This window comes from Ambystoma mexicanum, chromosome 5q (genome assembly GCF_040938575.1).
Source record: "Ambystoma mexicanum isolate Mex_15411 chromosome 5q, UKY_AmexF1_1, whole genome shotgun sequence".
NCBI classification, from domain to species: Eukaryota; Metazoa; Chordata; class Amphibia; order Caudata; family Ambystomatidae; genus Ambystoma; species Ambystoma mexicanum.
In genome coordinates, this window is record NC_090933.1 from 99035954 (window position 1) to 99108042 (window position 72089).

The following is a 72089-nucleotide window of genomic DNA, read 5'->3' on the forward strand; positions in this document are numbered from 1 at the left end:
CCCTTTTGTTTTCCTGTCTAGTAAGCCACGCTAATAGTCGACTGGGTTTATCCCCTTCTGCATGTAGACGTTGCAGATACCTCCCGTAATTCAGCCTTCCCAGTTTTTCCCAAAGTACCATACAGTCTGACCTCAATTCCACTAGCTCTCGGGGCTCGCTCCCTCCCGTTCCCGCTCGTCGCTCTTCCATTTCTATCACCTTCTCAAGTTCACTGAGCTCTTTCATAGCTGCCCCCGTTAATCCCCCTGTCCTGCCTATTGCCGCCCCCCTTATCACCACTTTGAACGCGTCCCATAGTGTAGAACTACTTTCCACGCTACCCTCGTTCTGCTCAAAGTAATCCTCTATGGACTCTTGGAGGTATTCCTCCAGCTCTCCCTCTCTTAGGGCCTCTGCCCGGAGCCGCCAGGTTGGTATCGGGGGTTTCCTGTGGGTGTGTGCCCATGTTGCTTATACTGGGGCATGATCAGAGAGTGTGCGTGCTTTGATAGTGATTTCTGTGAAATCATGTAATGATTCCCTGCCCGTAAATATGTAGTCTAACCGTGTAAATGTCCCATGCGGTGCACTGTAGTGTGTGTACCCCCTCCCCTCTCCATGTACCTGTCCCCAGATGTGGACCAGTTGTAATCCCTCTAAGGTCCTGTGCAGTTCCTTTGCCGGGGGCGCTGGCTTCCTGTGCCTGTCGTCCGACCTGTCCAGCAACGGGTTTAAGGTGCAGTTGAAGTCACCGGCCCAGATGAACGTCGCTTCCCTGTACTGGGCCAGCCTGGGCGCCAACTTTTTAAAGAAGTTTGCTGCGTCACAATTCGGGGCATAGGTGTTGATCAGGCACACTTCCTTATGTTCCAGCATTCCGTGTACCAGCACCAGCCTTCCCTCCGAGTCTGACTCCTGCCGGAGCATTTGAAACGGAACCCCCGGGGCAATCCATATCAGTACTCCCCGTGCATAGTTCGAATACGTGGCGCTGTATGTTTGTCCTCCCCATTTCTTGTTCACCTTGGCCTGCTTTTGTGAGGTTAGGTGTGTTTCCTGGAGCATCGCTATCTTGACCTTCATTCGATTTAGCCATGCATAGACCCTAAGTCTCTTGATATACGCATTAAGGCCTCTCACGTTCCAGGTGACTATTGACGTGCTATCTAGCCCATTGTTCTTTTTGCGGTCTGGCTTCCTCATCCCACAGCCGTGTCTCCGTGTCCTGCCCTCTACTCTCCCTGTGTGGGAGTCTCCTACGGTTTCTGTTGCGGGGCCCCCGTGTCTGGTGCGGCCATGTTTGTCATCTTTTGCCACTTGCTGTATATATTTCTGGTCACCTTCTACTCGTATCTCCCCTTCATCCTTTGCGGTCGTTTTCCTGCTGCCTGCGCCGTATGCTGTCCATTCACCACACTCAACGTCTTTAACCCAAACAAAAACTAATGAACAAACGCCCAGCCACCCTTCCCCTGCTCGGGCTCCACTGCTTCCCTCATCGTACTCCCTTGGAAGGGGCCGACTTGCAGCGGCGTGATGCCTTAAAACTGGCATCTAAACTTGGTGATCGCTCTCACTGTGCGGGGGCGTCGCCTTTCTCAGCCAACCTTGACTGAAGTGAGGTTGATTGCTCCTTCATACTTGTCTTCCGGCTTAGTTGCTTATCAATTGTTTGGTAACATTGCACGTGACTGCGTTTTCTCTCTCTCGTTTTGCTTTATCAGGGTCTGTTTGCATTAGAGTTGGCGTTTCTCTGCCTCAGCTGGGGGATGCCCCGCGCGTCCATCCACCTGTGGGCCTCCTCCGCCGAATCGAAGAAGCATGTTTTATCTTGGTGTATCACCTTAAGTTTGGCGGGGAACAACAGCATGTATCTCACCCCTGCACACCTAAGTCGTTCTTTCGTTGGGCCGAACTGTGCTCTCTGCTTTTGGACCAAGGCTGTATAGTCTGGGTACATTGTGATCTTAGAGGAGTGTCTGACGATCTCCCCCCCCTCTTGAGAACGCCAGTATTTTGTCTCTGTCTTTGAAGTTCATGATCCTGGCAATTATCGGTCTCGGAGGGGCACCCGGTTGGGGTCTTTTTGTCAGTGCTCTGTGTGCCCTCTCCACCACAAAGCCCTGAGACAACTCCCCGGCCCCTACCTCCTGGAGAAGCATGTTTTCTATGTACTCCGTAGGGTCGTTGCCTTCTTCGCCTTCCGGAAGTCCAATTACACGGATGTTGTTCCTCCTAGCTCTGCCCTCCGCATCCTCCGCTCTCCGTTCCAGGGCCTTGACTCTTTGCAATACTTCCGTTAATTGCGTCCGTGTTGTGGCGACCCCTGCCATGTTTTGCTGCACCTGTTGTTCCGTCGCCCCCACCCTCTCCGCCAGTTCCTCGTATCCTGACGAAGGAGGCCGACATCCACCATCACTGCATCCAGCATCACCGCATCCAGTTTGTTTTCTAGCGACACCTTCAGGGCCCCTATTGTTGCGTCCATTTTGTTTTCAAGAGATGCCTTCATGGCAGATATTGCTCCTATGATTGTGCCTTCGTTTGCGTCTTCTGTCGGTTGAGGTGCAGCCATTTCCATGTCTGTTGGCGTTGTCTGTTTTTGCCCTGGTGTCTTGGTGTAGGTGTCCATGGTACTCTGCTTGGCCTTCCCTTCGATTTTCTTGTTTGTCATTGTGCCCCTGTGTGTCTATCCACTTTCGATCCCGTGGACAGCTGGGCCAAAGGTGGGGGACGGCGTTTCCAAAGCGGGATGCTAGTACCTAGTCCTGATACTTGCCTCTAGATTTTCCCGACCCGGCTCCTCCTCTACCTTCTACGGGTCGTGCACTGTAGCTCTTCACCTTATTGCGTGTGCGCCATGTTGGTCTGCCGGGGGCCCGGACTTTGCCTTGTCTTGGGGGTGATGTAATGGCGGCGGTTAGTCAGTCCTGGTTGGTGCGTGTTGGGGTCCAGAGAAGCGGGCCGCCTTCCCCTCGCTCCGTGGCCTTTCGGCCGGCGCCGGGAGGCCTTTCCCTTATGCCTCTCAGTCAGCGACCTGGAGCCGGAGGTCCTGCCGCTTCGTTCGGCGTGCGCTGCCCGGTGTCTTCTCCATGGGCCCTGGCTCATTCACCGTCAGGAGTCCGCTGTGCGGCGACCTCTCTTTTGCTGTCCGTGCCCGTCGGCCTCTCCACGGGGTCTGTCTCCTCCGGGGCCGCTCCTTCCCCCACTGCGGTGCCCACGTCCTTTTCCTGCCAAGCCTGTTTTCCTGCGGTTGGCTTCTGTTTTTTGTTTTCCTCCCCACGAGGGGGGGTCGGTTGCCGCAGGATCGCTGGCTGGTCTGCTCCTTGGCCCAGCCGTATCACCGCAGGGATCTTCCCTCTACTTCGAGGTCGCAGCTCCGTCCGCCATATTGGATTTTCGCCGGGATTTCTTACAATCGGGCGTTTTACTATGTAAACGCTCCGTTTTTGCTCGGGATCTCGCCCAGCCGCTGCAGGATTACTTCTTCTCCCTTACCCTGCACTCAGGCCGCTGCAGCGTGCGCCAGGATGCCTCTAAGTCGGATATGTGCACGGATCGTAACGGGAGCTCTGTCTTAAGACAACCTCACTCCATGGGCTCAGGGCACGACCCCCGAATCTAAAGTACTTATGTCTGAGTCTTGCATGCTATCGTGGACATCATTGTCTTCATCAATATCTATTGCCATCAACTCTTTTACTGCTCTCATCTCATTTGGGTCTGGGCTAGTTCGATCATGAGGTTGTTTTTCCTTTGTTATCATATGCATGCATCCTTCCGTACATCCCTCAGTTACCTCAGCGCAAACTATGGGTAAACAATGTATACAACAACAGCACATTAGGAATATTCCGAACACCACTACTAATATTGAGATCAACTTCCATCCCCAAGATCGTAGTATTCCCCAAAACCAAGATCATATTCCCCAGCTCCCTTCTTCATTAGGGAGTTCAGAGCTTAGAACGTGCATTTTCTTTATTGCTTCAAAGATCGTGGGGGAATAGTCATCGACATAAACGCAACATGCTGATTCCACTATTTTGCAAATTCCCCCACGATCAACCAGGATTACATCGAGAGCCATTCTATTTTGCAGCGTCATTAACCTTATTCCTCTTTCTTCCAACGTCATGTTAAATAATATATCTGTTGTTGTGTTTATTGTATTCTTTAGGATTTTGGACAGTTGCCTTATATTATAGGAGTTCACTATCTGTCATAAGAATGACTGAATGATTTCGCTACATCAGTTGCTATTAAAACACCTTTGTCAGTCCTTTTGACACTAGTTTTGGATAATCTGGCCATGGCTGCTGTTTCTAAGAGGAATACTCCTGGGAACAGTAGCCCTAGGTAACATGTACCTCCTCAGTTTCTGGGCAACCAAGGGTATGCTTTCTCTCCACATATAAAATAAACTGGATCTCCTACGTATACTGGTTCTATTTCCCATCTTAGTACCACTGTATTCATACAACCAGTATATGTTCCAACTGTAAAAGAGCCTTTCTTTTTAAGACAAAAAGGGACAGTTCTTGGGCTATAATTCACTGTGTAAGATGGGGGAATTGCATCTTTGTCCCCTTCTGTTCTTACACGAAACGTCATTACAGATGTTTTTTCTGGCGGGGACAATCTATCTTGTCTATATTGTCGTGTTATCTTTCGTGCATTTTTCCTTGTAGGCTCTGGGGCTATTACTTGTGCTTTATGGAAAATGGAACAACCCACAGGCTTCATTATTATCTCCTAAAACTCATTCATGTTGGTTCTGTCTAATTGACCCATATTACTCTCATTCCATTTCCCATAGAACATTGCACCTAAAGATGCACTACATGCAGAACTTAATGGTAATGGCTGCACATAGCACCCTATTCCTTTTCTGGCATGCTGTTGTAAATGGGCACATACCCAGCAGTTTGTTTTCTTCAGGATTGCATGTGTCATGTTCATTATCAGCAGTAAGGTGTTATTTCCAAAACCTTCCCTGTGTTTTTCTTCCATTGGGGGTAGGGTATAAGTGATCACCTGAACCGGGCTTTCAGTAGTGGATATATTAATTATTGGTAAAAACATTTCTAATGGGTGTATTGTTTCTACCCACCATAATATTAGGGCTGGGCTGTCGATATTGGTGCTACCACGCTCATAAAGCACATTAGTATCGTTAGTACCAGCATACAATTTGTTTTACCATGCGTTTTTCTTAAACTTATAGTCTTTATAACTGACTCATTCTCAGCAGTGGTGGTGCAGGAGGAGGCTGGAACCAGTCCCGGCATGTTTCTCATCGTCCTTCTTCTTTTTTATCACAGTTCGTTGTGGATATCTTTCTTCGTCTCGCTTGCTCTGATGTTAATAAGTTCAACGGAATTGTCACAGTTCAGTTCTGCCTGCCCTTTTTAGACTGGATTTGATTATTCGTTTTTAGGCGAGATCACTTGTCCCCTCTTTCACTGCTCAGAGGACCTTTGATCAGTTATCGCCTCAGTATCATGTGCGCCCAGCTTGTCCGCTCTGGTTCCAGACACATGTACTGTTAATCAGTTATCTCACTTGCCATAGTACCATGTGCACCCAGCTTGTCCGCTCTGGTTCCAGACACATGTACTTCTTATGATCGCACCGAGGAGCCGCAAGTCTTGAATTGTCCGACTTGCACAATTCTCACGCTTCTCTCCTCTACACCTCTGGTTCCTTCTCCGTCCATGAGCTGAACCAGAGGTTGACATAAACACCAAAAAGACTGCGGATCACTTTGTCTTCCGAGGCCGAAGGTTGTATCGCCTTGCTCCTGGTATCGTATGATCCGTGAACAGTGCCGGTGCACTTTCAGATTCAGGCTTGAAGTCAGCCTGTGGCGCTACTGCAGGTGCTGGTGTGCGCCTCGCCAATGATGCAGATCCGTTTTTTGGCGTGCTGGCAAGTGCTGGTGGGCGCCAAAGGGGTACACGATTTGGTTTTGCTGGTATTTGCAAGGCAGATTTCGCATCAGTCAGCAGTGATGTCGATTCTGCTGGGCAACGTTGGGGCACTCTTTGCCCTTCCCCCTCTTTGGCAATCGTCTCAGGCTTTGTTTCGAGTTTCACTTCTCGTTTTGGCAGATTAGGTAGCTGCTTACTGGCAACAGTTTCTTTCGTTTCTTGGACCGCTGTCTCTTTCCGGTCATCAGTGTCAGGCAAGTCTTTCAGTGCAGTTGGAATCTTCTTGGCATGAGTGGCATGGATCCACGGCTTCCTTCCATCCACCCATATTGCCGTCTGCATCGCCAAAAGTACTTGATGGGGCCCGCACCACCTGGGTGCTAATGATGACTTTCTTTCAACGTTTTTTAGCAGCACCCAGTCTCCTGGCTCCAGCGCGTGCCCTGGACCGGTGTATCTCACTGGTAATGCCTCCTGCACCTGCTGATGAATCAAACGCAATTTCTGCATTAAAAGGCCACAATAAGTACTCAGCACAGAATGTTCTATCTCACTAAGTCGTTTTGGCTGAGGTGCGCACCAAACATTTGCCGGCCTCCCCATTACGATTTCGTTCGGGGAGAGCCCAGTTTTAGCCTGTACAGACGTACGAATGCATAATAGTGCTATTGGTAATGCATCCACCCAACTCAACTTGCTTCCTGCACAAATCTTACTAATCTTTGATTCAAGAATCCCGTTGTGCCTCTCCACAAGACCGGCAGAACTCAGATGCCTTGAACTATGGAATCTCTTATCAATCTGGAGACCAGCATATATCTGTAATACCACTGCACCCACAAAATGCGGTCCATTATCAGACCATAGGACCCGGGGCAAGCCAAATCTGGAAAAGTACTCCTTCAACATTAATTTTGCCGTACTCATTGCTGTGCAATCTTCAAAAGGATATGCCTCCACCCACTTACTGAATGCACAAATCACCACCAAGACGTATTTTAAGTTTTGGCACCTCTCCATCTCTATGAAATCAAAATGGATTACCTCAAATGGCATGGAGGGTGGGCCAAAACTGCATATTGGAGTCACTGTTCCCTTTCCTACATTGTGTTGTAAACACGTGATACAGTTCTGCACCAACCTCTCTGCATTCTTTTTTATGTTTACATTCTGCCATACTGTAGAAAGGTGCTGTATTATTTTTTTGGCACAGATGTGCGTAGGGCTGTGGGCCATTGTGACCATTGCAGTCACATACGCATTTGGCAACATCCAGTTTCTAGTTCCCTTGTCCATCCAACAACCCTCCAAATCCAACTCAGCAGATCCCTCTGCCCATCCCTGTATTTCATCGACCGTAGCCTCGGCCTGCATTTCTTTGACAGTCACAACTCCATCTTCTATCATACAGGGTACTTCCTCTGTCTGAACCGTCATCATCTTGGTATTCAAATCAGTGGCAGTTCGTTTCGCAATTCTGTCTGCAAACGCGTTTCCCTCTCCTACTTTGCATGTTACTTTTTTATGTGCCTCGCATTTCACTATTGCTAAGCGCTTTGGAAACGTGAACGTGAGTGCAGGCAGCAATCGTACAATCAAAGGGCCATGTTGAATTCTGGCACCATGTGATGTCAGAAACCCTCTCTCAGCCCAGAGTCGACCAAAGTTATGAACCACTCCAAAAGCATACTGACTATCAGTATATATATTCACATTCAAATTTTCAGAAATCTCGCAGGCTCTGTTCAATGCTATTATTTCCGCGGCTTGTGCTGAATTATAGGGGATTCTTTTACTTTCTACAACACTGTCTAGGGTAGTGATAGCGTATGCGGCAGTTGTTGTGCCATCTGGTAATTGAAAACATGAGCCGTCACAAAATAACTCTCCATCCGGCTCTTTCCGTGGAATATCACTTAAATCAACTCTTCCCTTAGTTTCTTCCTCAGTGACCATTAAGCAATCGTGGGGAGGTGATTCATTCTTCCCAATTTCTGTTAAGGTCCATGGCATTAATTCTGCAGGTTTCAAAGCGCTACACCTCATAATTTGGATATGGGACGCGAACAAGATAATTCATATTTTGTCAATCTAGCAGAGGTGAGGTGTTGCGTCTGTGTCCTATTTAATAGAACGTCCATGGCATGTGGCACCATCAGAATTAAAGTGTGCCCCAATACCATCCCTTCCGTTTGTTTCACTGACGCAGCAGCCGCTGCAACAGATCGCAAACATCGTGGTAGTGCACGCACTACAGGGTCCAGCGCAGAAGAAAAATAGCCGCACAGCCTATTTCTTCCACCTTGTTCCTGTGTCAAAACCGCCAATGCACATCCTTCACTTTCTCACACACATAGTCTAAAAATGTTCTCATAGTTCGGCGTACCCAAAACTGGAGCCAAGCATAATGCAGTTTTCAATCCATCAAATGCTTTCTGACGTTCCTCATTCCACTGAAAAGGCATAACCGCATCTTTTCTAGTTAAATTCACTAATGGTTTCACAATTAACGCAAAATTACCAATCCATTGTCGGCAATATGAAGCCATGCCTATTATGGCTCTGACTCCTTTTTGTGTCTTTGGAATAGGCATACAAGAAATACTTTCTATGCATTCTGGTGTTAGTCTTCTCCCTCCTTTCGAAAGTAGGTAACCCAAATAAGCCACCTCCTTTCGATTATACTGAAATTTCTTCAAACTAGCTTTATGGCCATGTGCCGCTATGTGTAACAGTAGTAATATAGTGTTTTCTTTACAAATCTCCTATGTGTCTGCAGCTAGCAATAGATTGTCTATGTATTGCAAAAGTACACAACCCATGGGTAATTCCAGCATGTCTAGCTGTTCTTTTAATGCTCTACTGTAAATACTTGGACTTTCTGTGTAACCTTGCGTAATCCGCGCAAATGTAAATGATCGTCCTCCTAATGTGAACGCGAACAAATATCTACTGTTCTTGTCCACTGGAATACTAAAGAATGCGTTTTTCAAATCTACTACACTAAAATATTCTGCTGAAACAGGTATCATTGTCAATATTGTAGTGACGTCTGGTACTAGAGGAAATTGCGGATCTACTACGTTATTCAATGCGCGTAGATCAATTATGAAACGGTATGGTACCTCATTACCTCCTTTTTTATAAACCGGAAGAATCAGGCTGTTGCATGTACTGCCTGTGATTTCCTCGATTACCCCTAATTTCACCAAATCAGTAACAATACTCTTCAATCCTCTCTCACCTTCAACCGAAATTTTGTATTGGGGTATTCGCGGTAGGGTAACACCTTCTTTCAAAATATTCTTTACTGGCTCTATCTTTAAACATCCCATGTCATGCATTGCCCATATACAGGTTGGTACTTTACTTAGTTCCCCTGGTAACGCTTCAGACATGAATTCTGACACAGGGGCATTGTGTGGCCATATCGTTAGAAACACTCCGTCTGCCGTGCAATGTATAACAGAACCTAGTTTTTTCAACAAATTTAATCCCAACAAATTTTCTCCACAATTTTCTGTTAGAAGGAAAGGACAATGTTCAGTAAATGGTCCTATGGTAACTAGGACTGGTTTGGACACTGGGTTTATGACTGGTGTACCTGCGAACCCTACGGAAATATTCTCTTGCCCTGACAGTGGTATATTCGGAACCAAGTGATGATCTATTGAACAATTCTGTGCTCCTGTATCTACAAGAAAGCGGTGCTCCTCATTCCCGACTCTCATTTCTACGTAGGGTCCTCTCTGATTCACGGGAATAGACACTGGTTCCGACCCCTGTCCTGGGCTGTCCTATTGGGGAAATAACACATTGTCCGATGTGTAATCATTACTATTACTGTAAGACATGTTTGGCTGTGTATCCGAATACATTTCCACTCTTCCCTCTATTTCCCCCACTCTGATTTCCATATTGTTGATTTTGCTGTCCCTGACTCTGGTTTGGGTATTTTGGTGTTGGCCTTGGTTTTGATTACCTCCGTTATTATGATGCTGCTGCATACTATTCCTATTTGGTCCATTCACTCCTGGGTGTCCTCTATGCTGTCTCCTCTGACCAGACCCATTTCTATTCTGTAGATGCGGGCATTGCGCTCGCCAATGTCCTTCCTCTTTACAATATGCACACTGATTCGGTCCCACTGTTCCCCCATCCATATTCAAATTACTCCTTCCTTGTGCGTTCCCTCTCCCTATATTATGTCCTGTTACTTGCTGTAATAGTACCTGTGTTCTAATTAGACATTCCTTCAAGTCTGCCCCCACCTATTTTAGCAACGATAATTCATTCACCATCTCCTTCTGCCCCGGCAATGGTAACTGCTGCCGTTTATTATGCGACCCCTTTTCCCCCTTCCCAGGTCTCCCGACTTCCCTACTCCTGTATGCAGGTGTAGTAAACACTTTGACAGGTGCAGTAAACGTTTCGACATAATCATTATCTAATTCATCTCTAAGCTCAAAAAGTCTATACACATGTTCTCTCACTTCTTCATCCCTCTCCCTACAGCGTGCTAATGCATTCAAATCTAACAATCGCTGCGGTGGTAATTTCCCAATTAGCTGTTTCCATTTCTCCACCAAATATTCACCCATGCATTCCAACACTACCTGTCTTTCGTTGCTTCTACGGAAGTCATATATCGAAGCCAATGTTGTCGTCCCATCATTCCAGTCTATATACATCTCTGCCTGTTGCTGCAATTCCACCTTCCTTTCTTTGCTGATTGCGCTGCGGGTTACCCCCGTGCACCCCGTTGGTCAGTCCCGCCTCCTGCCCCCGTGGTTTCAACTTCAACCCCGGGAGGAACGGACGGTACCGAGTCTGTGTCTAAGGTGGGAGGTGCGGATGGGACAATGGGAACAGGGAGTGTCTGTTGTGGGCCTGGTTGGCTAATAGGAAGTGTTACGCAGGTGGTCTGTGGCTGTGGGAGGGCTTGAGCTACCGGAGGGGGAGCTTGAGCTACGGGCGGGGTCTGGGCAATAGCTACTGACGTGTCTGGTCTTACTTCTGATCTTGGGCCTTGTTTTGTATGGGTCAATATATTTTCTATCAATTCCATCTGCTATGTGTAATTCTCGTTGTGGGTATATCTTTTCTATATCCAACTGGTCACGCCTGCCTGCCCTTCTTAGACTCTCAGTCCACTCCTCCTCTTCTTTTTCTTCCGCTACCTCACCTTTTGATTTATGCCTGCACGCATGCTTTGCTCTGCTTTTAAATCGGAGCATTGCTTCCTTTCTCCAGTCTTTAATAGTCTCAAATGCTGCAGGACGCGCTTTCTTTCTTATCAACACCCTTTCCAGGTTATCTATCCTCGCCATCTCAAAACTACCATTAATCGGCCACTGATGGTCTTGTTGCTTTCTGGGTTGCCTATGCCAAGTCTCACAGAATATTATCGCACCCACTCCATACTTCACATACATCTCATATGCCGGCGTTCCCCCAGGTGGTACAATTTGGCCATCTTCCAAAGATTGTCTACCACAGCGGAAAACCCCTGCTAGAGTGGACAATACCCCAGGCATGTTTCAACCTTCCCCCTGGTTAATCAACCTTACCTAGGGCGTTTGATTTTGCAAAGTCAACTCTCAACCAATATTAGGATGCTTTGAATCGGGGAATAATTCACCTGATAAATCAAGTCGTCTGTATACTGACACACCAAAGGACGTTGTGTCTGCGTTTCTTGGCCTCTGCCTCATTTCGGGACCCTCGCCTCCTTGTTCTCTAGCCAGGCACGTCGATCATGGATCAGATGTGTGCAGATCTGCAAAGGAGTCTCTCATCACTTTTACAGGGCGCCCCGAACACCTCTTGATCCCGGCTCGATCGTCCCATCCTCCCCGTTTTCTGCCTTTCTCAATTACAACGTCTGCGATGGAACAAGTGGGGGATGGTCCCTATTCGGGCGCCATCTTGAAAGGGGCCCCTAGGGGACCCTGACATCTATGGAAACAAGGCGAGTCACCACACACGATAGAGACGCCAGACATGAGGTTGTATTCCCAAAGCTAGGGTTTTATTGCAAAGCAAAAGTCACCGTTGGCCAACTCGATCTCACGCCCCGCGACGTGTATCTCTAGACCTCAAGGGACGCAAGAGCCATGAATTACGTACATCAGTTACATATATACAAAATGCATATCAAACAATCAGCTATGACATGTTTAACATCCCCCTTTATTGGGCTTCTTTGAACTTGGTGTGATGATGGACATCTCCGACCACTATGACACCTTCAAACATCTATTCTAGTAACAATTTGCAATTTGTGAGTGCAAAGGCATCTTTCGGTTATTGAATAGAACACGGCGCTTCTGTTCTTGGAAGCGAACCACATACGGGGGAGTTGCATTCCGGACCTTGCTATCTATCAGGTGCTATTCGCGTCCTGGGAGCCGACATGCTCTAGCGGGCTCAGCAAAGGGGGGGCCGTAAGAAAAGCATAATTCAAGCCTTTAGCAGTATTATTCTAACATACTCTACCATATAACGAGACTGGCTGGCAGCTGTGCAATGATTAGATGCCCTGCAGCTCTGCTTCAAGGCTACATTCGGGAGGGAGCTGGGCATTTTTCCTGGTGCTGCCTATGTTTGTGTTTCAGCGAACTCTTGTTATCCTCACGGCCCTGCGGTCTTGTCCTTTTCACATACAGACAACAATGTTTCACAGTCGAGCAGTGTAAGCGGAAAATATATTGCAAAGCAATAGGAACAGAAAGCAATGAGCAATGTCTTGCCAATGTTGTTCTTTATGGCATTGGAACCTCTGGTGAGGTTTCTCAGGAAGATGGGAGAAGCATGGATACTCGTGGGAGGGGTGAGGCACATTGCTTCCTTATATGCGGACAACATATTACTCTGTGATAAATATGTGAGAAAACATGCCAATGTTGTTAGATATTAGATATTGTGGATAATTTCCATGTGTATGGGGGTTTCGTAACAATAAAGAGAAGTCCTTAATGTTCCTGTTGGGGGCCATGCGTGGCCCCGATTTATCTGCCCTCCCAGACTGGGGGATATGATGGGAGGGAGAAGCATTTAAATACTTGGGAATTACAGTTTTTCACGATATGGAGGAGACATTTGTGTACAAAATCTGCAGAGCGCTATCCGTGATTGGAGACTGGATCCAAGTTGCCGATATCACTGATGGGAAGGGTGGCACTTTGCAAAAGGGTTATTCTCCAAAGGCTTCTCCATTGTTTCTCGAATATACCGTATGGCATTAAGAAAATATTTTTTAGAATGCTGGATGAGAAGGCCGGGGAGCTATTATGGGATGCGGGGAGCAGGAGAGTCGCACTGGCAACTTTGAGACGTCCACGTTCAGAGGGGGGCCTAAATCTGCCGGATTATGAGCACTACGATATGGCAGCTCAATTGCAGGCGGCACTGACTTGGAGAGACACAAGGGGCTCACCGGGAGGGAATAGAGCTACTGTGAGGCACGATAGAGGGAATGGGGGCCACCAATGTATATCAGGTGGTGAGAACGCTCTGGAGAAAGCTCTTGAGGCTACAGGTGTCCAGTCTCTATAGTGCAGACTTACCGTGGGGGGTGGACTTGGGACACAGCTTGGTGCTGTGGAGAATAGTGATATCTAGCTTGGGAAATAAAGGGTGCAAGACATTGGGAGACCTGTTTAAGGATGGGAGGCTGTTGTCCTCTGAAGAATGTAGTACCCAATAGGGGGTGGTGTACGGGCATTTCCTAACATATGGTAGGTGACCAGGAGACTGCCTGCCATGTGGCGTGGGGTCCCGGAGGAACCACGGACAAGCCTGCTGATGCAGGTGCTCAAGAATCAGGTAGATGGGAGGAGGGCAGGTTTCTCGAATTTACCAGCCATTGTGGAGCGCATTTGCCACAAAGGAATTGGTGGTCCAGTGTAAATGGGAGAAGGGTGGGGGGGTCTGATTTCGGAGGGAGAATGGATGAAGAACTGGGAGCAGGCCACAAGGTTTCTCGGAATGCAAGGCTCCAGCTTATCCAGTTCAACATCATACACAGGACGTACGTGACTCCCATTAGAATGCACGCAATGAATCGTGCTCAGAGTTGAGATTACCCCTGTTGTGTGATGGAGTGGCCATTGCTTGGAAGAAACCCCAGGGTCCGTCAGTGGTGCACTGGAAGGAAGATGTCCGCAGGTGGGGATTGGTGCAGTTGGATATATTGCGCAAGCTCATGGATCTGAGATGGAGGAAGGGGTGACGGGGGAATAGGGCCAGCTGCTGGAGGAGTTAAGGTTTCCCACAGATTTGAAACCCCCCTGAAAGGCTGGAATGAGCTGACAAAACATAGGCAGTAAGAAATACAATGAGGAGGCGGGGCATGGAATACTGGTAAGGTGGGGGGACGTCAGAGGGTAGAGGGGTTCGTAACCATAAAATCCATTGTACTATAGTGTCATTTTTTTGTAAAAGCACTACCACTGACAGTTCTGTATAATGTGCTGTATTCTTTTATGCACACATCATCTAGTGCTATGAGACTAGCAGTAGCAAATCAGGGCTTTAAACCAACACATAACATAACTGTGCCTATACGGCTTAAAAGGGCACCCATGTACTGTTGCAAGCTGTAGTGCTTGAAAGCTTCTTGTAGTTTATTACCTGGTTTTAGCCATTCTCGCTCATATTTCTTCTTGCTCATCATCAATGGCACCCTCGATCAATGGCTTCCTCACTTACTCTATCCCCCCACTCATTCTGCACCCCTTATCCCATCCTGCTTTAAAAGAGCATGAACCTCCTTGCACCCGGGTGCCTATTAATGCAACATGCAAAGAACATCAGTAAACGCCAAAACTATTGGCATTGCCAGTGCTTGTTTTCCAGGTTGTAGTTTCCGGCGGATTGCATAGGAATATGCTAGTGTGAAAATCCACACTAACGATAAGGGAGCTGCATTTATTTGGTGGAGCAGGAAATGGAGGGGGGCGTGGTACGTCCACCCCACTCCCCAACTCCACCTGACAAAATGCAGGAACACGAGATGGATTGGAAAAAGTAGTGCTAAACACTTTTAACACAATTTTTTCTAAGCCTCTGCACAAACAACATGCCGCCCAGAAACTTCTAGGGTGCAGCCTGCCATTGGATAGAAGAAGCACATGTACAAAAAGTGTGGTGCAATCTTACCCTGAAATCTAAATGGATAATTCTGAAGGGGTCATTCTCCAAGTCGCTCAGAGCATAAAAGTAAAATGTTAAAGTAAGGTGGAACCATTTCATGCCTTACTTTTACACTCCGCTCCATTCTCCTATGAATGGGCTTAACAGTTCCGCTTTACACCTGAAAAGACAGGTGGATGACTCTGGCTACGTTAATAATAATACGTTGTCATTAATTGCATTTTATAATGCTATGATTGGCTGCACAGCAGTTGTTCTTTTTATATGCCATTCTCTTTTCTTTCTCTGCTCTCAATTTTCATAGTTATGTGCGTTTGTGGCTTGCCCTTAGAGTGTTTTACTGTTCAGGGGAGGTGTTATGCTTATAATATGAACAGCTCTAAACTCCAAACAAGGCCACACCAGTCTGTAGCCATGCATGAAACATTCCTGTTAGCATTTACAGAGATACATTCCACAAACGTGCATTCCATCTATTGACTATTGCCAGCACTGTCTTCTCAGGCACAATTGGAAATATAAACAACATTGCAGAAACTTGTCAAAGTACATTATGCGGTTAATATGTTCACTAGAAACCTAAAAGCTTGATTTCCAGTGTCAGGTATTTAGAAAACACGTTTATTTTCTTCTACGCACCATGCACGAGAGAGGCTACTGTATACCTGCCAACATTGTCCCATTCTGATTACATTGTCTTTCAAATCAAATGTTCTTGCTATTCTGGATGGACCTTTTATCAGTATTGTTATTGCACTGCGCATAGAAATGTACTTGCATTATTAAGAACAAAAATAATATGATTCAGGACAAAACAGATAAAACACTAGCCAAGGTAAAATGTTTCAATTAGGAGATTCTGATTAGATAATGTTAGGAATGTTATGCGAAGAAAAAAAAACCTCGACATCTATTTTATCATTTGGCAAAAAACCCATTTTGTTGAAACATGCAAGTTAGTTAATACGTAAGCAACAGATAACAACAAGATTGGCTTTAATTCAAATGTGGATAAGCACAATGTTTTAGTTTTCAATGTTCCTAATGATTAGCTGGATGACAATCTTGTCTATTAGAATGTGATCGGCTAACAGGGAAACAGTGGTGTAACTTAGCCTTTATAAGGAAGCTATTTTTGCAGCCAGAGGGAGTCCCAACAATTTCACCCAAGGCCATGCTGCTATGAACCACGTAGGAGCAGGGACTGGAGGACACTGTTGGCCCACAAGTCTTCACTTTCCCAGGTAAAAAAAAGCAAGCAAATCTTAGTTTAGATTTATTTCAGTGATGTCGATATACATTCTGGTCACCTTTCAGCCTGGCTAAGCTAGACCTTTCCAAGGTCTCCATTATTAGAGGAATAAGAGGTGCTGTGTTGTTTGCAACTTAGTTTAGGGCGACACTCTCCTCTCTTACTGTGTTGTATTTTTATGGGTAACAATGAGAAATTCAAAATGTACCAAAAACAATGCGATGCCCTTGTACAATTGTGACTCGCTCTCTCTGATTGTTACCATGCAGCATTTCCTTGCACTAATGTGTTTTAGACATTGACCTATATTGACTACATTTATATTTTTTCTTTATTGTGGTTTTGTTATATGGGTTGAATCAGTGCACCCTTTTCATTTATAAGAAAAAGTGTTTTTCAAAAAAATGTTATAAATGATGAGGACAGCTACATAATAAAAACTGTACCTCTTCGTACTCATTAGCTTACGCATGTGTATTATTTTTCTCCTGCATGTACACCTACCCTAGGAATGCTTGAATAACGCCACCATAGGGTAGCCACCATACCACGTCAATTTGCAATAAAATTAGTTACAATTAGCTTTGACTCCAACAGCCAGGACACTCCCCCTTTGTATACAGTTATTTATAGCCCTTTTGTCCTGGGTCTGGTTAGGGCTCTCCCTCCTGTGTATATTGTTCTTGATATAGCCCGCGTGCTATAATAGGGATCTTTCCTCATACAGCTTTTGCTACTGATTCATACAGTTTATCTAGTAGGACCCTTTCTAGTTTTCTATCACTATTGCTGGCCATCTTCTGTCCTTTTTCTTACTTTCCACTCTACATCATGGACCAGACTCTGAGTTTCACAGAAGAGCAAATTTTAGAAATCATCCAAGGCCCCACATTATTTAACATCGAGGGTGCACAACAAATCTTAGCATCTACAGCGTCTGGAGATGAATTACTTAACCTCAAAAAACGTTGCTTCAGAACTGAAGTACACGGACCCTTTCTAATGGAATACCTTAGGGCAAACTTAGTACCACTCGGCCTTCTGGTAAGAAATGAACCAGCTCCATTCCTAGAGGACAAAGATTACATGCTGGATTTTAGCAAAATTGCGACGAAATGCAGCAGGGACCTCATGGTTCTTACCATTACCAATGCTCAAAGAATCCACAAAGACATTTCTAAAGAATTAAAAGAACAAGAAAGTAAATTCCTGAATGATGAAAGCCTGGAAAACGCTCAAGACAAACTAAAAGAAATAAACAAAACGATGGATACCTTTATGAGTAGTACGCTAGAGAAAAAACATAAAAAACTAGTGTTAAGACGGATTTCTGAACTCTGTCCTGGTGGCGCAGAAGTTCAGAAGGCCAACCTAATTACTTGGAACAGGGTAACCTCTGGACGAGCCAGACCAATCAAGGTAGCGATCGCGGCGGTCAAGACTAGGTCTCAAGAGGGGTGAGGGTGACTGAAAGCCCGCAATGAGCACACAAAGCAAGAGCGCTTACAAACTACTCCAAACAGTTGTTATATCAAAAATAGATACACATTTATTTTAAGGCCTTTAAAACAATGACCGTAGCGAGAAATTCACAATATCACAATACTAAACCAACACATACCATATCAACACAATATATATACAAATACACAGTCGCAAGCGTTTAAAGCACGAAATATGTAGTCCACCTTAAAGGAAAGGAAAACAGGCAGTGCGATAACGCTTTAGACTCAGTTCGCCTTCAGAGGCACCTAACTAGATGGAAGTCCGAGCCCTGCGAAGAGTGGAGCCTTGTGCTCAAAGTACCTGCCACGCCGGTGCCAACGGGCAAAAGGGGAAGCTCTTCGGAGGAAGTCAGGCAGTTCGGGTTAGTGCACAGCAGAAGGAGAACAGGTTCCGCAACTCAAGCGCAGCCTCCACAGCGGGCAGAAGCAGAGCGCGAGTACGGCCAAAAGGGTGCTGTTTTTACACAGCAGGGAAAAGCAATGGGATACTGCAGGAGGGCGACCAGATCCTAGCTAGACTACTCACCGGTCCCCGAAGCAAGCAGACCCAGGCTTCTCCACGTTAGTTTCAGCAGCTGGCAGGTTCAGAAGAGCAGGGAACGCCTCGTAGTCGTGTAGAGCAAAAAGACGTCCCAATCGACGAAACCAGCACAGTTTGTTGCCGCAGCAGGACAACGGAGCGGCCGTGTGTATTCGAGCCAAATGAACACTCCTCCCTTCAGACTTGGGAACGCCTAGTGTACGAAGCGTGGGAGAGTGACAAGGACTCGAAATACAACACAACCTGGCGGCGGTTACAGAGCAGGACTCCCTTGTAAGCTGGTCAGTCAACTGGATGGCCCAGAGACACTTCCGAAGGCTTACTTGGCAGGAGTTGATGAAGTCGCCGGGAATAGCTGTTCCTGCTATTCCAAAGGTCGAAGCACCAGTACAGGCCTTCTGGTTCGATCCAAGGAGGAAAGGGTTTCACAGGACAACAGCAGTGCAAAGGAGGATTCCTTCAGCGGGTCACCAGCGATTCCTCGGTCCAGCCTCTTGGTTGCAGGATACTTGGCTCCTGTATTCCTTCGTTCGTGAGAACTCAGGAGATCGACATGGTAGTGGTGTTTCCAGCCCCCTCTTATCCACGGTTCCCTTCGCGCCAAAACGGAGGGGAGCCAATGGGAGATCCGCTCATCAACACACCTACCATACGTGGACCAATCACGGACCACGGTGGGCCCAGGCATTCACACCACCCTAGACTCTCTGGCACCCAGGATGTGTATTGGGACAGGACATCCCAGCCCACACCCTGGAGGCACACAAACGACATGTAGAAGCCCGTGAAAGCAACCACGTTTCGCGGGAAAGTACATGCCCAAATAAGGAAGGCCCCGGGTCGCTCGACCTGGGGAAGGTGAAGGGAGCAAGACGGTCAGTGGACAAGACAAAGGAGCCTCGTGGTCTGGCCATTTTGGGAGCCAGGCCACCATTTTGGGTTCAGTGCGAAAAACGTGCTCAGAACGCCAAAAGGAGCTCAAAATAAACAAAACGATCGCTGCCACCATTCGAGTCCCTGAATGACTTGCACCGATCAAATACCATCCTAAAAGAGTATCTAGGGCCTGTAGAAGGCTAGAGACCCAAGAGAGCTGTAACTTAGCTTACAGTGCCCTCTTGTGTCATGTTGCACTAAAGCCGCAACATGATAGAAGAAACTACGGGAAAAGCGTTCCCCGGTACTGACTGTCTTAAGGGCATGTCAGTTTCCCCGTAAGAAAGGAGCGAAAGCCCAGAGGAGTGCGGCAGAAGGCTGCACTTCTCTGGCAAAGTCAAGAACAAGGTGAAAACAACAGCAAAAAGTTTAGGGGTTGCCACATGGAAGGAAAATTACCTACAATTCCGAAATCTTTCCTAACACTCGCCCCTCCCAGACTATGGACAGGGGGAACTAATCCACCCCTGGATGAGTCTCTTGTTCAGGTCGGTAAAACATTCTGGACAACCCATCAGCATTGCTATGTTGGACACCTGGCCTATGCTCAATAGTGAAGTCGAAGCCTTGTAGACTTATGGACCACCTAAGCAACTTTGGATTCTCCCCCTTCATGTTCATTAGCCACTTTAACGGCTTATGGTCAGTCTGCACAGTGAAGTGGGTCCCATAGAGGTAGGGCCTCAGCTTCCTTAGGGCCCAGACAACAGAGAAACATTCTTTCTCTACCGTGGACCATCTGAGCTCTCTGTCCTTAAGCTGGCGACTAATAAAACCGATAGGGTGTTCCTTACCCTTCTCATCTACTTGTGATAGTACAGCTCCTATCCCAGTGTCAGAGGCATCCGTCTGCACGATAAAAGGTCTTTGATAATCAGGGGCCCTAAGGACAGGGGCCTGGCACAAGGAGTCTTTTAAGCCATTGAAGGCCTTCTCACACTCGTCGGTCCAAGTTACCTTCTTGGGTTTCTTCGGAGTTGTGAGGGCAGTCAGAGGAGCAGCTATGGTGCCATAGTCTGCCACAAAAGTGCGGTAATACCCCGTGAGTCCTAAAAAGGCTCTCACTTGGGTTTGCGTAGTGGGGGTAGGCCAGTCTTGTACTGCTTGTACCTGACTGATTAGAGGCTGTCTCCTCCCTCCACCTACTTCATGTCCAAGGTAAACCACTGAGCCTTGTCCATTTTGGTGAGGGGCCACTCGGACACCCTCAAAAGAGCTATCTGAAGGACTGCTTGGGAACAGGTCGGGGAGAGGTTCAGACTCCTCTCCCGCAACGTCTGAAGCCAGTAGCAGTGCTGCGATTTCGACGCTTGGGCCGAAAGCCTTCATCCTATTCACGTGAAGCACTTTTGGAGCCTGTCCAGGCCTTCCAAGGTCCACTGAATAGTTAACCTCACCCAGGGGCTCCACCACTGGGTAAGGGCCTGACAATTTGTCCTGTAAAGCTCGAGGCCTTATGGGATTCATGATCAGGACTTGCTGACCAAGTGTAAAGTTGATGAGGGAAGCTTTCTGGTCGTACCAATGTTTCACCAGCGCTTGCCCTGCCTTCAATTTATCACTAGCCAAGCCCATCAGAAGTACCATCCGTTTTCTGAGCCCTAGCACATAATCAACTACGTTGGTAGTAACAGGGGGAGTGGGCATCTCCCATCCCTCTTTGATGATGGCTAAGGGTCCCCGTACGGGATGACCGAACAGAAGTTCGAAGGGGCTGAAGCCAACACCCTCCTGTGGTACCTCTCGGTAGGCAAACAGTAAGCATGAAACAAGAAGATCCCATTTTCTTCTTTGAGGCTCCTCCAGAGCCCCAATCATGCTCTTTAACGTCCTGTTAAAACGCCCCCCCAGACCATTGGTCTGGGGGTGGTATGCAGAAGAGAACCTGTAGGTGACCCTACATTCTATCCACATAGCCTGCCTATACTTTGACATAAAGTTGCTGCCATGATTAGACACAACTTCTTTAGGGAAGCCAACCCTAGTAAACATGCCGAGTAAAGCTTCTGCAACTGGCTTGGCAGTTACAGTTTTCCATGGGATGGCCTCAGGATACCTGGTTGCATGGTCGACCAGCACCAGGATAAACCTATTGCCCGAGGATGTTTGCGGGTCAAGGGGACCAACCATGTCGATCCCTACCCTTTCAAATGGTACCCCCACAACTGGGAGCGGTACCAACGGAGCTTGGATTGTCGCGCCAACCTTACCAGACAACTGGCAGGCGGCACAACTCCTGCAGTGACTTTCTACTTGCTCCCCCATCTTGGGCCAGTAGAAGTGCATGGATAACCTTTGCTTGGTCTTCCTCATACCGAGGTGACCAGCAAGGGGAACTTCATGCGCCAACTGCAGGAGGAAGGGCCTAACAGCAAGGGGAACCACCAACCTCCTATGGTCTCCTTCTGTAGACTCTGTGGGCTCACTATACAGGAGTCCACCTTCCTGGTAAATCCTATGCAACCCAGGAGGTTCACCCTCAAGCTGGGAGCAGGCCTGTCTCCTTAGGCCTTCCAGAGATGGGCACTCACGTTGGCCTTTACTGAATTCGTCCCTATCAGGACCTCCTTCAACTAACAAGTCTTTTAGTTCAGGATGATCGTTGGGGTCGAATACTTCAGGCATCGCCACCTCCTCGTCAGGCCCGGGCGATTGACCAACTTCCTCCACCGCAGTGGTAGGCGAGCTCGGGGGAATATTCTCTTTCCCTCGTTTTGACTTGTAGACTCCTTTCGCCTTGGGTTTCCCCTTCGGCTGGGGCGGCGTATTGGACTTGGCCAATGCTGCCCGGGCTTGAGACCGTGTGTAGGGTCTTTCGGCAGTGTCTCCTACGAGCCCTAAAGCTCTGAGATCATTACCCAACAAGACCTTTCCCGGGACGTTTCTCTGAATGCTCACTGGAATCCTGACTGCTGTACCATTTAAAGTAAGATTTACAGGTATTACTGGAAACATACAGAGGGGGCCGTCAGCCAACTTAGTGGGCATCAGAGTAGCTCTGGCAACTTCCTCTGAGTCTACCAAGGTAGAATCCACTACAGTGCGACTGCACCCACTATCCCTAAGAGCTGGAGTATCCACTCCATTGATCAGCACACTGTCTTTAAAGTAGTGCTTGGTATTATCCGGAATCCTAGCATAAGCCTCTGCGACTTTAGACTCCCAGGAACCCAGGGACACTAAAACTACCTCAGCCTCTATTCCGCTGGGAAATGAGTCTGAGGAGAAGGATGCTCCTGTAATCTCTTCTTCCTCGTAGGAGGAGAAGGCCAGATTAGCGCAGTGGACCCCCAAAGGTCTAACCTTACAACGGGGATCCCCCTTCACGTGGTCAGTTGCTCCACAAGAAAAACAAGCCCCAGTGGGTCTGTTTACGTAGGGAGGCTTATTGTAACCAGAGTTCTGTTTCGGAGGCGGACCTCCACTGCCCTGTGAGTTCTCTTGTGTCTTACCCTTGTTTTTCTTTTTGTGGCCCTTATGGAAAGAAGATTTAACAGATTCCCCACCCTCCATATCTTTGGACTTTTTCCCTTCCTCCTGCTTACCAGGATGAGTTTTGTCCTTATGGGACACTCGATGTGACACCCATAAGTCTGCTGCAATGGCCAGCTTCTTAGGATCTATCTCCTTCGAATCGGCCAAATGCTGCTTAAGCTCCGGGGAAGAAGAAGCAAAAATATGTTCCAGCATGACAAGATTTATCATGCCTTCGAAGGTAGAAACCTTATAACCTTCGACCCAGCCAGTTATGTTTTTCAAAGATTCAGCGACATAAGATACCCAAGTACCACCTTCCTTTTTCTTATACTCTCGAAAACGCTTTAAATATTGGGCCGGAGTCTTCCCAAACTTTAAAATGAGAGTTTGCTTTAACATTGCGAAATCAGCTCGCTCAGCCTTCGACATTTCCATAATGGCACTACAGCCAGAATGGGGCAGTCTACTGAGCAACCACGCAATCTTATCAGCATTGTCAACTTCTTGAACTTCGCATGCATACTCAAACGCATTCAGCCAGTCCATAATGTCATTCCTTTCTTCATACACACTGAGCAGATCTTTCGGAAACCGTGGATGAGAGGAAGCCCCAGACCCATGTCCAGGACCCTTGGACCCATTTGCAACCTGAAGCTTGGCCAGTTCCAACTGGTGATCCCTGTCTTTCTGTTTTTCTGCCTGTTCGATTTTTAGTTTGGCTATGCTGAATTCAAGCTCCTGCTGCCTAAACCGCAGCTCTTGCTTCTTGAATTCAAGCATAGCCTCCCCATCAACACTGGCAGAGGAAACATTAGACATCACATCCTCCCTGTCCTCGTGGTCGCGATGGATCAGTGCAGCGGCAGAACCGTCGGTTCTACCAGTGAGAGCAGCCCCACCACCTTCTGCACTGTCCTCAGAAGTTATAGCGTCAAGCTGCGCTTCTTGCCACGCCACGATTCTTTGGATCATTTCCAATTTCGTGCCTTGAGAGGAAACACCTCTCTCCGCACACATCTTCTTCAATGTTTCCGATTTGGAAGCATTTAAAGTTAACAAGGTATTTGTTTCCATACTGTTTGATAGGACTATGGCCTTTTTAAAGTTATACTACAACAATTCACTACGTGTACTGGTTGGAATAACCTGAAATGCCTTAGTTCGAGCGCAACACTGGATACCTTCAGTCGTATCCCACCGCTGTACACCAATTTGTTAAGACGGATTTCTGAACTCTGTCCTGGTGGCGCAGAAGTTCAGAAGGCCAACCTAATTACTTGGAACAGGGTAACCTCTGGACGAGCCAGACCAATCAAGGTAGCGATCGCGGCGGTCAAGACTAGGTCTCAAGAGGGGTGAGGGTGACTGAAAGCCCGCAATGAGCACACAAAGCAAGAGCGCTTACAAACTACTCCAAACAGTTGTTATATCAAAAATAGATACACATTTATTTTAAGGCCTTTAAAACAATGACCGTAGCGAGAAAATCACAATATCACAATACTAAACCAACACATACCATATCAACACAATATATATACAAATACACAGTCGCAAGCGTTTAAAGCACGAAATATGTAGTCCACCTGAAAGGAAAGGAAAACAGGCAGTGCGATAACGCTTTAGACTCAGTTCGCCTTCAGAGGCACCTAACTAGATGGAAGTCCGAGCCCTGCGAAGAGTGGAGCCTTGTGCTCAAAGTACCTGCCACGCCGGTGCCAACGGGCAAAAGGGGAAGCTCTTCGGAGGAAGTCAGGCAGTTCGGGTTAGTGCACAGCAGAAGGAGAACAGGTTCCGCAACTCAAGCGCAGCCTCCACAGCGGGCAGAAGCAGAGCGCGAGTATGGCCAAAAGGGTGCTGTTTTTACACAGCAGGGAAAAGCAATGGGATACTGCAGGAGGGCGACCAGATCCTAGCTAAACTACTCACCGGTCCCCGAAGCAAGCAGACCCAGGCTTCTCCACGTTAGTTTCAGCAGCTGGCAGGTTCAGAAGAGCAGGGAACGCCTCGTAGTCGTGTAGAGCAAAAAGACGTCCCAATCGACGAAACCAGCACAGTTTGTTGCCGCAGCAGGACAACGGAGCGGCCGTGTGTATTCGAGCCAAATGAACACTCCTCCCTTCAGACTTGGGAACGCCAAGTGTACGAAGCGTGGGAGAGTGACAAGGACTCGAAATACAACACAACCTGGCGGCGGTTACAGAGCAGGACTCCCTTGTAAGCTGGTCAGTCAACTGGATGGCCCAGAGACACTTCCGAAGGCTTACTTGGCAGGAGTTGATGAAGTCGCCGGGAATATCTGTTCCTGCTATTCCAAAGGTCGAAGCACCAGTACAGGCCTTCTGGTTCGATCCAAGGAGGAAAGGGTTTCACAGGACGACAGCAGTGCAAAGGAGGATTCCTTCAGCGGGTCACCAGCGATTCCTCGGTCCAGCCTCTTGGTTGCAGGATACTTGGCTCCTGTATTCCTTCGTTCGTGAGAACTCAGGAGATCGACATGGTAGTGGTGTTTCCAGCCCCCTCTTATCCACGGTTCCCTTCACGCCAAAACGGAGGGGAGCCAATGGGAGATCCGCTCATCAACACACCTACCATACGTGGACCAATCACGGACCACGGTGGTCCCAGGCATTCACACCACCCTAGACTCTCTGGCACCCAGGATGTGTATTGGGACCAGACATCCCAGCCCACACCCTGGAGGCACACAAACGACATGTAGAAGCCCGCGAAAGCAACCACGTTTCGCGGGAAAGTACATGCCCAAATAAGGAAGGCCCCGGGTCGCTCGACCTGGGGAAGGTGAAGGGAGCAAGACGGTCAGTGGACAAGACAAAGGAGCCTCGTGGTCTGGCCATTTTGGGAGCCAGGCCACCATTTTGGGTTCAGTGCGAAAAACGTGTTCAGAACGCCAAAAGGAGCTCAAAATAAACAAAACGATCGCTGCCACCATTCGAGTCCCTGAATGACTTGCACCGATCAAATACCATCCTAAAAGAGTATCTAGGGCCTGTAGAAGGCTAGAGACCCAAGAGAGCTGTAACTTAGCTTACAGTGCCCTCTTGTGTCATGTTGCACTAAAGCCGCAACATGATAGAAGAAACTACGGGAAACAGCGTTCCCCGGTACTGACTGTCTTAAGGGCATGTCAGTTTCCCCGAAATCTTTACTAACAACTAGCTAAAGACATTAAAAACTTTCAACTCGAACTTATATATCCATACTTATCAGCCGATTATAAGGATAAAAAGGAAAAAGAAAGATTAATGAACCAAACAGGATCCGCAAGGAATAGACGTAAAACAGTATCATTCTGGAATACATCAAGCTCAGGATCATCTGACGATGATGCAAATCCCAATGGAAAACCAAGCAACAGTGGCAACCAACAACAACCACAAATGTTGCCTTTTTTCGGCCAAGGGGGACCCAGGGGAGGCTACTGGGGCCCACCACCCTTTCAACCAATGCCTCCCTTCAACTACCCACAGTGGCGAGCACCGAACCAACAGAGGAGATGGAGGAGATATTAGAAAGAATACCCATTTTTATCCTCTCGGGGGTCGAACTCACCGAAGAAGAAAAGTCCTTACTATCTAAAGGACTGTCATTTGTCCCAACGAATCAGACTGATTGGTTTAGACTTGATCAATAACTCTCTAACTTTTATAGAACTATCAGAAGAAAAGTCTTCTTTCATGATAAAGTCCCTTGGAACCAGAAGATTCTGGGTTGAGGAGAAAATCTGACTTCTTCCCCAACGACAACGAGATGCCCGCTTCCGTCCTGGCCTTTGAAAAATGTATAAAACAAGAAATACAAAAAACACAGCATGCCACTTCACACAAAATACACAACCTTTCACAGGGGGAACAAAAAGCATTAAAACTGCTGGCAGAAAACAGTTCCATTGTCATCAAAGCAGCTGATAAGGGAGGTGGAGTGGTGGTACAAAGCAAAGACCAATACAGGAACATGGTGCTACTACTGCTCAATGAAGAAGGGAATTATAGAAAGTTGCGCAAAGACCCAACTGTAGAAATAAAAATAAAAATCAAAGAGATCACAGAATTTGCATTGATGAACCACTGGATCTCAGAAAAAGAGGAAACTTTTCTAAACAATTCTGCGGAACGGATCCCCGCATTCTATGCACTTCCTAAACTCCATAAGAACCAGACCCTGCCACCAGGACGCCCCATAGTATCTGGTTGTGGCTCTAGACTTGAACCCATCGGAAAGTTCATAGATTTCTTTCTCAAATCGTTGAGTCAAAAGACTCTAACATACCTGCGAGACACCATGGCAACCATCAATAAATTTGAACTCCAGCCCTCTAAACCCTGCTGAAGACATTCTGGTTACTATGGACATAAAGAGCCTCTGCACCAGAATCCCTCAAGCCTCGGCTGTGGAATGCATTAGGGATCATCTCACACACCACATGAGAAAAATAAGGGTCCCCACCAACTTTATAATAGAACTGCTGGATTTAGCACTCACCAATAACTTTTTTCAATTTAGGGAGACCTTTTATTTGCAAATCCGCGGGACAGCTATGGGGGCAGCTTTTGCCCCTTGCATGGCTATCATCTTTATGGCAGAATACGAATACCAGTATGTTCTGAATGTACGCAACCCTTTCCTTGACAACATAGTACAGTGGCACCGTTGTATTGATGATGTCATCTTTATCTGGAAAGGAGAAAACAACACCCTCACAGATTTCTTCAATTGGATGAACAACTGTACGGAAGAAATTAAATTCACCATCAACAGCAGCAATATAAGTATTAACTTCCTTGATCTGACGATTAGACCCAAAAACAACCAATTGAAGTGTACCATGTTCAAAAAAGAGACAGATCGTAACACAGTTCTACATTACAAAAGCAATCATCCTCACAACTTGAGAAAGAATTTACCTTACGGGCAATTCTTACGTATCCGTAGAAACTGTACAGACATCTCAGAATTTAAGAAGAATGCGGCTGTCCTACAAGATAAATTGAAAACGAGAGGATACCCCAAAAAACTGCTCAGGGATTCCCAAAAAAGAGCCAGATTTACGCCTAGAGAAGTTCTTCTCTCACCCAATGTTCATAACACCCAACAAGACAACATCATGGCTTGTGTCACCATATTTGGACCCAGCACTACTAAACTTAAAGGGCTCATTAGAAAACTCTGGCCTATGATCCAGCTCAGCCTGCCACAAGAACCCTTACCAAGGATGGCGTTGAAAAGATCTAAGAACCTCAAGGACATGCTCACTCATGCTAGGATGAGCAAAAGTAACACTAGATCCACCTTATGGAACTTGAGAGAAATTAATGGGCACCACCCCTGTGGTAACTGTGCTGCTTGTAAACAAACCAAAAAAATGACTTCATTCAACATAGGAAGCAAAGAGTGGAAATTAAAGCATTTCTCCAACTGTAAATCAAGCAACGTGATCTACATTATTGAATGCCCGTGTGGGCTACGATATGTGGGACAAATATCAAGACCAGTACATAAACTAATTGGGGAGCACCGGTCAAGAATCCGGTGCAAAACCATTACAGCACCTCTGGTACCACACTTCCTCCAATTCCAGCACGGTCCAGACAACTTTATTTGGTGGGTGGCAGATAAAGTCCACAGTACCAGCAATATGACCACTTCACTTAACTACAAAGAGGCATGGTGGATGTACAAACTACAGCCCACATCTCTGGGTCTCAATGAGGCACAACCACAGATCCACTTCTAGGGGCCTCTGTATATTGCCCCTTTCTTACCGCAGTACCGAGGTGTAGATCTTTACACTTCTGGACATGCCATGAGTCCAGCCCTCGCTCCTCTTACACCATGAGTGAGCATTTTTAGCTCAGCCCCTGCATTCTCTATTTTTCTTCAGGTGGGGCTCCCATCCCCTCCCCACAGGCATACACTACGCATGCCTACATCAGAGCAATTTTACTGCCAAGCTTCATGCAGCCTTCAGCTCTTAGGGTTGCTTTCCACTCGCTTGACGCCTGGTTTTTGTTGTACACCGATACAGTGACACGCATGCATGGGTGCCCTTTTTGCTTTCAGGTTCCCCTCCTTTACGGTTGCATTTAACTATTAACAGATGCACAGCCGCAGTCAGCAGTACTTTCCACAATACCTGCACGGCACCATAGACTCAAAATATCGTCCTTTGTTTTACTCTGGTTGCCATGACTTCGCGCACTTCACGCATGCGCAAAGGGATAGTATTTCCATCCCTACGCATGCGCATTTACACACCCGGGACACAGCTCCATTCTGAGTATCCACCGATATCGGACACATCGTTGGTCTTAACGTTGCCGAACTACTAGGTAACTTCTGTCTGCTTACAGCCCTTAGCCACTCAGCTACCAGGGAAGACATCTTTCATTTTGTCTTATCTCTGCCTGCATTTTCATCCCCTCGCAGACATTTGCCTTGGCACTCACACGCGCGCATGGTTTGTTCCAGCTCGCACCCCAGCAAGATTCTTACCTTGCATTTAGAGGCCCGCACAGCAGAGGCACTCCGTTCAGATTAAGGTACCATTTTTTCTTATTTTTGGTGCCCTCTCTGCCGTGCCACATTCACCTTGGTATTTGCACCTTAGGGGGTTTTCTACTTACTCTAGCCCATGTCTTTGCTTGTTTCCAAAGCACCCTGCTGTGACTCTACCATCTCCATTTTTGAAGAGGCAAACACCTCAGTCTACACGTCCTTAGGGATTCACCTAGGACCCAGTCAGGCACAAGGTCAGTACTGGTCCAGCTTTATGAGAAAACTAGTTTTATCACTTGTGAGGTTGTGTGCTTTACATATTGACATTGTTTAGTACATGTCTTGTTAACCATAGCATTTGTTACACCTTTTCCTTTACACCACATTTAGTAACCCCAGTTCCCCTCCATTTTCCTTTACAGGGGAACCATTTTCCTTTCCTTGGCTCCATGAAGAAGGCTGTGACTCACTGAAAGCCGAAACGTCCTGGGACCCCCTTTTCAAACTCCCCCCCTTCAGGGGGGCCAGGTCCCCTCCAAATCTTAGTTTAGATTTATTTCAGTGACGTCGATCTACATTCTGGTCACCTTTCAGCCTGGCTAAGGTAGACCTTTCCAAGGTCTCCATTATTAGAGGAATAAGAGGTGTTGTGTTGTTTGCAACTTAGTTTAGGGCGACACTCTCCTCTCTTACTGTGTTGTATTTTTATGGGTAACAATGAGAAATTAAAAATGTACCAAAAACAATGCGATGCCCTTGTACAATTGTGACTCGCTCTCTCTGATTGTTACCATGCAGCATTTCCTTGCACTAATGTGTTTTAGGCATTGACCTATATTGACTACATTTATATTTTTTCTTTATTGTGGTTTTGTTATATGGGTTGAATCAGTGCACCCTTTTCATTTATAAGAAAAAGTGTTTTTCAAAAAAACGTTATAAAGGATGAGGACAGCTACATAATAAAAACTGTACCTCTTCGTACTCATTAGCTTACGCATGTGTATTATTTTTCTCCTGCATGTACACCTACCCTAAGAATGCTTGAATAACGCCACCATAGGGTAGCCACCATACCACGTCAATTTGCAATAAAAGTAGTTGCAATTAGCTTTGACTCCAACAGCCAAGTCACTCCCCCTTTGTATACAGTTATTCATAGCCCTTTTGTCCTGGGTCTGGTTAGGGCTCTCCCTCCTGTGTATATCATAAGTAAATGACTCCAAGGTTAGGTTTCTTCTACTTTCATTGCTTTTGGGCTTCTGAACCCCTTATCCTTTGTCATTCTCATTCTTTTAACCCATCAATTTACCACACTGCTCTACCAAATTTCGAATGATGTCCTGTCACTTCCAGGGTCCTTGACCCCTTTATTCTCAATTTCTTGTGTGAGTGCAAATCTGTGACACGCAAAGATATGAACAGCTTGGTGTACTGCCCTGGAAAGCATACAACTTTCTCTTGTTTGCTCATTCACCAATTAGGGTCTGAGGCCCTCTTCTTCTTGGTTTCTCATATGGGTGCGGGTCCCAGACTCACAATTTTCTGTTGTATCTGTTTGGCTCACTCTCCTGCCAACCATACAACCCTTCTCTTTTGACTGTTTCAAAGAGGTCTTCTCTCTCAGCTGCTCTTGGGGTCCTCAACCCTCTTACTCTTTGACTTTCAAAGAGTTGCAGGTCCCAGACCCACTTATCCAAAGTTCTCTCCTCATTCCCTTGCTTCCTCGGACCCCCAACACGTCTCGGGTAACCCACATACATGTTAACTTCTTCGTTGTAGGTTCTGGCATTCACCGAGCAGCTGCGTTTTTTCTCAAGACTCTAGTAATGTTCGGGTTGTAATAGATTTTGTTCTATTGGGGTAAATTCAGGATTTGCCAGTATTTTCTTACTGTAAAAATATTGGCAGCAATTTGGTGGTAAGTTAGTCTTGCATTTATATTGGGTTTGGTATCACACTATTTCAGTGACCATACCTTGTTAGCTTATATTGGTGGTAATTTTAGTGGTATCTTGTTTTGCAGTATTTATACCTGTGGTATAGCGGTGAGCATGTTTTTTTTATACTATAACCCCATCATAAAACAAACCTATGTGTACTTAAGCAAAACCCAATGATTTTATTCAGAGCGCCACCTACAGTTCGTGGCTGGTACTACTGGCTTATAAACATCCAGTAATCTATGTGCCATAAGACATCACTGGCTTATTTACATCCAGTAATCTATGTATCAGATCCTTTCCCATCAGGATGCAAGGAAAGAAACATTCATCATACCGCACACAAACCTTCTCTTGTTTGTTATTTTACTTGCATTGGTAAATTGGCAAATGCACTACTGCACTGATATGAACCTCCCTTTTATACATCACCTATGTAAAATAATTCACAGATGCATAAATGACACAAAATCCCATGTGTTTTCATAGACACTTATTATATTGAATCTCATTTACATGTCATCAAGTCTTACCATGGTTATTTACAGCACCATCTGGAATACAAAAGAAAACAGAACAGAACAAGCAGGTCTATTTAAAACATAGATTAATATTCCCACATTCTGAAAAGGACAGAAAATAAACAAGCTATGACTTCCTGACTTCCCTGCACTGTAATAAAACTCAGCCACTCATACGGCATTTCACATGGTCCTCACTTAGCACATATCTTACCAAGATTGGTATTTCTTTGAAGTTCCCAGCGCAACCTTGCTATATTCGCAAATGCAGGCGAAATGCTCCTGTAATCTTGTGTGGGGAGCACTAGTGAGATATCTCTCACAGCCAGCACTCTGACCCCTTGTAACTCCGTTAGTCGGTTCTAGGTCAAAGGATCGACAGTAAGAGGATCGACAGGTCAAAGGATCGACACCAAAGGGTCGACAGGTCAAAGGATCGAATTTATTTTTTTTTTACATTTTTTTTAAGGGGGGGTCCCCCCAACCTCCCTTTTTTGCTAAAAACCACTCTTTTCCCCCCAAAAAAACAAAATGTGAAGAAAAAAAAAATTCGATCCTTTGACCTGTCGACCCTTTGGTGTCGATCCTTTGACCTGTCGACTCTTTATATCCGATCCTTTGACTAGACACCCTGTCAGTCTTTTCAGCCAAGCCTGAACTAACTGCTCTCTGCATTTCTTGTTACCAAGAAAGCTCCTATCCTTCCCCTTTTGATGTGGCTTGTCTGCCTATAATGTCCCCCAATCAGGTTTACAAGAATGTGTTCTGTATCAACGCTCATTTTCAGAACAATGAGAGCTTTAGGCCTCCCTGTATTAATGTTTCATTCTGTTTCCTGCTGCCTGCCACAAGCAGAAGAAAATGCCAGTGTGCATTTAAAAATGAATTACAGCAGTGTCACCAAAACATGGATTTTAACTCATTTTGCATAGAAGACTGCATTTTAATGTTATATAAGTTAGAATTAGTATTTTAGTAGTGTTAAATAATGTTAGTCAGTTATGTATATTCTAATGTAGTTTCCATGCATGAAGCATCCAAAAAAAATGGTGCACTTCAATATTTGACCTGGCAGCACATTAAGCTTCTATGCGTGTTCTGAATATCTGCAGTTTCAAATTGGGGTTGGCTGTGTTGTAAATCCTGTGCTTTGCATACTACCAACAGTGTTATGTTATACTGGCAAAAAAAATAATATTATACAAATGGCAAAATACCACTACATGCTGGCAATAAAAAAAATATTATACAAATGGCAAAATACCACTACATGCTGGCAATAAAAATGCCATTACATTTTGGTAAAATGCTATAATGTCCTTACAGGGTGCAAGGCAGGGTCTGCAGCAGCTCTGCGGATATCTCACTTTCGCCGGGTGTGTGGCTCTCCTTATGGATGCTTCTTCTGGGCCTGGGTTGCCTAGAGATTTGTTTTGGTAATAGTGCAAGCGGCCCTTCTAGCATGAACCAGGTTTGCATTCTCCTTTCTCTCTCCACAGCTTCCAGTTCGGCTTTTGTCCAGTTGCCCAGTGCACAGCTCCCACAGCTCCTCCTTGGAGAATCGTTCTCCCTTTGAGTCCCAGCTGAGCTCTTTTTGAATTCCTGCACTGGTTTGCTGCTTTCATTTGGGCCAATGACATCCTGTGAAAAACTAGGCTGCTCTTGTTGAATCCTTAAAAGTGATCAGCGGACTCTCGCTCATCTTCTTCTTCACAGTATTTTTTTTAACACCCAATGCAAAGTACTTAGTTGGTATTTTAGTCTTGTCAAGTATATTAATACTGATACTGAAGCAGGAATATACAGGTTCTCCTGAGAATAGTCACCCCCAATTCCATAGAGGGCCTCCTTCTCCATGTGATCCTCCCTCACTGCACCACCCTCAGGGGGATTATTGTACTCGGGCATGCACCGCCCTGGCTCCATGGGAAAGGTCTCCCCCTAGGGGAGAAGGGACGACATCTTCAAATTTCACCCTGGGCAAGTTGCAAAGTGGCAGGCATGTGGGAACAATTTTCCTCTCAGGGAAAGTAGTACATTTATTTTGGGAATTGGCTCTGCTCTCTGGAAGAACAGTAAACATGTTGATGGAGTGACTATTCTGTGAGATAGCTTTAAACATTCTGAATATACATATCTCTGCATATTCAGGGTTCTATAAATCATGCTCAAGCAGACTGCTAGTTGATACCCAAGGTTATCATAACTGTTACTACTCTTGTTAGCTTCCAAGCCTGTGATCTGCTATCTGTGCCACAAACGCAACCCAATACCTCTGTTGCAGTAGAAATGGCCCAAAATGTTGCCCTCACAATTGCGATGGCCGAAATGCCTGATTTGTTTTTTAAACACCCCCTTTACACCACATATATATGTGGGTGTGCATGGGATATTATATCTATGTGGTGTAATGGGGGTTTAATGAAGAAAAAAAAAGTTGTCGCAATTGTGTGTGGTCGCAGTGATCACATAGATCCGTTGCAGTTATCTGTATCTGAATTGCACATGTTACCAAATCTTCATGCTCTGAGTTAGCGACTTTGCTACTGTCAAGATGTTTGGGTCGCAAAGGAGGTGGTTTGCCCTTTCTACATGACGGTTGTTGCTTATTCTTTTTTTAATTAATGTCACTTGTCCCACATGAGACACTTACGGTGTAAGAAGTTACCTGAAGATGTCTTCCTGTCACTAAAGCCTACGTTATTTGTCACTAGAAGTCTTGTTCCTCATCTCAGCTTGAAATGTGATACAGCATACTGCGTGATGAATATCTTTTTCAGTAGTGTGTTCATTTCAAGGGAGAACTGCATGACGATGCTGCTTGCGTTCTTCAATTGATCCTCAAAGCATATCTGCAAAGCATCTTCACACATTGCGAGCATGCCTTTCTCAGAATGTATTTGGCCTGCTTCTTCTGAGCTCGGCCCCGTCTCATCCTGCTAGAAAGTGGTCATTATTCTTTAAAGCAAGTGTCTAAGTCATTGTGACATTGTGAGCACTCTACACCAGTTAGGCAGCAGTTATCTTGACAGGTGTGCTGTGTCTGACTTGCCAGCTAAGTAATGTTCCCTAACTATGTCAGACTATGCCAAACAGGTCACTTCATGCAAGTCCACCAGTGTCTACTCCTCAAAGGACTACAGGCTTACACGGTTGGTGCTCTCCTCAAATGACTGTAGCACAGAAAAGGCATGGCCTCGGGAGGATAGCTCAGGGGCAACGTGCTCATCTTGGAAACAAGACGACGCTGAGCAAAACATTCCCGATCCCCTGGTCCGCACTTAGAAACCTCTGACTATTAAGCCATAATAAATAATCCATTATAATCATAATTATTAGCAGTTTCTACAAGCTTGGTGTGAAGGTGAAGAATTCCCAATCCAATGCTTTGCCATAACTGTTGGAGTACGAATTTACAACATGTTATTGCTCACTTAGGTGATCTTGCATGCAACATGTAGAATACCTTTGATATTATATTGATATTAATTTATTTGTATTTATTTCAAAGAACATTTACAGAACAAAACAAAAGAAATACATAAACTGCCACTATACCCAATAGATGCAGCAATTCAAATGTAAGTTAACATATTGATGAATTAATACAAATGAATCAAAGTTAACAATTAAGAGGTTAACCATTAGTAATTAATACGCCACACAGTTCAACAACAATTAACGGCACCAACCAGTTATATCATAGGAAAATGGTCTATTGGCATTTTAACAACACTCTATCTGTACTTATACTAAATAAAGCATTTCAAAATCACTATACATTCAATTATTTAAAACGTTAAAACAACTATGGACTACAATGAAAATCTACTATTAGTACATATATATAACTCATAACTCCATTGGGATTGATTCAATCATATAAACATTTATTTTTTATTTTGTTTATATAAGAGAAAGAGTGAGGGTGAGTGCATTGTCCTCTCTTCTCTCAATTAGCGTTAGATATGGCTTTTGTAATAACTCACCATAACCGATACAGAGCTATGTGCACACTTTCAGACTCTGTATTAAGACAAATGTTCCAAAAGGCGTCTTGCTTCATCAAATCATAACTAGTCACAAAACTTCCCATTATGGTCATATAAGCCGAGCCCAATAGTTTGCATTCTGTGAATAGGTATTTTGCAGTTTCGAGGAGTCCTGGGAGTTTACATATTCGACAAAGCCTATGCTGTACTGGGATCTTGAGTGAAGCACCTCGAAAAATGTGCAGTGGGAGTTGATTTGTCCGTAGTCTCAGTAAAAAATACTGGACAGCGCGGGACTAGGGCACAGTCTCAAGTATCTTTGGGTTTGCAAAAACCTATGAGTAACACTTGAGACATGCCTATAGGTACGCAATGTGGAAAGGTGCACATCATTATTTGTCAAATCCCATTTCTTCAGTTTACTTTTAAATAACTGTTAAGCTGGGGAAGTTAGTACCTCATTTAAAATGAGGTAACCATCCAATACCCTCGTACAACCTGACAATTAATCAATTAAATTCCTCTCCACCACACTTATAGCTTAATCTATCAGGAGAAACCAACAAAGCCAATAATTGGCACTCAGGTCAGGAGTTGATTTTTAAATGGAGCAATCCCTGTCTAATCATCGTTTCACCCTTAAGAGAAACCAACCCAGCCCCAGTCCCAGTCTAAGATACTCGACCAGAGTCGAGGGTCATCATTTTAGGATTTGCTCCAAAAATGTCCCTCAATTTTATCCAGCCAGTCGTAGTCGCCCATGGCCAAGGCGTCTAAGCCATATATGACCAGAGGGCGAAAACACTGTCGATAGAGGGTGATTATCCCTTCAATGTGAGTAGCCTGCCATTTGTTTTGTGAATCAGGTGGGTCAGGTGACGTGACTTTATCGTCTTGGCCTCTTTTATATGTGTATAGGGTCTACTTGCACTCATATCCACGCCCAGATATGGGCACGTCGCCACATAATCCAGTGTCCCCAAACTGGTGCCAAAACCTGGGCACTTAACCTTCTTCTGCGCGACCACCATTACCTTAGTTTTCTCCATATTAATAATCAATTCATTCGCAGTGGTGTATTTTACTAAAGTTTCAAGCGTGGCCCTCGCACTGCTATAAGTGTGGTTGAACATTACCAGGTCGTCGGCATATGGCAAATAAGGTATTGGGCAGTCACCGATTCTTGGAAAACAACCGACTCCTAGTATGAAGCGTGAAGAAAGATGGAACATATATATATATATATATATATTATACAAAAGGGGGGCCAGAGTACAACCCTGCTTTACCACCCTATAAATCTTGACCAGGGTAGACAGGCTGCCTTGGTCATGCAATCTCACTCGTGCTTGTGTGTTAAAATGCAGCCCCTTAAGAACATTTAAGAGCCACAAACGGCAACCCCAGTTTTCCATTTTTAACGATGCTCAAGTAGGTGACCTTACATGCAAAATGTAGAATACTATAGGGTACGCACTCCTGTTTTCTGCTGCTGGCGTGCCAATCCATGGCTCGCCTGCATTTTGCACAAGGCATTTTTGACACCACATTGTAATCTATAGGCTCGCAATGGAAGGATGTAGTCACTGCATCACCACCTCCTCCACTTTCTCACTGAGGGCTTTTCCCTTTTAGGTTTTTGTCAGATATCCTGAAGCACGGTTCCGTGTTGACCCGTCGTGAAGAATATATTTCTTCCTACCAATGTGATTCTCAGGAGTACGAAAGGACAGGCTGAGAAACTAATTGATCGGAAGATGGTGTAGAGTCGTTGGGATCGGTAGAGTTGAGCGGACCGCAAACTTCACGATAGATGGAGAATCCAGGTTCCTTTCAACGACTGCAGAATATTACACTGATTAACAATCAAATACACCCCTTTCTGGATAAACGTTTAACAAATAATTAACCGACTAACCTGCAGAAAACGGGTTTTAACCAGAAGTGTTTCATGCAAGAATGTCCTCAATACTGGGGAAATCTGGAGACCATAAGAAGAGAAAGTACAATCAGTACCAGATAGTGAGTTGTAGAGAATGGTAAGGAAAGTTAAGTTTCTTACCCTGGTTTCCCTGGAAGTGGTCGTCTCTGGCAAATCTCCTTCTCCTTTTCTGTACGAACTGTGTGATGGTATCTGCCCCCTGTCCGACGAACCAAATAATCCAATGGTGCAAGGAAGTCACTAGTCCAGCAACAACCTATTCCCGCCGGCACGAGGACGCCTAAAAGGTGCTCAGGAAGTCTCTAGTCCAGCACCTAGCCTATTCCCGCCGGCACGAGGACGCCTACAGCACCCTGGAGGAAAGGACAGGGAAGGAATAGGAGGGGAAGAGGAAGGAAGGAAAGAAAGAAGGTAAGAGGTCTCCCAACCTTCAAGGTCCGAAATCAACTTAACCAAACCACTAGGCAAGAATAACCAAAAAACAATCCGAGGTCAAAATACTAGAACAGGTAAGGGCAATCCGTGAGCATATCCAATAAACGTAATCCGAGATCAAAAAAAACCCAAAAATTTCCAAGCGAGAAGAGCCACTGTCAATATGGGATCAGAAGCAGCGAGAAGTGGGCGCCGGATCATTAAGTACCTGAACTACCGGCAACAAGATGGTCACGTGACCCAGTACGTTTTCTATCACGTGGAAGACGCCGCGCCCACTGACGTAACCTCCATGGTAACTTCCACGTGAGGCGTCGGGAACTACGTTCCCGACGAAAATGTCTACCGCGAGTAGAGCGTGGATAATGCAAGCCCGCCTCCTGTCTGATATTCGAACGCGACAGGCGCTTTTGGCTACGAGAAGACAAGAGAACCGAAGGGGTATCACAAGACCTGAAGCGTTTTCTGACAGTATCCTCCCCCAAAGGACCCCCATGCCCCCGTGAGGCCAGAAACTGGGACACCAACAACGGGGCATGCACATTCTGCTCTGGTTCCCATGCCCGATCTTCCGGACCGTAACCTTTCCAATCCACTAAGAAATACCTGGTACCACGAGAAACCTTAGAATCAAGAATGGAATTGACTTCATACTCCTCTACCCCTTGAACCAATATCGGAGATGGAGAAGCCACTACCCTGGTACTGTCCACACAAGGCTTAACCATGGACACATGAAAGACCGGATGTATCTTCCAAGAGCACGGCAAATCTAACTTGACTACCAATGGACTCAAGACATCCTTTACAACATAAGGACCGACAAAACGTGGCAACAAGCATCGTCGTCCTGGAATGCGTAAATTCTTTGTGGACAACCATACCCGCGAACCTGGAACGTAATTGGGTGCAGGACGGCGATTCCGATCAGCGTACTTCTTTGCCTGCTCTTGAGCTTGTTTCAGATGTTCCAGCACCCTATCACGGACCAGAGACAGATCCTTGATACAAGATTGAACTGCCGGGCAATCCGCAGGTAGTTTCCAATCAAGAGGTAGGGTGCGTGGGTGTTGCCCATATAAGGCATAAAATGGCGATGTTCCCGTAGATGAATGGCTGGAATTATTATAAGCGAATTCCGCTAATGGAAGAACGGCTAACCAGGATTCCTGATGTTGAAGGATGAGACACCTGAGATACTGCTCCATAGTAGCGTTCACCCGCTCTGTTTGACCATCCGTCTGGGGATGGAATGCTGTGGAACACCGTTCATCCACCCCTAATGAGAGCATAAGATGCCTCCAGAAACGTGACGTGAACTGGGACCCTCTGTCAGAAACCACAATCTCAGGTAACCCAAAAAACCTGAAGACATGTCGCAAGAACAGCTCCGCCAGCTTAGCAGCTGATGGCAAACCTTGGCAAGGAACAAATAGAGACATTTTAGAAAAGCTGTCAACCACCACCCATATAGTATCAAAACCGTCGATCAAAGGCAACTCCACCACAAAATCCATGGTAATCATCGCCCATGGTCTGGCCGGCACTGGTAATGGCTGTAGTAACCCCATAGGTTTCGCCGAATGGGATTTACATTGGGCACAAATGGCGCAGGTCGAGATATATTGCGAGACATCTCTTCGCATAGAGGGCCACCAACACCAGCGTTTGAGGAGTTCGAGGGTTTTCTGTGAACCAGGGTGCGCTGCGATAGCAGCGTCATGACATAAGGAAATAGCTGCACACCGGGTATCCTGATCAGGCATAAAGACACGACCCTGGACATAAGGAAGACCATGCAAAATATCCATGTTATATTCTGCCAATTCTGCGGGCTCTTTATCAACCCAGGTCTGGAGCGTTGACTTCAAAGTGGGTTGTAGAACACAACTACAAACCACTTGTGTTGGTGATAACAATGACCCATCCTGTGGACGTGAAACATCATTCCCCAAGCTTCTGGATAGAGCGTCAGCCTTGGAATTTAGAACACCTGGGCGATAAGTCAACGTAAAGTTGTACATAGAAAAGAATTCATGCTAGCGGGCATGTCTCGCAGTGGTGCACGTCAAGGACTGCAAGGCCAACAGGTTTCTGTGGTCAGTAAAGACCTGGACCGGTACTTCCGTACCAAGAAGATGATGTCGCCAGACCATAAATGCGTCCCTAACAGCCAACAATTCCCGTTCAGTTACGGTATAATTGCGCTCATAGGGCGTTAACTTGCGTGAATAATAGGCGACTGGATGTAATTCCCCGGTATCAGCGCATGTCTGGGACAGGATAGCTCCTACCGCAACATCCGAAGCATCAGCTTCGACGACGAAAGGACGTTTGACATTTGGATGCAGCAAAACAGGAGCTGTAGTGAATGCGGCCTTTAAAGACTCAAACGCTATTTGGGCGTTATCGTTCCAAAAATAAGGTTTCTTGTTACTGGTCAATTCGGTGAGGGGTGCAGCAATAGAAGAGAACTGTCTAATGAACCGCCTGTAAAAGTTAGAAAACCCCAGAAACGATTGCAACTCTTTCCTTGAAGTTGGTACAGGCCAGTTTAAGACCGCTTTTACCTTACTACTACTCATCTGCACTCCTTTGTTGGTGATGTCATATCCAAGGAACTCGACCTGATTTGCATGGAATACACATTTTTCTAACTTGACAAAAAGGTGATGCTCCCGCAAGCGTTGTAAGACTTCTGAAACATGACGTACATGATCTTCCATAGATGGAGAATAGATGAGTATATCATCTAGATAGACGATAACGAACCTGTCGATCATGTCACGCAGAACGTCGTTGATGAAATTCTGGAATGTGGCCGGGGCATTGCAAAGCCCGAATGGCATCACCAAATACTCGAATAGGCCATATCGGGTCTTGAAGGCGGTTTTCCATTCATCCCCTCGACGAATCTGGACCAAGTTGTAAGCACCCCTTAGATCCAATTTGGTGAAGAATTCTGAAGACCCTAACTGATCCAGTAAGACAGAAATCAGCGGAATCGGGTACTGATTTCGGATAGTACCTGCATTGAGCTCCCGATAATCAATACAAGGTCTTAAGTCACCCTCCTTCTTGGGTACAAAGAATAGCGGTGAAGCAAATGGAGAGTGAGAAGGCCGAATAAAACCTAACTCAAGGGCTTTATCCAAATATTCCTTAAGGACGACTTCTTCCTTTTGGGTAAGGGAATAAATACGTCCCGATGGTGTCTTAACATCTGGTTTGAGAACAATTGGGCAATCGTAGGGCCGATGAGGCAGCAGAATCTCCGCTTTCCCTTTGTCAAAAACATCCTTATAACTTGTGTATTCGACAGGCAATACGGTGTTAACAACTGCTCCAATGGTAACCACAGAGTTCAACAAAGCCCGACTAGGAGCTTCAGGTGCTTCATACATAGACTCTACTGAATTGCATGATCGAAGACATTGCTGAGAACTGAAAGCGATAGCCCCGGTCTCCCAGTTAATGACCGGATTATGAAGCTTGAGCCATAGTAAACCCAGGATTAGTTTATATTGCGGTGCCATAATGACGTCAAATGTGATGGTTTCCGAATGCTCAACACCAATGGTTAACAGTAACGGAATGGTATGTTCAGTAACAAGCCCAGAAAGAAGGGTTGATCCGTCAACGGCATTGACTACCTCAGGAACACTCTTTGACAATAAGGGAATACCCCATTTCCGAACATATTGGGCATCAATGTAGTTACCAGTTGCCCCAGAGTCAAGAACAGCTGCAGAACTCCAAGGCGTGACCTGGTCATAACTCAACATAACGTCAATATAGAAGGGTGTGGACAACAAGGAACCCTGCATGGAAGAGCTCGGCGTAGGGGTTCCTTCTACGACCGGGCCTTGGCGTTTCCCGACTTGCGGGGTCTCTTTGGGCATGCACTGAGTAGATGATTAGCGGAACCGCAATAAAAGCACAAATTGTCCCGTCTGCGATGTTCTCTTTCTTCCGATGTTAACGGGCCCCTTACTGCCCCGATTTGCATAGGTTCGTCACCGCCAGAAACAGGAATTGGGGAAACGGTAGTATTGACCGGAATTACTCTCTTCTCCCCTTTTCTTTCGGCGCGTCGGGCATCAATCTGAAGTACTAGGTCCAAGAAATCAGGAAAGGACGTAGGAACCACCGGAACCGTGGCTATAGTATCTTTCAATGAGTCCGACAATCCTTTATAAAATAGGGCTGCCTTTTTATCTTCCGGCCAACCAGTTTCAGCAACCAACTGATTAAACTTAGCCAAATATGACAACAAAGGAGTATCCCCCTGACGGAGATTTAACAATTCCAGATCAGTGGCTTGAGTCTTGTAGCGAGTATCAAACACCCTAGTCATAGCACTGATCAATGCATCGCAGTCGAACAATAGCGGACTGCCTTGTTCTAACAAAGGATTAGCCCAAACAGCGGCCATACCACCGAGGTTTGATAAGACAAAGGCAGCTTTTGTAGTCGCATCAGGAAACGAGGTAGGCCGACACAAGAAATGCAACCTGCATTGGTTAATGAAAGTCCGAAAGGATTTAGGATCCCCAGTAAACCTTTCTGGGGGAGCAAGCGGGAACTGAGCGGCCATGTACACATGCGTAGAATCAGATCTGACCGAAGGCCCTGCCTGACCTGAAGTGGAAGCGGAGGCCAAAGATGGTGATCCTGTAACCACTTCCCTGATACCAGCTTGCATTTCGTCAATGCGCCGGTGGGTGTCAGCCTGGGCCGCCGTCATATCGGCACGTAGGTCGGCCACCAACTGAACCAAAACGGCCAACGGGTCATTCGCGGCATCCATGATAACGCTTCTGATTCTGTCAGATATCCTGAAGCACAGTTCCGTGTTGACCCGTCGTGAAGAATATATTTCTTCCTACCAATGTGATTCTCAGGAGTACGAAAGGACAGGCTGAGAAACTAATTGATCGGAAGATGGTGTAGAGTCGTTGGGATCGGTAGAGTTGAGCGGACCGCAAACTTCACGATAGATGGAGAATCCAGGTTCCTTTCAACGACTGCAGAATATTACACTGATTAACAATCAAATACACCCCTTTCTGGATAAACGTTTAACAAATAATTAACCGACTAACCTGCAGAAAACGGGTTTTAACCAGAAGTGTTTCATGCAAGAATGTCCTCAATACTGGGGAAATCTGGAGACCATAAGAAGAGAAAGTACAATCAGTACCAGATAGTGAGTTGTAGAGAATGGTAAGGAAAGTTAAGTTTCTTACCCTGGTTTCCCTGGAAGTGGTCGTCTCTGGCAAATCTCCTTCTCCTTTTCTGTACGAACTGTGTGATGGTATCTGCCCCCTGTCCGACGAACCAAATAATCCAATGGTGCAAGGAAGTCACTAGTCCAGCAACAACCTATTCCCGCCGGCACGAGGACGCCTAAAAGGTGCTCAGGAAGTCTCTAGTCCAGCACCTAGCCTATTCCCGCCGGCACGAGGACGCCTACAGCACCCTGGAGGAAAGGACAGGGAAGGAATAGGAGGGGAAGAGGAAGGAAGGAAAGAAAGAAGGTAAGAGGTCTCCCAACCTTCAAGGTCCGAAATCAACTTAACCAAACCACTAGGCAAGAATAACCAAAAAACAATCCGAGGTCAAAATACTAGAACAGGTAAGGGCAATCCGTGAGCATATCCAATAAACGTAATCCGAGATAAAAAAAAAACCAAAAATTTCCAAGCGAGAAGAGCCACTGTCAATATGGGATCAGAAGCAGCGAGAAGTGGGCGCCGGATCATTAAGTACCTGAACTACCGGCAACAAGATGGTCACGTGACCCAGTACGTTTTCTATCACGTGGAAGACGCCGCGCCCACTGACGTAACCTCCATGGTAACTTCCACGTGAGGCGTCGGGAACGGTGGATAATGCAAGCCCGCCTCCTGTCTGATATTCGAACGCGACAGGCGCTTTTGGCTACGAGAAGACAAGAGAACCGAAGGGGTATCACAAGACCTGAAGCGTTTTCTGACAGTTTTGTCATCAAAACACTGCATGTACAAATATGCCTATTAGCAAGCAATATACCCCTTCCACACCTCTTGGTTCCTTTGGGATTCCTGTTGGCTTGTAGTAGAAAGCAAAGGGATCCATGTGCCTTGATGGCCATCCAGTTAGTGAAGTGGTCCAGAGTGAGCTTGGCTGGGTAAATCATGGAGTATGGTAGTTGAGAAGCTAGTGTTGTTTCTTTACATCCTCACTGCCTGGACCGATGCCATGAACTGTGATGAGTATGTCTTCTGTGTCCCAATAGATCAGAATACAGGCTATGCCCTGATATTTGTCCTGCCTGGTGGAGGTGGGAGGCCAGGCATCTGGTGCGATTTTGAAGGATACATTTCATGCTGCCTATTATAGTAGACTGCGGAATCCATGGGATTCATATTGTATTTCATCTAGACTGAGCTCTCAGGTTTTCAGCTGTGAAATTGACTCCTTACTGCTTCTTCTAGGTCTTTACTGAGGTACTGATTAGTTTACATCGAGTTTCTGTTGTTTCCAGACATTCCTCCACTGCATCGATTGTGTGCGTGACTTTTCTAGAGTAATTTTAATGAAGCTGACTTTGCAGAAAAATCCATCCATCTTTTGTGAGACTTCTTGAATTTCCGTTTTCATACTTATCAGCTTGTTTTAAGATCCTCCCCTCATTAGTGTCTTTATTCTCTTGATGCGCCGCTGTGGTCAAACTGGCTGGTCAGCTACCACTGTTGTTTTCCTAGCTTTTCTCAGGGTGGGGAAATCCAGCCTCTCCTCATTCTTATGTTTTTCGTCGTCTTAACCATGCTGTGGACTGCTCTAGTGTCACGTGAACCGCGGCATGACGCATGACATCATGACACGTGATGTCATGATGCAGACAAAGAAATAAAGAGGCCCGCTTTGTGCCTTTTTCCCCAAACCGAAGTGAGGCCTGTGAAGCACTAGCAGTGTGTATGCATACTTGCCAACCCTGCCGATTTAGGCAGTAGGCTACTGCCTTTTAAGCAGTTCTACCGCCTACAGATTTGGGTGACAGATCCTACTGTTTTTTACAGTGGCAGGTAATCTATGTGACTCTAAGGCAATTCATCTGTCTGTGCAGTGGGCGGTGAAGTGATACATTTCAGTGATGGACTCAGATCAATCCACTGACATGACAGCTACATAGCTCATCCCTGCACTCTGGCCGGGATAGACCTTAGGTGAACCACCAGTGAAGGCAAATGGCAGAGCGTACCACCACCATACAGCATCTGCCTATCGGATTGGGGAGGGTATCAGTCTCCATGTGGTTCAGTGTTCAACCTGCACTGCAGGAACAAATATGTACTGCCCGGGCTGCTGCTACAGACCAGCGGCAAACGTTGCCTACCAGCTCTGTGTGATTATTTTCTGTGAAGTTAGTTAGTAATTGAATTTGATATTAAGTTACCATTCACAATTATACATTTTAAACATTTGAGCATCTTTCCATGTTGTGCTGTTTGATGGGTTGTGCGAATGCTCCAGTGGTGCCAACAATGTATGTTTTGTAATTTTCCTGTGATGTCATTGTTATGCTAAGTATTATTTTTGAAACTGGACAAATCCTACATCTTTTTGGTCACAGAATGTTGGCAGGTATGTGTATGTCCTTCATTACGCGCTGAGCTACGCCACGTGACCAGACCACACGGCCCCACAACAACTTCGACAATGGCTCAATGATGGACGGAGTTGCCACATTCCCTGCATATATTTGTCTTCTCACGGTTTTAATCATGTGGAAAAGTGTGCACTTGACTTGTTTACGGGGCACTGGTATGCGTTACATCAGGTTGTGTGGGGCTTGTTATGAGGTACTGGGGTGGATGCTTATTCTTGTTGCTGAATGTGCGCACGCTATAGCAGCATTTCTTGTAGGTGTTTTGGTCATTTATAGGGTTTATCACGCTGAGGTAAGTATTTGACCAACCCGCTGTTCATAGCCTCGCCCTCTCTTAGTGCCTTCACTGGCATAAATATATGAAAACGGATCACCTTATTTAGGGTGGTTTTTTTGTTAAATGATGGGGGATATTTCCTGGAAACAGTTTTTCTTGAGAGTGGAGTTCAATTGTTGCCTCCATGGTAAGGTATCACTGTGGCTTTTGTCCACTAATAGGGGTGGGGGGGGTCATTCATTTGATTTTTGAAAATTTGATCATATCAGTATATGAATCACCAAGGGAATGCACCGCCTCTTAGATCTCACCCCACTTACTAGCCACTCTACCAGCCGCTAGAGAGATGGGAAGGTGGGAATGGTTTGTTGTTTTTCATTATCCTGGCAGAGTAATGTGAATTTTTGCAAGGGGTTTGTGTACCTTGGTACTTCTCCATCCTCTAATTCTGCACCATTAAATGTGCATGAGTCCTCTAGGCCCTAGCCCCTGGTTCCTCACTTTCCGCTCCTGTTCACTGCCTTCATTACCAACATTGAAACTCTTGTGACAACATTGAGGTTTTCTTGATTTCTGAACGATCCACTACTCAGGACTTCAGCTTCACTGCACACAACTTCCCCTTTTTGTCCACAGCCAATACAGAGGGGGGGAGTCACTTTGGTGGACCTCCCCTTTAGAGAATGGCACCACCTGAGGGATCTTTGCCTTTTCAGGCCAGGCTTTGCAGCTTCAGCCCTTTCACCGCTACCTCACTCCTTTTGTGCTCCACTCCTCTCCTGCCCCCAGCATCTGGAGCTGGGTTTAGCATTCCCTCTACATAGGATGTTGATGTATTCGTAGTGTGTTCAGATGGAGCGTTTAGGTTAGACTGCCATTTTGTGAGGAGTCAGACCCTTCTCACTTTCCTTATATTTTTTTACACATATGGCCCACCTCAATTTCCCTTTTCATCCTAAAAAGTCATTGGTGTTCTATGTCGCACCAGATGTTTTTCTATGCTCTTTTTCCCTTATCCTTTAGGAGAGAGTATGATCCAGATTTCATCCGATTTAACGTAAATCAGTTGTAGCCCTGGCTCGCGGATTGAAATTGCCCATTTATAAAGCTTGAAAAGGCATTCCAGTTCCCTGTTCCATTTCTTATCCAGATGACAGAGTTGGGCTACAAGGGAGTGATAGCTCCATGGGCTGAACTCCAGGGCTTCTCGTTAAGGACTTCTAGAGGGCAGCTTCAGCGACCAGACCCAATTTATATTTCCTTCACTATTGGCTTCAAGTGGGTAGTGTTTAATCCACTTACCTTAGAGATTGGTCTATTTTGTCTTCTGTTTTTTAATGAGTGTAGTTCCAGTCTTTTTTTAAATAAGATGTGTGTGTACAGCAAAGCTTTGTGTCACTTATTCTCTATCAGGGGATATTAAACAGAACTTCTTAGTGAGTTCAGCCACCTTTTACAACAAAAGGTAAGAAAAGGAGTGTTTTTCTTTAGAAAAACAAGATTTTGATTATCAAGGTCGATAAGGAAGAACAACAGAATTTGGTCAGAAATGCCATTTGCGGGTTGCGGGTTGCGGGTTGCGGATACACCTCACTAGAGTAAGGCCTGTGACACATAACACTAGAAAGTAAAATGATGGTATGTGAACTCATGTATAAACTGGCAGCTAACGTGACAAATTTCTTTATTTTTTTGTTGGAAATGATATGCTACATCTTTCAATAAACGCAAAAAAATGTCTGTATCCTTAATCTACGTCAAGCTATTTTTATCAAAGGTTGTACAATCGCACCCATATGTTGAGATACGGGTTCCAATAAGCTGCCAGTGGCAGTGATTATTGGTCGTCCTGGTGGTTTAAAAAAATATTTATGTATCTCAATGTGCAAAAGACAGGCCTTATCGATTGCTCTTTTGTAAGAAAGACTTTAGTTTTATGTGATATCCATTCTTTCTCTAATGCATCATCCAACGTTCTCTTGATTAATTCCCTCACTTTTTCAGTAGGACCACATTCTCTTATTGGGTGGCAATCGCCGCCCTATAAGTAAGGTGATACCTATGAGTCATAGGAAATCTGAAATCCTGTGAGACCAACCAACCAACCTGTGTCAGACCAACCGAAGAGTGATTGATGATAATGAGAGAGGGTTAGTGAATGAAAACACAATTGAAGGGAGTGGGGGGACCAAGAAAAGCAGAGGGGAGCACATGGTAAGTGCCTGTGAGGACAGGGAAGATATTTCAATTTGCTGATTTTTTTCTGCTTATTGGGGGAATACAGGAGTAATACTGTGGCAATAGGGCATGGAAAAAAATAAAGACCTGTATAGATCACAACAGCTAGACAGGGGGAAATGGGGCTTAGGAAGACATTATTGTTCTAACGTGAACAGTGGCCAAATGCCAGTGCAGAGATCACAAATGCTAGATGGGCAGTGGCGTCGCCAGGAATCAAATTTAGGAGGGGCACAGAGGGGGCCAAAGACAAAAGTAGGGGGGGCACAGACAAAAGTAGGGGAAGAACATGGTCACTGCTCATCTTAGGTAGGGTGGCACAAGGGGGAGCACAGGGTTTCACAGGGGGGGCCCTGGCCCCCCATACCCACCCCTAGCAACGCCACTGTAGGTAGGAGGCAATGGGTCTTTGGGAAGAACATATTTGTGTAATATGCATAGTGGCCAACGGCCGGGGCCACTGTCCACGGCCAAAGACCATGGCTTGTGGGCACCGAAGAAAAGTATTGGAGCAATATGTGCAGGGGATACGGCCAAAGGCTGTAGCTACTGGCCCTGGCCGAAGGCCATGGCTAGTGGTCGTCAAAGAAACCTATTGGTGCAACAAGTACAGTGGCCAAGGCTGAAGGCTATGTGCAGTGAAACCTATTGGGCCAAACATGTGCAGTGGCCCCCAGAGAAACCTATTGGTGCAACAAGTACAGTGGCCAAGGCCGAAGGCTATGGCGAGTGGTCCCCAAAGAAACCTATTTGTGCAACATGTACAGGGTCATGGCCGAAAGCAATGGCTTGTGGGCCCCAAAGAAACTATAGTATAACAAAATGCTTGAAAGTTAGTAAAAAACCTTGACTAAGAGAGATTTAAGGTGATCAGATTTAGCACAGAAAATCCTCTAAAATTCAGCACTCACATTTCAAGCAAGTCCACCTAAACTTTGTGCCCCCTGCTGCAGAGCGTATGACCACAATGATGAAATCACAGTCGACATCACTGGTGACACCTCTAATTACGTCATACATGATATCACTAATATCACTGGTGTTATTCACTACATTTTGAAATATGACACCTCTGCTTGTTACATACCATATATGTACATAATCGGGAAATAACCTGGATACCTCGCTGTTGGTTTGTTTTTCACAAATGGAATGAGTTGGATGTATGGAATAATGTCAGCATCTATGTGTCCACTGATTACCTACTGAGGACGCATAGACGCCGCCATTATTCCTAAATTAGGGCCCAAAGACGAGCCCAGCAGTCATTGACAAGACTCACCATCCAACTCATCCCAGGACCCCACAGGGGGCACTCACCTTTTGCAAATAGCTTTGATAAAGACCCACGGGTCGAAAGAAGTGTCGGCTGACCATACTGGGACCATGAGCTTCAAAAAATTGATGAATAAAATCTCTTTTTGCACTTACCACCAAATAATTAACGGTGTGGAAAATCCATTTGTGAAAATCAAACCAACAGCGAGGTATCCAGGATATTCCCCGATTATACTACAAAGGAGGTGTGGACTTCACCTCATAAAACACATCCTGTGACCTTGCACCAGGGAAAATCACAACAAGTAATAGAGCTTAGGAAGGAAGGTTCCATATCTAGGGCCCCAATACTGAATCCCTATATATGTACATATTTCATACTTACACAGTACATTGTAGACTGTCCTTGTTTTTTTAAATGTAATTTACGGCATACAATTGGAAGGACTTCATCAGGATCGGCAGCGCAGCGTCTCAGTGCACAGCCCAGCTTTTTTCCCTCTCTCAGTCGTGTGCTCGGGTCTGTACAGGCTGACCCAACAAAGAACTCCCACAGCTCCCACATTCTCTGAATCCTCCTCCCGCTAGTCCACCAGAAGGATTTGAATCTCCCGCGTTGGGGATCTGCTACACCTGCTTCCTCTGATGTCTGTGATCGGCTCCGCAGCAGGGCTTGACACATTTGATAGTCCGTTGTTCCTTTTTATACATTGTATCCAGTTCCTCCTATGCGGATTGCAAAAATCCTTCATCTCTCTCAACGAGTTAATCCTCATGCCTCCTCAGAAACCACCTCATACCAGTGTTAGCACAGTCAATGATCTTCATGTCTCCTGTGCTCTTCCTCGTCCTAGTACTTTTGACTTTATCTCCTATGGTACAATAATACATAGGTTTGTTCTCAATATAGTGGCTCTTAACATTATTGAGGGCTAGGGAATCCTTGTCCCAAGAGGGAGAGTCCCTCCCCATCAGTTCCTCCCGCATTAAGCCATCCCTAGGGGAATTATTGGGTAGCAGCCGCACCAGCTGGTGGCACTCTCAGGCTAAAGTTGGACCCATGCTCGTCCTCATTTTTTTAAAAACACCCCCTATCCTTGTTTTTTAACCTTAATTTGACCCCCCATTATTTCCAAATACAAGAAGCTGGTAACATCTGTTACACCATTCTTATGTTTGAAAATGCATACACCATTTCTTCTTTAAGATTCCTTTTTCTTTGTGATATACAGATTGGTCTTACTAAGAGGCCTACATGCTTCCTTTCCTTTGATTCTTTTTAATGAAAATTGTATTTTTTTGTGTGTGTGATATAGGTATGTAGGTTTGTCCTTCTACATGGAATCGGGATTACCCAGGTTTTGGAACCTCAGCCCCATGACGTCAATTTGGATAAACACATACAGCTTTGTTTTTCCTAAGAATGTCTTATATTTTGTATTGGTTTTGTCTCACTGAAAATTGTGTTCACCTTTGGTTTTCCATAGACTGGGCCTTACAGATGAATACAAAAATGCACAAATGGTTTAACTTTATTTTATTTAGTAAACTATTTTAAAGTGAGAATTCATGCAATAACATCTGCATACAGGGTATGATCATTTTGCCTGGCTGAGAAAGTGCTAGGAGCTAGCACAGAACTTTACATTTGGCACTATGAATAAATGTGACGTGAACTACATGCAAATGTTTCAGTTGAAGGTCACTTAAGAAAAAATAAGTATTGTCATTTTATAAATCAACCGAACAATATACGACACAAGATAATACATAGATTGGCACAGCTAACAATTACAACCCGACACAGGGTTCTAAATTGATGGGAGCTGAGAGCTATTTAGCTCCTGCTTGTAGCCTTCAAGAGCCTAGTTAGCTTGATACCAACAACTACCATGAGCTATTTTTGGCTCCCCAGGCGAGCTGATGCTGAACAAACACACCAATATGAATTTACCTCTGTGCATTTGGGGCAATTTATAAATACACATTAGGACACATCTATACAACATTTAAAGCATTTAGGGCCATACATAATGGACACAATGTTATGTTTGCATCTTATGTGGAAGTTAGATTTTCAGAACACTATTTACTAGCTCCTTGTTCTCCATTTGTAGCTCCTGGTTATTGATTAATGCTGGATACCCAGGAGCTGCTTTTAGCTCCTACTAATGCAATCTTAATTTCAAACCCTGCGACAGATCACTCTTAAGGCACATTTCAAGAATATCATAGCTTTTACACATGCCAGTTTATACTTCTTAAAAATAAATCACATTTCTACTTCTCTTTGACTTCCTAGTGTCATTTGAGACTCTACCACTGTCAGTCACTTTTTTTTATTTGGTCCATGGGCTCTGTACTAAAACATATCTACCTTCTCCCATCACAGCATTCTGTTGTTTTCGTTTAAAAGTGTTTTTCATGCATGGCCTTGAAATCTCCATTTTAAAATTTTCAAGATGCTGGTAGTCACTTTCAAGTACCCTAAATGTTCTGTCATTCATGGAGGAAAGTGAAACCTTCATAATAACGCTGTCTTCCAACTCTGTATTGTGAATGTTTAGATGTCACCATGATGGCCCTAATTATTCACTAGGAGTTTAACTTTTGTATATTGGTCAATGTGATCCAAATGAATTGTTTTTTTGTATTCAGTAGTAGCCTTATTTTTATTTCTACTTCAAATAATTCTGGCTAATTTGTGGTGATTGGGTTGGCCCTTTATTTTTACATGCAAGGCAACATCATCAAAGAAGCCAATCTCAGTCCATGACAAGCCCAACAATAACAGTCTTATCCCCTGCTGTTTGGACCGAAACCTCCGTTTGGATGTTCCTGTACTTTTTGATGGCAGTGTAAACTTCTGCAAGATACCTGAACATCTTTTCTGATGGGCATGCCAGTTATGCTTTGCTTTGCAACCTTTTCGTGTACGTTGACTAGTGTCATGACCCGGTGTCCCGACTCATCATCCAAGGTGCGCGGTAGCTCAGCAGTGTGGCATGAGCAGAGCCAGCGCAGCTCCCACAGGAGTGCCCGCCCCCTGTTCGGAGCATGGAGAACTTTGTGGGTGTCATCATGGAAACATTGGAAGCCGCATAGCTATGCTCTGGCTATTTGGCGCGTCATACTTGCACTGCCAGGTCGGTGCGTCATTGCAGCAGTGGACCATGTGACTCTGACTTCCCCATCGCGACACACACGTCGTTTCACGTTGGGCCATAAAAGAAGCTCTGGCTCACGTGACAGTGCTTCTGATTGTATTTGGAATCTGGAGCTCGTTTTTGCTACTTTCTGATATTCCTGATGTTGTTCCTTGGACCCTTCATTGCTTTTTTTCTGCCATGGATTCCGCCTCTGTGTCCCTGTACCTGTTTCGCTCCTGCTGTTGCTGACCTATTGCTTGCTCTCTGGATATCCTTCGGCTTGTGCCCTGTTCCTGGTTATTTGGCTTGGTTCTGATTCTGCTTGTGCTCTCTCCCATCTGTGCATCGGCTCGGACTGTTAACCCGACTGCTGTGCTCTGTCTTGTCTGGTACTTCCTGATTCTTAACCAGTGCCCTTCAGCCAGATCAGGTCTCCATTCTGTTTCCAGCGATTCCTGCCCCTTCCTCCTCCCTTCCAACCTCACCTTCTGCTTCTAACCATTCAGAACAGCACAAGAACATTTGGGACATTCTGCTGCCGACAAGTGTGCTGCACCCCATTCCTAGTGTGTCCCTCGTTCTAACATTCCCTCTCCCTTTTCATTTGTCCTCTTTCCCACAGAGACTTGGCTTTCATGGACCGCAGACCTCACCATATGGTAAACATAACTTTTTTATGGTAAAACCTTGTTTTAGGTAAACATACAATTATTTTTGTACCTCAGGTTTTGATGATAGTTCCCCTCTGAGCATAGTTTCATTAGGGAATTATGTTTGCCTTCTTTTAGTGGAAGACCCTGTTGAGAGTACCCGTTGGAACACACGTCATTCCACCAGTTACACAAGATCCTGGGTTATACTCTGTACATGCCACGTTTGTACTGGCTACTGTAACCTGAGATTGTGGTTTGTTTTTCCCTTGTATGTTGTCCTAAACTGCTTTCCCTTATTCCCCAACAGCTTGGTGTGTATCCAGGGTGGTCAGGTCATACGACCTTTCAAGTAATGCACCCATCTGGCCCAGGTTGCTTTACCATAGGGTAGTCGGGCGTATTGTTGGAAAGGTTTCCCTCAGTGAGGGGATCTTGGCTGATGCGGTTTGGGGAAGCATTGGCCGGCAAGGGTTGTGACAGTCTTCTGTGTATTTCCAGTTTGGGAGTATACTTTTTCTGTGTCTCTTCAGAGCATGTCAGCTGGTCCCTGACAACTAAGCCCCCTGAGTAACCAGAAGGTGTCTCACCCACTAGTCCCCGGCGGTCTCTCTCTCAGGTGGACAGGGCATGACCATTGCCTTTGGATCCAGACCCTGGGGGCGGACCATTGAGGGAAAATCACCTGGGTGAGGGGTCTTCGGGGAGTGGGACACCTGATGGCCAGATGCGGTATCCCTCTCCCTGCAACACCTTTACCCCATCCTATCCGGTGGGATTTATGGGAACTCTAACACCCCCCGCCCCCTTTCCCTGCACAAACACTTTCACATGGACAGCCCGCTCTGGGAGAAAACAGACACACACCCGAGCAGTGTATCCGACATGTCCCACTACTATGGTCAGGCAAGATCAGGCAATTACTGGTAACCATTCACACCTGTCTTCCATTAAGCTTCCCCACATGGATAAAAGGTGGAGCATGAAAGTACACACTGAGGGGGGCAAAGCACACGAAGGAACAGCAGTTTCGAGATGGCAGCTGAAAGACGGCAAACCAAGACGGGTGCACAAGGAGGGAGATACCCTTGACCTTTCTGGCGGAAAGCGGCTACTTCCTAGAAACCTTCGGATTAAAGAACATAAGGCCAGAAAAACCAGACTGAAGAATCCTGTATTGTGTGTCGCAGATACCCGGTGCCCTCCTGCATGGCTGACTGAGTCGGAGAGAAGCAGCAGCCACTGTGATACTGTCCTTGGCTCCAAGCTCAAAGAACAATCAACACAGCCGGTGAATTGGAGAGACCGATGCAAGACTGGTCTGTGTTGAAGTCAAGGTTGCAAGCAGCCACATTGTATAAAGAGAGCAAGGATAAAGATTGGTAACGCATGTGATAAAAGATGCGAGGAAAGCCTAATGGCTGATGGATGCTTGAACTGTAGCAAAGAAGATACAATATTTGTGACAGAGTGGTCCGGCACCACAAGTGTGCTCAACTGAAGGTCGCTGTGAGGTATTCATCCAAGAAGTGGCAGAAGCAAAAGTAAAAGATAAAGAATAAGAAATGGGGTGAAAAGAAGTGGTCCTGCGATGGTTTAAGCAAAACCCATTGCACAGTCGAAAGTCTACGGTTTTGATATAAAGGGCTCCTGGCCCAAATGAGGGTGATCCGTGGTCTGAGCCCGAATGAGGGAGACCAATTGTGAACATTGTGCTAAAGGGGTCTGTGCCCGAACGAGGGAGATCCCTGGTCCGAGCCCAAATGAGGGAGACCAATTGTGAACATTGTGCTAAAGTGGTCTGAGCCCCTATGAGGGATATCCGTGGTTCGAGCCAAAATGAGGGAGACCAATTGCAAACCTGTGAATGTGAAAATCCTGGTAAGAAAGGAATTTTGGTGTTTGTTTATTACATCAGGCACTCTGCAACAAGAAACAGTCATTGGTATGGAGGCTTTGGCAGAAGGCCGTGATACCTGTGCTTTGAACTGTTTCCTCATGGCCACGAAGCCAGAGTGTGTGTGAATCTTAAACATGCCGCCTTGTCCTGTGCTGAAAACATGGGGAAGGGAAGCCAACTGCTCAACTATCCTGACATATCATTTCTTGAACACTTTTCTTTTGCCTACATTGTTGTTCCACACCATTTGTATTTAGAAGTAATGATTGGCAATAGGTGTATTAGTATAGGCCCTTTTATTTTGATATGACTCCAATAGGACAGCGTTATTATTATTTGAATGTCGTAGCTTGCTCCCATCCGTAAAATTAAGATTAGATAGGTGTTCAACCAACCCGTTGAAGTTCAATAAACACCCTTGAACTGCAATCACTTGTGTCTGTTTTCACTGTTTGATACCAATGCCTCCCTAACAGCCCACACACATTTTGGGCTAACTAGCAACATTTCTGGTGGTAGGGAATTTGTGAAATTCTAAAATCTGACAACGCAGGCCACTTCTTTAATGCCTTGTTCGCAGAAATGACTCAGCTGTTCAGAATAAAGCATTAGTTGTGCTTGGTGTACCCCCCTTAGGCCAAAGGGCTAGTGGAGAGGCTTAATGGGGTCCTTAAGGCCTGGTTAGCCAAATTGTGTGCTGAGTTAAATAATCATGGTTTGTTTGCCTCCTACTGGCTTTATTTTACATATGGAACCATCCAGGGAAGGACCACCATTTGAGCCCTCACAAAATCATGACTGGGTGTAGGCTATATACACCTCTCTCACCTACACATATGGCATCAGATGCTCTCATGAAAGTGGGGTAAACTATCCAAGAACAATTCTTCTGACCCAGATTCCCCTTCCTCCTCACCTGTCCGTGATTCCTCGGATGAGTCTTCTGAAGATATCTCCCTCCGGCTTCTCCAGGCGTGCTCCGGCTTTTTTGGATGAGTCTTAGGAAGAGCCCCGCTGGAGGCCACCCTGCCTAATAGTAGCCGGCCGGCAGTGGGGACCTCCAGGAGGACCGTCCCACAACAAGGGAAAAGCAAGGCTGAAAAACCCTGGGACGATGTTAAACTGCGGTTTCTTGAATGCAGTCGACTTCGTGGGAGGAAAAGGCGTATCCAGTCTTTCCAGAAGGTGCAGAAGAGGATTACGCAAATGCGTGTTAACAGATGAGTAGTAGAAACTCAATATAAGTGTAAGGGGAAAACTCTGAGAAGGCTCTGGGTGGAAGAACGCTCCGAAGGAAAGCGGAGCACAGAGGAGGGGCAGAATGGCGGCAGATAGATCAGAACGAACCTCTAGAAGAAAGGGAGGAAGAAGGCACGGAGAAGACAACGCAAGGAAGGCGGGAAGGCAGCGGGAAAACTAGGGGAAACAGAACCACCAGAATAGTGGACGGAGAACAAGCGTGTATACCCAAAGAAGGAGGGTTGCAACGCATCGTCGCTTAGGCGTGACGCGTATATGTACGTGATGCACCGTAAACAACTAGAGCGCTGCATTAGTTTCCGCTCAGTAGCCCTTCTTCCATTTCCACCATAGTTTCCAGGGACGGCGGATCGTGACAGATGCACACAAGACTGCAGTGGTTTTAAGAGAAGAGTTTAAGGAATTTACAGCATTAACGAAAAGAGTTAAGATTATATCCTCACATGTTGTGTCTATTCACCAACAGATAACAGGAGAAAGCAGCAAGACTACCGACGAACAGCACAAAACACAGCTTCTCTCCGAGGATAGAGAGCCTCATTACAAGTTTGCCGGTCCAGAAACAATGATACCGTAAGCTTTCTGTTACCATTGTTTCCGGACTGGCAAACTATGCGTCTGCAAGCGGGTGCCTTTCAGCCCGCCAGGTCTGAACTGGAGGGCGGAATGGCACCCACTTGCAGACCTTGACGGATGCACCAGCACCATTCATGAATGGCGCCGGTGCATCCGTCCTCCCCATTGAGTACAATGGGACTCAACTGGCAATGGGGAGTATTTTTTTCTGGCGCCAGGGAATGGGCAATTACTGGGTTCACTGGAATATACTGCCTGGGTAATTGCCCATTCCCGGGTGGCGGAAATAAAATGACTCAGGCAGCAGCCGTGTTGTTTTCACTGGCACAGCTACCGCCAGAGTCATAATGAGGCCCAGAGTCTACATTTGCACCTTCATGCATCACTGGAACGAGCGGCGTTTCGATCGGCCACATACAGAGATCTACGATACTCCGACTGCTGTGAAGGTGGAGGGCAACAAGATTTGGATTCAGCTGAAGGACACTCAAAGGGATACCAGCAGCCCTCCACCTGCACAGGAGCAGGCATATAGGTTAAGAATGCCATAAGTATTAACCAATCGTTTCAGTGCAATGGGGGGTGTGTATGAAGATCTGGAGTTTAAATAATTTTTGTATTAGAAAAGGAATGTTTAAGATTGTAAATTGTGTAACAATTCATGGGTTTGTGTTTTCTTTGTTCCTTGGGTCATCATGTCTGAAGATGACAAACAGTATGAATGGAGACAACTAAAAATTGTCTAATCTTATGAAGTCTGAGGAACAACTGTTAAGAGAAAGATGAAATGTTGCTATGATTTTTTTTAGCTAATGATAAATTAAATCCCATAATGAATGCACATGGTTTCGCAGCTGACAGCATATGTTATAGCCATATGAGGAAGGTGCAGAGAGATCGGTAGGATATTGCTACATCAGCTCTCTCATACCCCATGCTTCTGGCATTCCTAGAGTGCTTATCCCGAGTGAGGTAGAGATGGCAGATGCGCTATGTCTAGTGGACTTAGCCCTGTGCAGGGTTCGAGGGCAGCTTAAAGGGCAGTCAATTCCAGCATCAATCATACCAAGTGACGATCATTGTTCAATGGCCAAGCGTGCAGAACACACAAATATTAGGTGTATTCAGAGGCCAATTGATCTTGGAAGGAGCTATTTTTCTAAAATGGATGGCAGGAAGGGGTGAAGAGTTGCAGAGCTGTAGGAATGAGGGGATTCTCAGAAGAAGGGGTGGCACAAATAAACAAAGAGTGTGGGACAGTAGGATAAATCATTTCCAGTATCTGACGTGGCTCAAAGAGCCAGAAAAACCTGTAAAGATGCAGACACACATTTTTCTATGTCTCAAGGGCGATGGCACAGTGCCCATTGGCATAAATGTGAACCTCAGTCACACACTACTCATGACAGATTTCACTGGTGGTATGGCTGCTCTTCTAGACAACTTTTGGACCTGTGGACAGAATGCATACAGGCAGTTGCCTCCAGCCTGGCGAGGTGTGTGCAGTCTCTCTACCGTTCATGTGCCCGTCCTCGTGATCCCTGAAGAGCACCTGATTTGGTGACATCCAATGCCTGAAATTAGAAAAGGGCCCCCTTCGTCGTCTGGCCCCTTGCGTTCCCTTCACCACTGTATATAGGGAAATCAGAGACTATGTTTGATGGCAAAAATCAGGGCAATTACAATGTAGGAAAAGGTCCAACTACCTCTCAGCAGCATCACCACAGGGCTTACCAGGCATTCCTGATCGATATCGGCTATTTAGCCACACCAAGACCTTCTTCGCCTCCCTCCAGGCACCTGGCAGCCAAGCAGCGGCCAATGCCAAATGACTCCAGGTGACCAGGTTTGAACTCTTGCTCTTCGTGAAAGCTTTCAATTTAGCCTTTAGTGACATTAACAAAGGATTACGGGCACTGAGGCTCATACATTTGCAAAAACAGTACATACTCGACCTCTTGACAGCAAGGGAGGATGAAGTATGCTGGAAAATTGGGAGTACCTGCTGCACATTTGTACCTCCTAATGACACATAAAATGGCATGCTCACCAGAACTATTGCTGCCCTGCAGAAAATGAAAGTGATCATGAAAACTGAGGCTGCGATCACCAGCGTCTCATGGATTGATTCTTTACTCCCGTGGGTACCTCCCTGGTTGAGCCTTGGTGTGAAGATTCTGATGCCTATTTTTGTCTTTTTACTTGTTTTTTGTTCCTGATCATACGTTGTTGTTCTGCCCAGGTACCAACACTTAACAGGGGAACATATGTATTGAAGTCACTTGAGGGGGTTGGTCATTTGTTTGGTGGTAATAAAAATGAGGCCCGAGGCCAGGGTATCTGGCGGTTAATTGTTTTTACAGGTCATCAGAGGCTGTATGTTCTGGAGTTGTGGTTGCATAAATGAGTAGGTCTTCAGAAGTGCCATGAGTCTGGGGGGATTGAGATTGCAATCAGTAGTTTGAAGAAGATCCTGTTCATTCAGACCTTCCTCTATTTGCTTAAATATATAAGCGGACTATGTGCAATCACACTTAAAGTCAAAGGCCTGAGATCAGTTATTGCTAACAATGAATTATGTCTTCAATACCAATGTTTAATCATGTACTGATGTCATGGCCTACTATGGATGAATCCTAAGAAGAGGTGTGTTCTGAATACGATCTGAAAATGACAATCAAGATAAGACTGACCAATGAAAATGGAAGCATTTCTTTGAAGAGGTTTTTGTCCAATAATATTTGGGGGTGGACTGTTATAGAGTATCTGGGAGTGTTTTAATTGTTGCAAAAAGTATATAAGATGCCAACTGATGTTGTATTGTTGAGGCTTGGGTTAGTTAGGTCCTGCAACACCATCTAACCACCCCCAGGAGCTTTGTACAATGAACTTGCTTTATGTACAATCATTTTCTCGCTTCTTAAGTGATGGGCCTGTTTGGGTTAAGGTGATTAAAGGCCCACGTGCACACTCTTTCAATTTTAACCATAAAGACATGTGCCGCTGACATATCTTGACTTTGTTTCTGAGAGAAGCCAAATATTTCCTTATAGTGTTTGACTTGCTGCTTATGCTTGCATCTAGTTTTGTGGGCTTTCCAATTAGATTAACACTTTTCCCTTGATCCTGCTTCAGTCATCTTCTCCTTTTCCTGGCTTCATGGTCTACACTTAATTACTAATTTGTCATTGGACATGTGTAGCAATAAAGAGTCCTTAGGCAACACCTCAGGTTTTTCTTTGTATAGATTATTAATGTTTTCCTTGCAGCACTTCTCTAAACATTTTTATTTATCAATTCAACCAAACAATACAAACCAAACAGGCAGTGCATATATCAACCGTTTCATTATACATTATTAATTTCTAGCCACTGCTTCCCTTATCCCACCCCCCCTTACGAGTCTATTACTTTACACATTCTGTTTCTGCATCCTGTGGTACGGTCTCTCCTTCTGTGGGTTCTGCCGTGCCTTGTATTGACCCAAACGTCTCGGCTATCAGTAATTTCCAAGCCATCAGGGACTCAGTCTCCTCCTCCCCCCCTGCATTACTTGTTTCTTGCCATACCATGGTTTCTGTCTTCGCCCATTCCTGCAGATCTCTCCACCACACTTCCACTCTTGGTTTGTGGCAGGTCTTCCACCCCATGGCAATTCTCCTTTCTGCAAGCACATAAGCCAAATCTTTCAGTTTACTCACATGCTTGAGCTTTTGTGATCTTGGGACCCCCCCCCCAACAAACAGGCCCACGCTGTGTCCACTACAATCTTGACCCCCTTTCTTTCCAGTGTCCCTTTTACTTCACCCCAGAAGCGTTTGATGACCGGGCATGACCAGAACATGTGCACCATGCCCGCGTTTTCCTCATCACACTTGGGGCAGGCCGGCCGTCCTGCATTCTCATACCTCGATATCCTCTGGGGTGTCATATACGCCCTGTGCATAATATACAGTTGTATCTGTTTCAATCTCGCATTTCTAGATACTTTCTTATGATATCCCTGCGCCCGTTCCCACATCCCGTCCTCCATCTGGGCCCCTACTTCCGTTTCCCAATCTAGTCTCAACTGTGTGACCTCCTTCCCCACTTTGGATATCAACATCTCATATATTCTAGATATCTCATGGCCCCCTTCAGCTGTGTCGTATATCATATCTATGGTGGCATCTGGTTCTTCCTCCAGGACTGTTTCGGGCCATATTCTCTTAATTTACTGCACCATTCTGTGATATGTAATATACTGGCCCGCATGCAACCCAGTCTCTTCTCGCAGCCCCTCATAGGTAATGATAGAACCATCCCGCCAAATATCACCCATTGTTGCCAACCCTACCGGTTCCCAGTGGTTTCTGATCATCCTTCTGAGCTGTACATCTACCCCTGTTAATGCAACCAGTGGTACTTGCGTAGAGTACGGGAACGGGGTCTCCATCATCTTGCATGCCCTGCGCCACATCTTCCACCCCAGTAGCATCATCTTAGGGCACCCTATCATTTATGCCTTAGGTACCCACATCATCTCTATCAAATAAAATGGTGCACAATCGCGCCCAAACAGCCTGGATTCAGAGGTCTCTTCATCAGAGAGCCATTTGGCAACATATTGCAACTGGCTTGCCACATAATACACCACATAATTGGGCAATTTTATCTCCCCTTTGTCGTAGAAATTCTGTAGCTTCCATAACACCACTCTGTTTCGCGTGCCATGCCATAGGAAATCTCTGCACATGCTATTCAATTTGGTGAAGAACTTCTTAGGTATCAGGAATGGCATATTCCCAAAGTAGTGTAAGAGCCTAGGCAGGACCACCATCTTGAGCATTGCTCCCCACCCCATCATTGCCAAGGGCAGCTTTACCCAGAACTGCATTCAATTTTTCAATTTTTTTGATAGCCAGCTCTGTGTTGCACCTATGCTCCTCTTCCACTGTGTGATATATGTCTATCCCTAAATACAGAAATGTGATGACCACCCATGGTACCTGTAATACGGGCAACCGCTCCGCCAGAATCCCTTTATACCCCCCTAATGGGAACGTGCTGGACTTCTGGGGATTCACCGCTATACCGGACAACTCGGCATATCTCTCCATTACTTCTAGAATGTATTGGAGATTTTCTTCTGGGTGCCGCAAGTACAGCAGTATGTCATCTGCGTATAGGGAGATCAGATGTCGCTCCCCTTTTGCCTCAATGACTATGATGTCATATTGTTGTCTCAGGTATATTGCTAGAGGTTCCACCTCCCCCAATTCTTCTAGGGTAATTGGTGCATCTAGCTCCTCTTTCTCTTCCTCACTTATCTTTGGCAATCCTATGTCCTCCAGCGTTTCTCTCATCGTAGCGCGACTACCCTTACCATCGTCTCCATATAATAACTTATAATAATCTGCAAATTCTTGATTGACTCCCTCTTGGGTGTCTGCTACGCTACCGTCTTCCCTCACTATGGTCCTAATTGTGACTCTGGGGGTCTCGCTCTTATAAAACCACGCCAGGAGTCTCCCAGGTTTATCACCTCCTGCATGCTGTCTCTCTACATATTTTATATAGTTGAGGTTACACAATCTATCCCAATATTCCGTGCATCTTTGCTGTAACATGAGTATCAGTTCTAACTTCTCAACTGTACCATCTTTGCCTCTTAAAGCCTCTTCCAGTTTCTCCTCCGTTTCCTGTAGATCGGCTAGAATACCACCTTGTAGGCCTTTAGATTTTGCTATAGCTACTCCTCTCATCACAACTTTGAAGGCCTCCCACAGTGTTCTTGCGGAGTCTACACTACCAGTATTCGTCTCAAAATAATTTACAATCTCCCCCCTCAGGTCCTCCCCAAAAAAGGGGTCTTTCGATGCTTCCGCCCGTAGGCGCCATGTCGGAATCCTCGCTCTTGGGGGGCAGTATTGCCATCCGAGAATTAGGGGCGAGTGGTCCGAAAGGACCCTAGCTTTATATTCTATTTGTGTGATCTCTGCTATTACTTCAGGTGTAGTAAAGAAATAGTCCAACCTCGTGAATAATTGCTGTGGGGCAGAATAATGTGAATATTGCCTCTCTTGGGGGTGTCTCGATCTCCATGCATCCTCTAGGCCAAAGTCACTCAGCAATGTCTGTAGCGCTTTGGCGGCAAGGGCAGGTCTATCCATCTTCCCATCCGATCTATCTACCCTTGGGTTCAGTACGCAGTTAAAGTCCCCTCCCCAGATCACTGTGCTCCCCACACACCTGCTTAGATTAGTACACAATGTTCTGATGTACGCCGCTGTGTTCTGGTTCGGGGCGTACGTATTTACTATGCTTATCTCCCTATTTTCCAGCAGTCCCCTCAATATAACCATCCTCCCATCCGCCTCAGCTACCACTTGCAATCGCTGGAATGGGACATGTGGCGCCACCCAAATAAGCACACCCCTAGCGTAAGCGGAGTATGATGAGCCCACCAACACCCTCCTCCACTTCCCAGCAATCGTATCCATTCTCTCCCGCGTCAGGTGTGTTTCTTGCAGCAATGCAATATCTATTTTTTGTCTACACATGTACAACAGGTGAGGTCGCCCTAGTGGCTAACCTACTGCAACTACAACTAATGTTCGGGGGGTAGGGTGCTTTCGCCCTGCCGCTCCTGTTTTGCATCAGTTCAACCACACATTGCTGCACAATTTGCGTATGTATACGTGCTACTATATTCCAGTTCCTTGAGTTTGTTACAGTCAATGGTATCCTACCCAAATATCAACCTGACTTAGTTGCTCCCCTTAGCCTCAATCTTTATCATAGGCGCTGCTGGGGTGCTCGCTCTGCGCCACATCAATATACATACAGTATCTCAGTCACTTATTGTGTTCCTCTTGATACTGCTCCGTATCTCATTCCGGGCAGCCCTGCAGGTCCAGCCATGTCGTTGCTTCTTCTGGAGTCTCAAAAAAGTACATTTTACTCTTGTGCAGCACCTTCAATTTTGCGGGGTACAGAAGCATGTATTTTATACCAGCCATGCACAGCCTCCTTTTGATCGCCACATAGCTGTACCGTCGTCTCTGGACCAGCATTGTGTAGTCAGGATATGGCGTAATGGTGCTTGAAGCCTTTTCAAACGTTTCCCCTTTACGGAAGTATTCCAATATCTTCTCACAATCTTCATAGTTCAGTATTTTCGCGATTATCGCCCGTGGAGGAGCCCCAGGCTTCGGCTTCCTCATAAGGGCTCTGTGCGCACGCTCCACTGTATTTCTTGTAGAAGTAGGTTCTCAACGTAGTCTGTCGGGTCTTGTCCTTCCTCCCCTTCCGGCAGGCTGACCACGCGGATGTTATTCCTTCTTGCTCTCCCTTCCGCTTCCTCCGCCCGGTTCTCTAGGTTAGCTACCTGTTGCTTCAGCACACAAACCTCCTTTGCGTTGTTGGTGCTATTGTCCGTGTTGATTTGCACTGCACTCTCCAGGCTGCTCGTTCTCTCCGCCAACGCCCTAGCATCTTGCCTTAGCAGGGTGACTTCTATGCCTACTGCGTCTATTTTAGCCTCCAGTGAAGTGCGCAGGTCCGACATCGCTGTCCCCCATGAGTCTCTCAGCTCTGTGATGGCCGCTAGAATTTGGTGATTGTCAGTGCCTACGGTGCTCTCCACTGGTGCTGTCAAGCCTTTGGGCGCTATGGCCGCAGGAGACTGTTGTGTTTTGGCAAATGCCTCCATTGTGGATTGTTTGTTCTTGTTCTTGCTTACGGCCCCTCGTCCTATCATCTTGCAGCCTCAGTTATGCGCCCGAGGTTGCTTGGTCTCAGGTGTGTTGATCCTGCTTCTCAGAGTTGATACGTCACCAGTGCATCTCTCCGGGTCTGGGGCAATTATCCCACATTTCAGATTGTCTTATGAAATAATAACAGATGCAAAGCAGAAATTTGTTCTACTACACATTATAGACAGAAAGGATGCGGAATTGGTCATGAGGTGTGAGAGGCAGCTGTGGGATGCCGGGTACCTTGTCTACGAGGTGGACAATGCGCTGGTGGGCGAAGTAACAGAAAAACCTACAGGTTCCAACCCACCTGCAGAAAAAGGAATCCTCCCTCCAGGGATCACCCATGTCATAACAAACGGAAGAGCAGAGGCTCAGAGGTTTGATGATGTGAATGAGAAGGAGGGAGACGAGACTAGTCACTGCTCGTCGATTGTGACAAGACTAAAAGAAATCAAAATAACAGTGGAAAACTGTGAGATGGTAAAGTCAATGGATCCTAAGGTTGAGAAGAAGAACGCCCTCGAGGATGGGGGTGATAAATGCAAAAACTCTAAATAGTCCAACGATGAGTTAATGCCATAAGCAGGCGACAAAGGTGATGATAGCCTCCTGGAACACGAGAGGCTTTTCCCATCTTTTGAACTCAACAACCGAAATTTTGGCAAAGGCTGACATGATATGTCTCCAAGAAACGTGGCTCGCGAATACACCATGCGTAGAAGGTTTCGAAGTTGCAATAAATCCAGCGATTAGACAAAAAAAGGCCGCCCAATGTCGGGCCAACTAGTTCTCATTAAAAGGTCATCCGGTATGAGAATCACATCAGCATTAAACATCTCGCTGTTTCTACAGATAATTAGTGTAAGTTCAGTAAACCAGAGAGAGAAAAAGGAGCAAGTTATCTATCTTGTAAATGTTTACTGGAACTCAACACCAAAAATGCACCAAAAATATGAAGACGACCATTTAGAAGCAATAGATAATATCCTAAGCGATAACCCGGGAGTCTCGCTGATAGTGTGCAGAGATTTCAACATGAAACTACTAGAAATTGACTTAGTAAAGACTCCTAGGACATCAAGGAAAGATACAAATGTGAATGCTGGCTTGACGAAATGGCGCATAGGAATTTGATAATGCAAAACGGAACAACTCGAGGAGATATCCCAGCAAAGCCAACATGGGAACGAGGAGGACAAAAATCAATATTAGATTACATATTTGTCTCGAATAGTCTAGTCCAAGACATTGTTACACTGAATGTGTTTAAGTCATATAAAAGTGACCATAGCATCGTGTCTATGGAATGGAAGATGGACATCCCAGTACTGCGGAAGCAATGGAGACAACCAGTCTCAGTGGTTCCGGGACAGAACAGACTACGTGTGAAGAATACCGACATAGTGGCAGTGACAAAATCTTTGCACCAACATCAGGAGTTGGGGTGGTGTAATCCGATTGAATACCAACAATTCCTAGAGATCTTCAAAACTAAAAAGATGACCGCTCCGAATAGAGCCAGATACCAAAGGCACCAATATGATCCCAAGGTTGCAACAAGAGAGAGAAAGTTAAGGAAGACCCTGAGAAGAATTGGCGCTGCAAATCTGGGTGATGCAAGGAGCCTGATAAAAAAAGCAAAGAATCGATACACTAATTGGCATAAACAGCATAGAGCCTTAGTGGAGCAACGGGACGCCGAAAAAATGCTGAAGGCCCTAAATAAAAGGAACTCCAAGGGCTTTTGGGCCATAATAAATGAAGCAATGAACCCCGAAAAAGCGATAATATCAAATATGGTAACCGAAAATGAGTGGGAAAGGCATTAGGCAAAGTTATTTGAAAAAAAGTTAAACTCAAGTAACATAAATTGCGAGTGGAGCCAGCCGTGGGAAATTGCAATAGATAAAGAAGACATCCGTACAACCATTATAAAAAGCAGCGCCTCACGTGCCGCCGGGCCTGATGGTTTATCAAACGCGGACCTGAAAGAGAACATCGAAGAGTGGGTGGATTTTTGTGACACCTTGTTTCAATTATTAATAAAAGAAGGTCGGGTTCCATCCACATGGAAATCCGGAATAATCGTCCCTATCTTCAAGAAAGGAATCCGCACTGACCCTGCAAATTATCGGCCAATAGCCCTGCTCGACGTAGTAGGTAAAGTGTTTGCATCGCAATTACTTGCACAACTCACCACATGGATTCGGAAAGAGAAGATCTACGACGACCGTCAGACTGGGTTCGTTAAAGGTATAGGCTGTGGTGCGAATCTGTTAATCCTGAACCTGCTAAAAATCGAGGCAATTAGAACTGGCCAAAAAACATATCTTGCATTCATTGATATGGCAAATGCGTTCGATGGGGTGGACAGAGAAACCCTATGGAACAATCTTATGAAAAGGGGATGTAGCAAGAGCCTGATCCAAGCCATTAAAGAGCTATACTCGGACACTTATATCCAAGTCTAACGAACCCCATAGCAACAAAGCGAGGAGTAAAACAAGGGTGCCCATTAGGAGCAACCCTTTTCAACTTCTACATATCAGAAGTTGGTTCCGCCCTATCAAATGTAGTGTCTTTTCCACCGAGGATCAATGGAATCAAGATTAATCATATCATGCATGCAGATGACATGGTGATCTTAGATCGTACACCAATTGGCCTTCAACAAAAATGGTCAGCGTTAAGAACTTTCCTAGAAGACCTGGGACTGGAGATCAACGCGGCCAAATCTGAAATCCTGATACTTGAAAACAAAAAAGGAAGAAAATCCAACAATTTCAGATAAGGCTGGTCGATCAGAGAGAAAAAGCTGAATAAAGTACCTCATACAAGTTACCTAGGAACAATCATCAGCTCTAGTATTAATGATGAGCCGATGACCAAAAAGCTCTTAAAGAGCTGTAAACAACTGATTTCACAAGCCATCATAATTCAAAAAAGGTATGGGACATTCTCTATTGATCCAGTAAGGAAATTTTACCAGAGTAAAGTATCTCCGATTTTAACCTACGGTGCAGAGAACATGTTCGGGTGCGACCATAAACTATGGTCGCGATGTGAAGGATTATTCTGGAAGAAAGTTCTTCAGATTCCACAAAGTACGCCCACGGCCAATGAACTATACGAAGTAGGGATCACAACACTTAATGTGAGAATCACATGGAATAAGTTGGCATTGTTTAGGAAACTATACGAAGACGCAAACCTCCCTCCTCTTAAAATCCTGGTTGTAGAGAAGACGCAAAGAAAATCAGCGTTAAACGAATGGAAACTACAATGTAAAGGGATCCTAAACCAATTAGGAATGGATGAGCGATTGCTATGGTACAATACAAATTTAGTAAAAAGGAAATTGTTGGATCTCGATTGGATTGACATAGGAGAGAAAAGATCAGCACATAAATCCATGCAAAATGCACCATCTGAAGCGAAAAAACCAACACACTCCCAAAATATCTAACGTTATCACCCTGTAGCCGTTTGAGAAGGTTGTTCCTAAAGTTCTGTTTAAACATCTTTGAAACTAAAGATGTTTTAAGACACCGACGGATGATCTCTGAAAGTAATGTAAAGTGCAGACTCTGTGCAAATGCAGATGAAGACTTAAAACATCTCATATTGTCTTGTACGGAACTGAGGGTACAACGCGAAAACTGTTTGGGGAAGGTGAAGAGTTCATTCCAGTCGTATAACTCCGAAGAATGGTGGAAACATCTTCACATTGGCGAAAGTAAAGCGCTGATGATTGGCACGATGAGAGTCTTGGAGCATATTCAAATCCAATTAGAGAAAAGTCCTTATATTTGAATAGTGATGCTCGATATTAAGAGGGAAAGGAGCTTTGAAGACCAAATGGAAGGACTCAAGAGTCACTTATTAGTGTAACATTGAGTAGCATGAATTGAACATTTTAAAGGGTAAAAAGTAGGGCAAAAAGTGACAAATTGTTTTGTCTGTTTTGTTCTATTTTCTTGTATTTTATTATTTTTTGTATTTTTTTTCTCTCCCTTTTACAATTTCAAAAAGTTTGTATAAACTAAATGAAAAAAAAATAAAGGTTGTCTTATTGCGTCTTAGAGGCTACGCTTTCCATTATTATGATCACCTGTCTACCAGGCTCTTTGCATCCTGCACACCGCTGTCTGCATCCACAGCAGTCCCTCTTACATCCACATCCGCTAGGATTCCTCCTGCATGCCATGCCTCTATGTGGTGGCATCCACTTTTTACCCCTTTGACTCCACAGGGGTCATCTGCTCATCCTCAGCCCCTCAGAGTATCCACTGCTCCCACTGCTATATTTCATCTTGTCACTTGGTGCAAAAAGCACCTTCTTTACAGCCAGTCCAGTTGTCTTTTATTGTGTCCTCCGGTAGCTGTTGCTACCAGGGGCTTGTTTCCACCATTACCAGCCGCTATTATGCTCCATAAGCAGCCTTTGTTTGCATCTGCTGCCCATGCTGCTGAAACTCCATATTATGTTTGTCGGCTCGGCTCACACGCTCCACTGTCTCCCACGCAGCCGTCCCGAACTGCCACATCTAGTTCAGGCATCCGCGGTTGACATTGCGTTGAGCACCCGCAACAATGTTTCCTTTGATCCTGGTGCGCGGCTTTTATTTTCTGCACCAAGGAGACGCTCAAATGGCCGCTCCGTCTGCGCCCGGCAGCAATGAGATCTGCGCAGCCCTCTCTACCGATGGATCCCCCAGGGGAGCCCTGCCTGCGCAACAATGTATCTTCAGTTTGCCACTCCTTAGCTTCCCTCCATTAGTTGTTCCATACGGACTGCAATCGAGCAGGCAAACGCTCCGTCGGGCGCCCCGCCTGGAGCGAGCTTTTCGTTTCGCTGTGTATTATCAGGCTCTGTGACTCTGACGGCCGGGGGTCCCGATTCCTTTGTTGTCTGCCATTTTGCAGGACTGCACGCCCACCGAGTCGCGCATATAAACACCAATATCTCAGGCACGCTCACTCCAATTAATCTGCACATTGCTACGGTCGTGGGGCACACCTTCCAATGTCTTAGCTTATCATTTCAGGAACTCTTAGTCCCATTTAGGTGCGGTTACATGGATCAACGTCGGATCACCAGGAGCTGCTGCACAGGAGCATGTCCTACTCCATGGCTAGTTAGCCACGTCCCAGTCTATTTCTTCTTCTTTGCTTGTTAAATCAGCTTCTGTTCTAGTAGTGCTTACTGTACTGTCACGGCTGCTGCTGCTATTGGCTTGATAGGTGACCCCAACTAAAAATGACTTCTGCACCCTCGCACTAAGAGAAAAGAAAAAAGATGAATGTTAAAGACATACACGATCGAGGTTCAATGCGAGTAGTCTAAAGAAAGAAAAAGTTTAGAAAATTGGGAAATTTAGCATCCAACAGCCCCCACATAGATACAGACCAAAACAGCTTTGGCTATTACTTTTAAACCCAAGTGCTGACCATATCAGGTTATTACTCCTTAAGCCTTCTAATAAATGCTGAGTGATGTGGCTCACACTTCTTTAAGAAATGGTTTCAGATGGAGTTACAGAGAACATCGCTAGAGGACTACCAGCAGGACAAAATGTAGCCTCTGGCATTTATTTCCTCCACTAACAGTTGGACCCTGGTGTAGCACTCAAAATCACCTTCTATCAGGAACAGGCTCGATAACTTAATTTCACAATTCAATGTTTTTCTTCCTCCTCTTATTGGAGGATTGGCAGGGAAGAGTTTAGTGACGTTGCATACGTACATCAGACCTCTCAGTATGTAAATCATACAAGGTAGTATGTAAATCATAGAAGGTTTCTTGGTAGATAATTTACTAATAAGAGTTGGTTAAAGTACTGTTGGAAATTAGAAACGCAGTTTACTGTGGAAGGGTAATTAAGTGAAGCTAATAAGTATAATGAATAGTAGTCAGGCACAATAAATGTAGAACATCTTGTGAATACAGATAAATTATGGGATTTAATATATAGTGGCCCTCATTACAAGTCAGGCGGTGGACCATGGTGCTATTAGCACCATGGACCATGCCGGATTCCGGCATGGTGGATGGCGGAATTACCGCCCCATTCGAAGGTGAGTGGGGGGGTAATTCCCCATTCACCATTTGCCCTTCCCCATTCCCATTTTTGCCCCATAGGGCATAATGGGGATGGGGAAGGCACTAATTACGGCACCGTAAATTACGGTGCCGTAATTAGCACCAAGGTCCCTTAGCGCCTTGGACTTTAACGCCTGCAAAAAGCAGGCGTTAAAGTGTGAATCAGCTGTTAAGGGTTAACGGCGCCGACGGCGCGGTTAAACCCTTAACGCCTGACTTGTAATGAGGGCCAGTGTCTTGAAAAACCAATGAATTTACCTGTTCCTCTGGCAAAATGCTTTTCGAAGAACTTAAACTGTGTTTAGACAGTATTTGTGTTTTACAATTTGCTTCTTTTCTTGTGTCCATTGCTTCCAAATCTGACGTGCTATGAGCATGATCTACTGGTTTGTGTGCACAATATTCATAGCAAATCGACAAAGGGCTCATGGTCTCAAATTCCGTACATTCACAGTGGCTACATGCGCCTCTCTCAATACCCCTTTTATCTTTCCCCTTATCACCTATCAAAAAAAGAACATTTTATTTGGGGAACAAATAAAAGTATTACAAACCAGGGGAAAAATGAAAGAAGTATAGTACCCAATTTGCAACTTTGAATGCTTACTTTATTATAGATGCCCAGTAAACATGTCATGCTACAGTAAAAAATTACTAGTCTGACTGTACCAAAATGCCAGTGTAGGCACTAACAACACATCAAGACTGCTTTATCATGGATGCTCATTACATTTTAACACCCCATTTCCTGCCCCACCCTTCCCACACATCCCCTCTCCCTCTCCTCCTCCAAACCCCAAAACCAATTCCTTGGATTCCTCCATGTCCCCTTCCTCATCCCTGTACTTCTGGATGAGGCAAGGTGCTTCATAAGCAAGTACTGGGCCGAGGAAGAGCAGGACTAGGGGTAATGAATCACATCAACAAACCATACTAGAGAGTTCTGCGGACAGTTTGAGCGTGGCTGGGTGCCGAATTAAGGGTGCCTTGGCTTGTTGTTTAGTGGCAATCTCTGTGTTTGCTTAGCAGCATTTGATGCAGCTGAAAACCTGCAATCCACTTGCTGCCTTTAGGTACAGTCATTTCACAAAAGTTTTATCACTTTTGTGACAAAATGGGCCCAGCATGTTTTTTAT